At 38.5% G+C, this 57,415-nt stretch overlaps 1 protein-coding gene across 1 annotated transcript; it reads left to right on the plus strand.

Moving 5' to 3' along the window:
- Nucleotides 1–15,945: 15,945 nt before the first annotated feature.
- Nucleotides 15,946–46,347, plus strand: SCAF11 (SR-related CTD-associated factor 11). The gene is made up of 14 exons (XM_010296965.1): nucleotides 15,946–16,006; nucleotides 16,818–16,972; nucleotides 26,176–26,253; nucleotides 27,938–28,035; nucleotides 29,090–29,157; nucleotides 29,790–29,845; nucleotides 31,883–31,989; nucleotides 32,920–33,009; nucleotides 34,347–34,453; nucleotides 37,701–40,211; nucleotides 42,199–42,542; nucleotides 45,053–45,223; nucleotides 45,724–45,843; nucleotides 46,219–46,347. The coding sequence occupies exons 1-14, from the start codon at nucleotides 15,946–15,948 to the stop codon at nucleotides 46,345–46,347; spliced, it is 4,095 nt and encodes a 1,364-aa protein (XP_010295267.1).
- Nucleotides 46,348–57,415: the final 11,068 nt, after the last annotated feature.

The following is a 57,415-nucleotide window of genomic DNA, read 5'->3' on the forward strand; positions in this document are numbered from 1 at the left end:
AGAGGGGAAACAAAGGGGGGTGGCCAGGGCGACCCGCCGTTCCCAGGAGACCGCTGGCCCCCTCCGCGTCGAAAGCTTTTGTAGAGGCGCAACGGGAGGAGCAGCAGCCGTGCCCGGTGATCCGTGAGGGGGGTTGGCGCCGGGACCTCCCCGCCGTGGCGCTGGCCTGAACAAAGATCCCGGTCCGGGGAGGCACCGCCGTCCCTCTTCTTCCCGGGAGGCGGGCGGTGAAGCGGCCGCCCGCAGTTGTAATACCGGCAGGGGTTGCTGGGAGAGCGGCTTCGAGGAGCAGGAGTTACTGGCAGACTTTTGCGGTCGTGGACAAGTTGCACGGGGAGGCTCGACTTAAAGCCCAGCTCTGCTTTTGTGCTGTTGTGGAATCGCGGCTGACTTAAACATTGGTAAAGTTGCACAAAGTAATGCGGCAGCCTGGAAGTGGTACAGTTATGAAGCCAGTGAGGGACTCTCCAGTTCTTCTTGTGTTTTAGAGAACATTGTGTCCTAATTTTGTGAGGGTTTTTTCCCTTTGGTGAGTATTAAAATAATATTATTAGCCTGAGCCCCAAATGCAACTCATCTTTGTTTGACAACCTATCTCCACGTTTATAACGCCGAAACCGTTTGGGTAGGACTAAAATTGGTCCCACTTCCTCTCACAATGTTTTTATTTCAGAGTACTAATTAATTTTAAATTTTCAGGGACAATGAGATAACGCAGAGAAAGGCCAGGTAGTTACTGTTTGTTTAGTATCGGTAACTAGATACTGTTGGGAAAGAATAATTTCTTTAAAATGTCAAGAGATGGGTAAGGCTGTTTCCATCTAAGTAATGATTACATAATTGATTGGAACTCCCCTGATAGTTAAACAGCTGCTTTAAGATTGTAATTTTATAGCTTTTTAGGGCTTCAGTAACCTTAAAGAGAGGTCTAGCTAACTTAGTGTCTGATGTGATGTTTGTATATCGCTAATGTATTGGGGGCTTTTAATTCTCTTTCAGTGGATCATAGTTTTAAGTGAAGCATAATCTAACGAAGTTTTACTATGTGGGTATTGGACTCTTACACATGGGAGAAGAAGAATGGGGGAAGTGTTTAGTCATTTTGTCATAGTTTCTTTCGATAGCAGAAATACATAGTAGGCTTCTTAAATGACAGGGTGACAAAAATTCACTTTATTTGGTTGATTATACATGGTAATTCATGTTTCTTTTTTAACTGGAAAGCTGTATTTAGAGATTCACAAGGTTAAAAAAAATGGATCTCATCCTCTTTAGTGACATGGAAAAGACTTGGACATGATTCCAAGTACTCTTTCAAATGTTTCCTTTAGAATTTCTGGGAATATAATGCTTGTTTTCCTTAGAGGAGATGAGAAATAGTTGGGCAGGAGGCTATTTAGACTTCTATTCAGTGTTAAATCGCTGCAGCTTTCCTTTCAGTAGTCTGCATTTGCTGATGTGTCAACTTCCAGGGTGATAAAAATGGCCCAAATAAGGAAGATATAAATTTTCTTTCATATTCCACTTGCATTAAAGTCTGCCTGTGAGTAAGCAGAATGGATAACTGATTTGTGGCCTTGGGTGAGGGGGAATCTCTCTCTTCCAAATGGTCTTGAAAGAGAATGTTTTTCAGACATACTCCTTTAATAGCAGTAAAAGTGGGTTCACTCGTTTCTCTTGTATGCAGATTATCTTTAAGATTGGGAATGCTTCTCTGGGAATTCGGTCAGTTTTTTGAACATGAATTTATAGTGCTCAAACACAGTATGCGAAGGTTGTTGAATTTGAGTCAACGGGGAGATATGGGTTGTCTTATTCTCCAGTTATTCAGCTGTTGCTTTTGAAACTTCGACATTGTAAAGAGTTTCTTTGTACTCTCAAGTGACTGTGGTTTGATATAGTTGATGCATGACTTCTAGCCTCTGGGTTTGTAAAGCTTGTAGATGCTTCTGCTCATGATTGTGATGGCTCTGCTCTGTTTACAAACATCTGGGGTTTTTTTCCTGTTACAGGGATTCTTTGCAGGACCTTCTCAGTTTTCCACTGTCCTGAGTACTAAAAAGCACTTTGTAAAAACTGAAGTTATTTGAAGTTGGTTCTGCTTAGTAATTATTTCAATTAATGGTATATTTAAACATATGTGATATTAATGGTGGGGAAAAAAAACACTGCTGGAAGAAGTTTGGTGGCCTGACTTGCCATAGCTACACCAAAATTCTTGAAGCCTGGCCTTCTGTCAGTCCACTGTTCAGTGTTGGGGTTTTCTTTGCCACCAATCTAAGGTAAGGGAGAAAAAAAAAGTCCTTGCAGTTAACAGTAACAAAAACTTGCAGTCCAGTTCCTGATATTCAGTGCTGTCAACCATCAGTTTGTCTGAATGAATTCTGAAATGGTTTTACAGTTAATCTGCTAAACCATTTAAGATTAAAGCAGATTTTAAAAATCTCAACGTTACTCAAGTCTCTTCCTTTTTTTTTTCCAAGTTGGAGATACAGTGTTAAACAGATCTACACCCTAACCCTTCTTCTGTAGTCATAGATACCAGAGGTCTCTAATGTGCAGACTCTGTATGGTGCTTCAAAACAAGAGCTGGTTCATGGCTTTTCAGCAGTGTAGGCACATTTTCTTTCATCTGTACTAGTCCACCTTGCCCTGAAGGGCAGTGACCTTGATCTGAGAGGATACCAGCCCAGTGACATTGTATCTTCTCTTCCCTACTTGTTTGATCTCTTTTTACCCAACAGTTGAGGATATGGGCACAAGTTTGCAAGTAGAAAGCTGTGAACATCTCTGTTTTGGGTTTGCAACTTGCTTGGGTTTGGTACCTTGAACCATTTGAGTAGGATGATTCTCTTGTGCAGGAAGTTAGCTGCCGTTGTGAAGTAACAAAAGGAGGACTGTAGCTGCTGGAAGATGGAAGGTGAATGCTTGTCTGCCTTTCTGTTCCCTAAAGCTGCAGCTCTGCAGTTGTCCATCACCTCTGCATCTGAGTCTAGTGGAGCACCAAAGGCATGGTGACTGTGTTAGAAGGACTCTGAAAGATTGAATGTGCATAATCTGTACTTCAGTGGCCCACACCAGATTCAACAAGTAGTTTTTCCTCTGTCAGGAGTTTGGAAGAAAAAAAAAAAGTGCTATGGAAGTTGCCCCTTACTTTTAGAAACATTCAGCTTTCCTACATCTTATTTTTATGGCATATCATGTAGCTTTCCTTAAGACTTTTAGTTGGAGAAACAAATTAAATTTAACCAAATGCGGAAGTTGTCACTTCTAGGCTGGGGAAATTAACTGATTTGACAAAGGATGATCCAAATACTGCATTTAATTATGTATGAGTAGGCAAGATTAAAATAAACTTTGAAAAAAAAAAAAAAGAGCATTTTCTCAGGTAATAAATATATACACACACACCCCTGTAAGCATATGTGCATCTATGCCTTACATCTGTGTGTGTTGTGACAAGATGAATATTTTCACTCATTCATTTTTTATTATCAGATAATGCTGCATCACAAATTATCTTGACGAAACTGTAGTATTACTATTCCTTTTTTTCTCCATGAGAAATAAAATTTTGAGTTTTAATTCAAAAAGACTGTCACAGCAAACATGAAAAAGTAATATTTTAATTTGATGATTCTGTGGCCAGTGGCACATCTTTCTGAGATTATTTCAGATGATTTCATGTATGTGCATATATAAATATTTTTTTGAATGAATGAATATGTTGAGAAAATTGGGAAGAAGTAGTATGTCTCCCAGGAGCTGTTTTCTAAAGCCTAATACTGTGGTAAATAGCAGTATCTGATCACTTTTTCTAATAGGTGCTAATAATGTCTGTCTTAATAAAAATTTTTATTTAAGCATTGGTGAGCTCCCATTAAAATGCAATCTTTGTTCCTCTCTTATTAGGTGTGTAAGTACTGCTTTAACTGTGATCTGCCTTCAAAGGTAGATCTGTGAGTAAACCTGACTGATGCATTTAATGATGTTTGGAACTTTTCCAGGCTACTATGAAATTGCTTGGAAACGTCAAGTGAGTTAACACTTGTCTCTGTACTTATTACCTGGCTTTTGTTAGACTGCCAGCCAGGAATAAGGAATGTGAAATGCCATGGAATCAGTGTCTAGATAGCAGTCCTCATGTATGTCCATACCTTTATATAGCAACACAGGCCAAAACTTCTACCTTTGTGAAGGTAGAAGTGAAGACTTCTACATTTCTTGGTGTGCCACAGGAGAGAGGGAGAACCTTACATGAAACTGAGCTGTACTAAGATTAAAAACTTGAGTTTTAAAGTAAAATCTGAAGGTAGATGAGTGGTGTTAGCTGGTCCGCTCATGATACAGGCAAATAACTTCAGCAATTCTGGACACTGGAGGGACAATGAAATTCTTCTCTGCTTTCTATACAGCCACTAAATAAGCACTTCTTGTATGGAGTTTTGCTTCCTTTTTTAAAACATTCTTAGTTTGTTACTTGTGATGCAAAACGTAGTGACCCCTGTGGATAGACAGGTGTAATGAAAAGTAATTGCAAGTCCTGTGAAACAGAGAAAAGCAGTCTGTTAGGGCTACCTGGAGCTCATTGGAGTTGTTTGAGAGATGTTACCAAATAAAGATACCTATAACAATGAAAGTATATTCTTCTCTCTAAACCTATGCAATTGTAATTTTTAAGATGTAGTTTCATCAGCCCGAGCAAGAAAGCACCTTATAAAACTCTTGGATAAGTCAGTTGGTACCAGTGGCTATTTTGTGGTGGTTATTCTGTCAAGAAACTTTGGATGCCAATAGGGTTCATCACTGTAAGGAGCTTTTAGTGTTGCTGATGTGGGAAGCTTAAGTTCTGTTTGAAGGTTTGCAATGAGATAACATAATCAATTACAACAAAACTAGGTTGATTACTTAATAATTCACAGTAAATTACTGTTTTGTTATAGGTAGTTTCTTGATGCCATTTATATGGTGAAAGTAACCCAAAATGGTGATTAGCACGTTTTTCTATTGGTTTTCACAAGTTGAAAGGAAAGATCATAGAGTTCAGGTTGTATTTTCAAGCTCAGATCTGACTTTTCCCTCTTGCGTGGTTAATAGTTTCTGTTACCTTTTGTGTGTTGCTATTGGTGTTAAGGAAGCCTTCTCTTCCATACCTGTCTTCCATTCCTGGCTATATTTTTCTACCTTTATTTTAGCTACCTTGAAAGTTGTCTCTGAGTAAGGGCTGTGAAAGCAAGATCAACAGTAACTGAAACTGCTTACTCCCCACCTGTCTACTACTTCTGAGATGACATATAATGCATTGTTATTCTACAAGTATTATAGAAGCTTTCGCGCAAAATGCGATTACACTTAAAATTATTTCAGTTGTCATAAATCCTTTGCAAACTCTTTGTTTTCTCTCCATTCTCCAAAAATACAGCATTTCTTTTTTGTCTGAGATTTGTAAAAGGTTAGTGTAGGTCTTTGACCCGAGCTTATAAAATACTGTTATACAAAGTCAAAAGGAGCTCGAGGACCGTGTTTCTGACACCATAGCTTTCACCTAGTGCTTTTTTAAAAAGAGTATGCCTCAAAGAGGCAAAATGTATTTTTGAATGGCTATGTGTTTTTCTTCCTTTTGTTTGTTTTGAATCAATGTCTGTATACTTTTACATGTAAGCTGAAATTACTTCTTATGGAAACACATTTTTTTAATACTGAAAGATCATGTCATATCACTAGACTCTTGATTTGATGCTTATAATGGAAGAACAGCATGCTTTTAATAGAGGACTCAAATTCACTATATTTTTATTGGGGGGGGTGTGTATGGTTCTATGCAATCTTATGTAGCGCTTTTTTCCATTTAAGTAAATCCATAAAATTATAGGGGAGCCTATACATTACATAAATTTTGTTAGAGGGATGCCCTTCAGTTTGTGGAGGTTCAACATTCAGAAGCTGAGAAATAAGCTGCCATGATGTAGGTGAAAGAAAAATGATAGTCTATAATTGGACAATTGCATGCCATTCTTCCTTTGCTGGATTCTGCCCATTCTTCTTTGGCTCGATATACTTTCCTAATCACCTACCACTCTGGCATTGTTGCCCCATTAATTTTTTGCATCTTGAACATGCTTCTTGCCATTGCTACTGCCCCTGAGCTTTTCATTTGAGTTCAGTCTTACTCCAGTAATTTTGCCCCTCAGTTTTCCTTCCACTGTTAAAAGGTCTTTGCTTTTCTACTTCTGACTTTGCAAGGTCTTTTTGTTCAGCTTCTGCATCCCTAGTGTTTAAGTCCAGCTATTTGGGCGTGTTCAGAGTGGTATTAAGAAAAATAAAGATGGTCTTCCTAGTTTCTTTAGCATCAGAGAAACGTTTGCAACAAGTCCTGCTGTGTTGCCATAGCACTGGCTGAAGTATGCTCATTCATCTTGTGGGAATGTTGCATGTGCAGTGTAGCAATAGGATAGGAACTTCAAATTACTAGTGTATGCTAAGGATGGATCCAGTTTATGGGAAAAAATTAAATGCAATGACAAGCAAAGATTTCTTGAGTAAATGCAAACTTTTTTTCCCTAGATCTGTGACATGGCTAGATTTGGAAGTGTTGCTTGGTGTGGAAAGCATGTTCTTTATCTCGGTGACCCAGTGCCAAATATCTGCTCTTTGGTGGAAAGCATGAAAATACTAGTGCTTCCAAGTGGCTAGAAAAAAGTACTATTTTTTTTTTAAACTGTTCTTGGAAATGGCGGAGCCATTTTTGCTGACTTTGGTATGTAATGCTATCCCTTCCAGCTGCAAAAGTATGCATGTGACTAAGGACCCTCAGCAGTGGAAGGTCATGAGTTTATGCTGATTTGATTTAGTTGCTTGAACCAACCATGTGCACCATGACAATAGTATCTAATCCCCAATTAGTTTCTGTTATTTGTAAATCTCAATTTCACCCAGTTTAGTCACAGACTAGTTGGAAGAAACACCTAAGTGTTGAATTGTATATTTTGTGAGATGGTTATGTACACTGTTTTCTCTTTCATGTTTCTTTGTATTATGTTAATCACTATGATTACTTAAGTGTTTTATCAGCAGTATATGAAACAACATGGTTTAGCCCCTGGCATACATGCATGTTCTCCCTACGGGGGTGGTTGTGGTATAGTGCTTCGTCTGTTGGGAGTCTTATCACACACACGCACATGTGAAACAGCAGCACAGTGTATTGCCTTCTATTGAAAATACTGTTTCAGAAGGAAGAATAGGGTGGTCTTTTAACTTCTGTGAATATACATTTCATCATCTTGTATCAGTCTTTAGAAGGTTCTATTCATCCTGTCTTCTGTATAAATGAAGCTGGTTTTCCTGGGGGAGATAACCATGGCTCGGTTGAACGTTCCTTCTTATGACTGCCATGGACCCAGTCATGGACTTCTGTAAAGGTTAGGTCTGGGGTTGTCTTGCATAATTCACACTCTGGAAAGCAGTGTTGTGAGTGGCACCCTTACTGAGTTGCTACGCTGCAAAATTGCCTTAGTTCAGTGCGTGGGGAAACTACACTGCTTTGTCCCCACTGCTTTTGCATTGTCAAGAGCCGACAGAAGCTTGAGTAACCTAGTTTGTCTTCTGGCAGAGTAGAAAGGGGTTTTCTCACAAACTTGAGAAACGTCACTAAAGAGCCAGTAGGGACACAAGCATAGTTTTAAATTACAGGTTAGATTGATCAGCTGTGAATATATACTTTGAATCAAATGAGACTGCACTGTGACAACAACTCCCCAAAGTGCTTTGTTTGTTGTTGTGGGTTTTTTCCTCTCTGTGCAGAGTAGCAAGTTTGCTTCATCTAGTTCTTGGACTGCAAACTGAATTTGCCTAAGCACTGGACCATCTTGGTTGTCAGTGGTCACCATGAATGTATTGATAGTATAGAGCTGTCATTCCCTATACTTTGGTATGTAATTTCATGTGGTCTGATGAGTTAATCTCACAGCTGCTGGAGGGATAATTGATTTAGACTGACTTCTGGAGGAAATCTGCTGAAGTACAGTTTCTCATTGCTGCTTACGGCATATGAGCCCTTAATATGAGTTTAGGAGACATCCTAAACTTCCACCACCTATTGTAGTGGAACAAAGTATTTTGCGGTTGACAGTGCAGAAAGATGAGAAATGAAATTTGCCTTCTGTAGATAATTACCCATCAGTGCCAGTAAAGGTAACTGAAGTTCAGTACCAAAGTCAAAGTTGTCATGTCTAAAAGCTGCTAACTGCTGTGCAAGCTTGTAATCAGCTTTCCTTCACCTCTTCATGAGCTTCCTCACAAGGCTCAGCCTTGTGTGATAGCATGGTGAGAACTGAGGTATACAGGAAGACTTTCTTCAGTGTGTTTTTGACAAAGAGAATTAATATCCCTTTGATGCTTTAACTATTTTGGTCAAACATCATACCTTTTCTGGCTTGTGGACATATCAGTCTTCATGTAGATTGTCCCAGTAGTTATGTGGATGCTCATGATTCTGATAGGCAAATCAGCCCTTCCATGTGTGTCATCTTTAGGGGGAGGAGGGGTGATAAAACAGTGTTTCACAAACCCTGGTGCCTTGTGTTGTCTTAAGTTATCTACTACTGAGGACTGATAAAATGGCTCACTCTTTTGTATGTTTCCTAGGGATGGTATTTGGAATTCTGCTGAAGACTGCAATAGCTTTATTATCAGTTGAATTTTAGCACATGGCTTTTGATTTTATCATTTTGTTACTGCTTGTTTTACAGTGCTAATGGTTCTGCTGTAACCTACATCCCTATTTTTCTTTATTACTAGGTACAAACCAATGAAAACTGGTTACTTTAGGAAGGAAAGGAACATGGCGGCTGGTAGATCAGGGGGCCAGCTGCATGACTGGGGTTCTGAGGTGAAGGGGTGCTTGTCCCATGCACAAGTTTCCCTGTACAGAGAGAGTGGGGAAGTTCCTTAATAGATACCTGTTAGTGATACTAACTTCGATACTATCTTCAGTCTTTCATATGTGTAAATCTGTTGGGTTTGAGTTTTCTTTTGGCTTTGATAACAACTCTTACTTAAGAGCATTAAATTGGCACCATGCTGTTGTTAGAGGAATTAACAGCAAAGTACAAGTTTTGTGATACAAGTTTGTTGCCCCTTTTTTCAAGTTGGTAGTCTGGTTTAGTTCTGTGTTGTACTGAAGCTTTTTGGATAGTGACTTTTGTAGGTAGAGGTGGAACACTGTTATTCACCTTTACACATATGAATAACATGATTAATAACGTATTCTTCAGTTACTGTTAGTAATTGTAGAAAACTAAAGAAACTTGTGCATCAGCATGAATTGTCAAGGCATGGATACATGAAACGGTACTGCTGACATTGTTTGGCCACCTTCTTATACTGTCCAGTAAACTGGCATGTTTTAAATGCTAGACACTAGAGTTCATTCTGATTTGTAGCAGTACTTCAACACATAACATTCTGTAAAAGACATGGTGTGTCCCCCACAGTTTATAGAATATTCTCAGATATGTGAGGTCTTACAAAATGACATCTTTCTTATTACCACGATGTTTTGCCTGTCTTGCAGGTGCTCTTTTGTTAAACTTCGGTGAGGAACACTGCCTACTTCCTTGACTTAACATGAAAAGGTCTGTATGGCAGGTTTTAAGCCAGTTTACGATTATAATCTTCATACAGGAAGGAGATGACCTTGTGTGTGTGTGTGTGTCCAATGTAAGGTTCTAAATCTTCTTTGAAACTCTTGGCTCTTTGGATGGTCAGACAGGTTACTAAATGATAATCGCTGCATCTGAGCCACTGCAGCAGTTCCTCAAGCTGTATTTGCACATTTCCATTGAGTTGTGCATGCCTTCCTTGCTTAGGAGGCAGTTAATTATGTTGTCCTGTCTACTTCTGTGAGTGCTGACTGGACATGAGCATTGAGTGTCTGCAGCTGCTATTCAGTTTGTTATTGTTGAGGTGGCCACAAAAATGGAATTCATTGAATCTAGCAGGGAGGAGCTGTAGCCACAGCATCAGCAATATAAGTGTCCTTATCAGTGTCTTGCTGCTAGACTATGGAAAAAGAAATCCTGAAGAGGATATCCACTGTGTTTTGGGGTTTTTCTTCTGTGTGAGGAAAGGGAAAGTCGGTGGAAGGCAGTGTACTGTTTAGGATGGTATAATTCTAGCCATTTGGCTTTGGCAGTTTTCTCTTGTGACTTTACTTTGCTTTTTCATGGACTTGGCAGGTAATCTAGGTACTGCTATGTCCTTGAAGGGGGGCAGTTTGACAAGAAAGTCTTAGCTATTCTAGCACCTTGCCACTGCCAAAAGGGGCAATGCCATTTTATGTCTTCCTTCACCCATTCTGTCACTTGCAATTTCTTTGGCACACGTGTGGCTCTTAACTGAGTCTTAGCTGAGTCTGCTCACCATCGCTTGTGGTGAGAAACAGAGCTGCTTCTTTTGGTGGCAGCAAGCTGTTAGATTAGATTAGCCCTCTTGGGTAATTGCGTCCTTAGAGGGTCTGGAAAGAGTCTTTAAATCATCGGTGTCTCCTTGCCTGAATAGTAACGATTCTTTCCAGGACACTGGATCTACATGAATAGGCTTAAACCTCCTATAGAAAAAGGTTTCTTTTTCTGTTCCCCAAAGCATAGCACTGGTCTCTTTATTTCTCTTCATCTTCGGTTCTATGGCATTCCATTGGGAATGCAGACAAGGTGCAATTTGAGCATACAAAGAGTAAAGATCCTCTTTAACAGGCCTCTTTTGAATGTGCCTGTTGGTTCTATTCTCACTGATGTTCTGGGCCATGAGGTTTTACTACACAAAGGAGCAAATCCAGGGTAAGTGCTTCCAGATCCTCAGTTTAGCCCTCATTTATTGGAGGGCAAACAACATTTGTGAATTGTCACTTGAAACTAGTCTACCTTCCAGGCTCTTCAGACAAATTAAAAGTTTTTCCAAATAAAAAGAACTGTGAAGGTTCTTGATGTACTTTTATATACTTGATAGTGGTTTTTCTTTTCTTGGAGCATGTGTGAGCATTGTGATACAGGTATGTAAAAAACTTTTCAGATGTTCAGCTGCCATTGGACATACTGTTTCCTCAGCCCATCTCCAAGATGGCACAAGGCTTCTGGCAAAAGTTTTTAAAATTTTCATCAGTAGGTGGACATTTGCCCAATAATGGTGCAGAGGTTATGGTGAGCCCATGTGGGGAACTCCAGGGGACACTCTGTGTTCTGCCATTAATTACTAAAACAAAAACCCAAAAAATCTCAGTTTTTGTAAATGTGGCTAATTATTGAGATATGTTTTCCTTAAAAACATGCTTGCCGAGGGAGAGTCTTAAACCTCCTTCCGAAGTTTCTTAAAGACCATCAAAATGCATAGGGCAAAATAGAGTTCTGCTTATTGCTGCCCAAAATTTTGATGTGATTAAGGGGTGTTATTGTTGTTTTATTAAGTAAATAAACTTTGTACACTGAATGCATGGCTGACTATTGTTTCATATTTGAAACTGATTGTTTCTTGAGTTAGTAAAGAAATCCCAACACAACTAAGTGCCACAAATCCTTTTTAAAAGATGAGAGAATGTTTTTAATAGAAACAGCAGTCAAAATAAGTCACTACTGTACGTATTGATGCGTCATGTATCTAAGAAGTTGACAGGTTAATTACAAATGTTTCCTGAGTTAAGACTGTTAAGGGAACAAAAATAAGCCAGTCTTGGACATCATTTTGCACTTGCCTTTAGGAGATCTTGGGGTGTGTGTTCTTGATTTCCATCCCCCTTTCCAACTGAACAAGTGTACTTCTGTGTAGATAGGTCTCTGGACTGTTACTGTATTGGAGGAAGAGTGTATTTATCTGTTGCATTTTATTTACAGGGCATAAAGAATGCTTGTGAAGACTTTCTCTTGTAGTTAGTCAAAAAGGAGGCATGTGCTGATTTCATGTGTCACTTACAATTAGGCTACTATATGTTTTCATCCAATTATTTTTCTATGCCTATTTAATTTTAAGATTTTAATGTAATAGTTTTTAGTTCAGTAAGAAATTCAGTTGCATGACTTTGAACAGACCCAAGTGTTTTCTTTCTGTGTGCACAGTGAATTAGTGTTGAAATAGATCTGTATTTTTAGGTTATGAATGATATTAAGTAGTTTGTGTTAACATAAAAGGTAAATCACACTTAAATTTTTGTGATACAGAAAATTTGTTTAGTGTGTAAATGACACTTGTATCGGTCTGCTTTATGGAGTTGTTTAAGTACATCATGAACCTGTGTTCCTCAGACAGTGACGAATCTATTCCCTTGTTCTACAGTTAACTGTGTTTAAGCACTTTTGTTCGCAGTTATCTTTGGTATCTGCCTTCCATGAAGACAAGAACAGGAATTTCCTTTGAAGAATAACCTAGAAACTTAAATGTTTAACTCCTTTAATAATAATAATGGGGGGATGGGGTAGTGGTGTGTACTTGTAGTGATGTCCTTGTTCACTGTTTTCAGTTTAATGTGCTAGAGTATTCTTGCCTTTATCTCAAATATGAAATAAAATAAGGTATTTCTCTTACAAAGTAATTCCATTGAAAACTTAAAAGCACCTGAAAAGTACCATCTTGGCTGTTATGCTATGATGTCTTTAGGCATTCTTAGAAAGTATTTTATCTACAGAGTTGGGGAGGATTGATTTTGTTTTTGTCAGTGCTAATATAGTATAGTGCTTGCTGCTGTCTTGTCAAATGCCTTGCATGTGTGTGTGTCTTGGGGTATTTTCTAATATTTCACATCAACAATTGAATGATCGTAACTAAAATGTGTTGGTCATGAGTCAGGGGAATCTGGTAGAAGTACTCTTTGGATATTAGCATTCTTCAAATACATATTAGCCTGATCATGATTAGCCATGGATATGGACACAATATGATCTTCATGTGAGCTCATACAATTTGGAACTGGGAGAATAACAAAAAAAATTACCTAGCTGCTTTCACTGTCTCCCCCCACCCCCAGCCAAGATTACAGATTTCTTGTATGGCATGCAGCTGCAATGACAAAGTCTGAGAAATACTTCCAAATATCCTTGACGTTTAAAAGAATCTAAAGGAATGTGTCACACTTTGGGACAAGTAAGTGTTCTGTTTTCTGTGCTAACTGCTCCTCCCAAATCACTATGTTCTCTTTTCCGAACTCTGTTTTTAATTTTATAAATTTAATGGCAGTCTTTAGCATTAACTCTTCTGCTATTTCAGTGCCTGTGATGGCCCTTTTAAACTAGTGGAGAAAATAGTCTTTCCAAAGTTAATTTGTTAAACAATATGTAAATTTTGATGGTGACTTTTACTTTATTATAAATACTTATATTTCAGTAGTATTAAATTCCACCACTGTGTTGTGTGAAATGCAGTGCCAAAAGCATTAGCAGCGCCCAGTATCTGTTTAAATAATAGATTTGTGAGAAGAACGATGTAACACTGCACAAATGTTTTCAGTTGTTGCACATCTTGGGTTTACTGATATTCTGTCAAAATTTTAGGATCTCTGTTTTTCTAATTATTCTAACTGTGCGAGAATTTCTGGGATGTCTTTGTGTCTAGAAAGAGTACAATGGAGAAAAGGTTATTTTTTATTGGGGGGGGGGAAACAATCTAAAGAGCTTGTATGGGTTCTCTTTCTGCAATCTGCCTTAGTGATCTCAAGACCTTTGTTTTAATAAGTATGAACTCTACAGCTGCTGCTTAAGTTCCAATTTAGTATCTAGATTGTGTGTGTTTAAAACCTTTTCTGTGGATGGATGCAGAGTGCAGAATTCTTGATCTTGTCTTTAAATTGTCACAGCTGTGATGTGTCCAGGGACTTTCAGGGTTGAGAGAAGTTTGAGCACAGCTCCTAGATTTTTCTGCTTCTGTAAAGCATTGCTGAGGTTTTAAGATGTATAATGGAAGGAATATTCCTATGTTTTATGTATAAAAGAATCTATACCACACACCGTCACATGATTTAAACTTTTTGGGACCAAAGCCACTTAAAAGTTCTCTTGCAAATCAGACTGAAAACAACAGACCGCGATCTCATGTATTAAGTTCAAATATGTTTTAGTGGTCTTACCTGTCATAATTTCATGCGGTTTTTATGTCATTAAATTTGAAGTAGCAATTTGGCTTTCATTGGGTTTCATCTTGCCTAATCTGTAAGATAGTAAGTGATGGTCTGGTCAGTGGTTTTTCTGCTAACAGAATTTTCATACAACTCATGGCATTCACTGCAACACAGTTACAGTGTTAGTAACTGCTCTGCGGTTGATGGCGTTTATCCTAATCATACCTTTTTAAGTCATCTTTTGTATCAAGGTAGGATAGCAGTATAGGGAGAAAATTCCCTTATAGCTAGGTTTTTGTGTCCTCCTCTTCTCTCTTTCCCCTACCTGCAGTTGACTTGATTTACATGTTCCTTTCCAGGGATTAAAAAATAGTTTCTAATGGGAACATTGAAGCTGTTTAGAATTCTAATTACAGATTTCCAATTAGTTTCACAGTTTTGACCATTTCTTTAATGAACTGCCTGTGTTCAAGGCTCACAGATCAGAGTTCTACTTTCTTGGATTGCCTAAGAAAGCAAGAAGTGTATTATGTGATGGGTATCTGCCAATGACATTTCTTTTCCCAGTAAAAATAAATGATCATTAAAACACTTCCTGCTGCCAAGGTCAAGCAATAAAGACTTGATCAGAAGATAAGATTTGGGAGGCAAATTCCATCTCCCCCTTGCTCCTGGATGCCCAGGTAGAAAAGGGAAATTAGTGCAGTTTGTCAGTGAAATAGGAGGAAGTTTAGTTGAGGAGTGTGATTGTGGCATTCTCACTCTGTCCTGCTGCTTTTTCTAACAAAGGCATTGAAGAGTAAGGGTTTTGAAACCTTGGTCAGTTTGCTTCAGGTTTCAGTGCTTAAGTAGCAAATCTTGGTAATTTCTGATTTCCTCAATCTCTTGTGAAGTTTTAATTTGTCCTTTTAAATAATAATTTTTAAAGCTTTATATAGTTCTGAAGAAAACTGTTGGTCCTCTAGGACTGTTCAGTTAGAGCTTTAGGTGCTTATACCATCTCTGCTACGGCTATAGGAGTTTGAAATGCAGGAGATTCAGTCCTTGGTGTAGGTAGTTTTTTTAAGTGTGTTTCATTTTGTGTAGAGTAGGGAAGCCTCCAAAGAACATAGACTTGCTGTTTCTTATGTGAGGTCAAATTCGTTCAACCTATATTATGTGGATCACAAGGATATTCTCTATCCTTGTTATTCTTACTTCATACTGTGTCTTTGCAGAACAGTTAAAAGATGCGTTTCTTCATTTGTGATAGTCCACTGCACCTGTGCTTGTGACCAGTCTCATTTGATGATACAACTTCCCTTCCTTTTTTTTTTTCCTGAGTGCTAATCGTTCTAATTGTATGACAAAAGCAATGTAAGTTGCTTTCATTTTTCTCACTTGCCACTACTATGGTGATGCTAGGTGCGCAAAGCAACTAACTCCTCTGGTGCTTATGTGTTTAATTTTGTTGCTTCAGCCATTTGTGAAGGGCAATTCGCAGGTGGTAGTTACTGTAGTGTTAACCTGGGGTGCCTGGCGTAGAAACTTAGCAATGCATTTCACTTTTAAAAATGAAAGAACCATTGGTGGTCTAAAACACTACAAAAGCTTTACATTTGTTGAACAAAAACAATTTTCAAGTGGAAGTATCAGTTGCTAGACAGCATTAATGGTGCTCATAAATTGCAAACAGATTGTGAATGATCTGTACGTAACTCTTAATGTCATGTGTTTCTACTCTACAAAGGTATAATGAAATGGAGAACACTCATGAAATCCATAGTGGTCATTTTTATTTTCAAGTTGCAATCTAAATTAACCGTGTAAACTGTTTCTATGTTTTCCAGACTACATTTTGTGAGAAGATGAAGAACAGAAAGCAATGTATTCAAGATACTGAGGGTCAGAAGCATGAAGACATGGAAGGTATATTGTTCAGGTTCAAGTTGTGAAAGTCAGATTTTACATTTACTCTCTCAATTAGCATGCTGCTTGTTTTGAAAGAAATTGTGTAAACATAACCACTGTCTCAGCATAATATTTTTCTTTGGCCTGTGGGGTCCCCAAATCCTTTCCTGTCTCTTCTGTTTTTTACTTGTTTGACTTCTAGTAGCAGAACAAAAATGGAGATAGCCATTGTTACTCAGAAAAATAATTAATTTAGAGTAAAATTCCAATTTCTTGAAGAATAGTTCTTGAACTTTTATATTCTGAAAACAATTTCTAACTTTAACAAAATGGGGAGCATTTCTTATTTAATGTACATGATTAGGTAAATATTTGAGGATGTTCAGGTTATTTTAGTTTTCCAGTCTTAGAACTATTTTAAAGGTAGACCATGTGTTTATAAGATAATCAAAACAGAATAGGCTTGTCTAATTTATTTCAGAGCGAGAGAGCAAACATCCGAGGAGAAAGAACCCCAGAGAACAATGTCTAAATGACTGCATGGTTGATAGGAAACACTGTGTGGTGCTTTTTTTATTTAAATAGCACTGGAGCTAACTTTCCTTTGTTTTTAATGGCAAATATTGGTACAGTAGTCTATGAAGTATGTTGTGTAGTACTGTTCACCTGAAATACATTATTTTAACTACTCCTCTGGCCAGTGTCTTGACTGCATTAGACCTTAAAACTTGATTAATTTGCTTTTAACTACAGAATTACTATTCAAATCCAGAAGGACTTTGTTTCAAAAACTGTCAAAAATTCTAAGTGTCAATGTTAATAATACCAGGTGAAGAAAATGAAGAAAGCTGTTCCTGTTCTACTTTATTATACGACGGTGACACATGTCCCATCTGTCTGAACTGCCTTCTAGAACAAGAGATTGGTTTTCCTGAGAACTGCAGTCATACCTTCTGCATGACTTGTATTCTTAAATGGGCTGAGGTAAGACTGAGAACCAAGGTGTGTGTTTATTTTTTAGTGAAATCTATTACATCTACCTACTGATTTTTTCTTTTAAGAAAATAAGTTATGCATTCTGACTTTGCACAGAACTGTTTCAATGACCAGTTTATAAATAGATCGTAGGAAAACTTCTCCTTTGTGTAATAAAGTACTTTGTGTTTTCTTTCACTACACAACATGACTTACTAAAGGTTACTAGAGATTAGGGATCAGTTAAAAAAAAATGGTGTTGGCTGTTTGGAAGATCAGACAGTATTATGTACATGTCGTAATACTGCAGCATCATTAGCTTAATCTTCTTTTGTTATCCCTTATGCTCTTTGTCATATTGTCAACTCTTAGGACTGGGACCAATAGGTTTTCATGTTAGTCTGCAAAATAAATTACTCTGATAAAAGCTTAGTTTTCTAACTCTAAAGAGAATTCAGCTAAAAGGCTTAGTGCTATTCTGAATTAAAAATTACCATTTTATTTATGGCTATTATTTGATCTATGTCAGTACCTTTGCAGATAGTTCTGGAACTTTAAAGAAGAATGACCTGTTGAACAAATTCTTTATGCTTTTGTTCTATTTAGTCCTTTTTTCCTCATACGTGTCCTGTGATCATTGCATTAAGTCTTTAGTACCTTTCCTGTAACTTTCTCAATTGTCAATATAAAACACCAAACTACAATTGCTTTATACTGTATTGCGGGGGTGCTCAAATGAGACGTTGCTTTTTGTCCTGCTTCTGTGCACTTGAATTCGTTGCCCATTGTAGTAGAGATCACTGCTTGGTTTCTTTGTGGTAATTTTCTTTTGAAGTAAATGATGATTTTGGTTTCTGTATATTCTTTAACAGGTTGATATCACTTGTATGTGTGCATATATACAATATCCTTATTTATGTATCATTTTTTACTTGTCATATTTTTAACCTTATTTTTTGTGTTACTTATTACTGAAGGCAGACAGTAACATAAATCACTTCTTTCTGAAGGTTTTGTATGAACTTCAGAGTATTAAAAAAGCTTATAGATGAAACTTGGTTTAGATTCCCAAACCAGATAGTAAACTAAGTCTCCTGTTGCCAGATCTTCTGTTCTGCAAATGATTAATTGCAGCGCTTCTATTTATAAGGGAACAGGAAATTCTTGTCCACAATTTTATCCTGACTTCCTTAGCTGCCTTATAATGGCAGCTGGAAGGCAACTGGAAGGCAATAGTGACATGCTCAGGGAAGCAGTACAGTAAATGGAGGGTTTGCTGCTGGATTTGAGTTTGTTCACATTGTCGAACAGATGCTTTTAAGCCCAATGAGGAAGGGAAATTTTCTTGTTTTAAAGAGGCAAACGAATGATACAACATTTTTCTTGTCAATTTTTTTTTTTTTGGCACGAAGTACTATCCAAATAGAGTAAAACCAACTTCTGTGCGTAAGAGTTTACAGGTGAAGTTGATGTGATGTCATAAAAGAGGCGGGAGGTGGTTTTTAAAGCTACATAAGGCTTCTACTGCTTCTTTCCGTTATTGACATCTGATGGGTAAATCGAGCCAGCCTTCCTTTTCTGAGGATACTTGGCAGTTGGACCTGTTGAGTTCATGAAACTCCATTGCCTAATCTAGTAGTTTTAATTGAAAGTAAAGGGGGGGAGGGGGGAAAGTGGTGAAAACTGGCTGACAGATGTTTCAGAGGTTTCAGCTGTGAGAAGCAGAGGTTTTATAGCTTGGAATGATAGAAACATATTATAAGCACTTGGCATGCTGATGCCATGTGGTTTTTGTGTCCACTATTAATATTAAGTAAATGTTTTTGCTCTTTTTTGAGAAATGTTGCATAAGGTTTAGCTTTCTCTGCTAGTTTTTGGTTGATCATAACTAATGAAAACTACATAATTGACAAGAAGTGATTTTAACCCACTGAATAATGAAGATATAAATTATCCAATCTTTAAATATATGCGACTAGATTCTGTTTAAATATGAAGTATTTTTATTTGGTACAAATAAATTGGTTTTAAGAACACTGTTTTCCTCTTTAAGCACTGGCGAATAACAAAATGGAGAATAAGATTATTGAGCAAAATCTTAAAAAAAAAAAGCATAATGTTCACTAACGTTCACATTACTTGAAATGCTCTTTTGTGTATCTACAGTTACACTCCATATACTTAAAGACTTTGCCAGCAGTCTGTGTTCAAGTTGGATATTTGGTGTATCTTTCTGTGTTGCATCTGGAGTTCAAAATACAGCAGGAGCGACTACTACTTTAAACTGTTGTTTTCAAATTGTACATAATCATTGTTCTTCTGAGTTTATGGCTTTTATATATAACTATGTAGATTCTAATTAAAACCAGGGTAGTTTAGGCAGACCGTAGGAGTTTGTTTACCATTTTGCTCCTTCTTTTAGCTATGGGAGATTTTCAACATTGCAACTGCAGTTAAGTGTCTTGTACCAGCAGGTTTTCTGTCTGCAAGCAGCAGCCATAACATTTTGAAGACCTCGCTTTTTGAGATGAGAGACAGATAATATAGATACATGTGCACTTAAAAGCAATACATAAAAATTGCTTTTAGGCTGCTATCTTCTGGTTCATTCCATGAAGGTCTAAAAAGGAGTAGGAAATTTGCCACAGAACATGTAATATACTAGATCATGATGGCTAAATATGAGCATTTAGTTTCAGAATTATGTAGCATTACAGTTAAGTCAGTGCTGTATCTTCTTCCCCTTTGAAGAAAGATGTCCAACTCCTCATCTCCCCCTCATTTTTTCTTTTAGAATTCCCACTTACGAAACTGTTCTTCGAAGTAACTTTTGTTTTTTAAAGTCCCTTAAATTGTTCTGTTCTCTTTGACTATGTTTACTGTAGTTAATTGCAGCATCCGAGAGCATTGCTGTGCACTAAATTCAGTTGCCTACACTGTTCAACTCTCCTATACTATTAAACTGTCATCTTGTGTGCCTTTGGCCGTGCTAACCAGTGCTCTCCCAAGAACTGCTGGGCAGCACTGGGCAGGCAGACTGTTGGGACTGTTTTCAGTTGGCATGCAAAGATTAACGTAAATGTCATTCATCCCGTGCTAGCTGTCAACTGTTTTTGTAAGCTGACATTGTGTAATTTACTAATGGAGACTTTCAAGCGTGAGACTTTGTATTTCAGTGAAATAAAAGATGATCATAAAAAGTAAAAGGCACTTAAATCTGGAGCTGAGGTTATTGGACACACCCTTCAGTGGGAGTGCTGAAGGATAGTAAGTGAAGGGTTGCTTTCAGTATAAAGAACATGTGCATGATAACATTATTCTGGATGCATAACAAAGAGGGAGCTTTGTCTATTGCTCTCTGTGTAGGAAAAAAACCCCACAAAGAAATCGTATCTAGAATCTTCAAATACTGTTGGTACCGTTGTGTTACACTGAGGGAAGTAATTATATTATGTGTTTATCTTGTCTGTAATACCACTAGTAGATTAAAACTAGTTGGGTCAAAACTATGATTTTTTTTTTTGTTGTTTAACTTTTTTTTTTCTGGTACGCTTGTATTTTTTATTTCAGTTGGTAAGCACACATGTTCTGGTTGATAATAGTTCTGAAAGCATTTAAGTAAAGGTAATGTGAGGAGGTTAACTAGGTGTCGATGGCAAGCAGATATGCGAAGTAGCCAAAACCACCTCAGCTAAGACAACTGCTTTAGCAGCAATAGCATCTTGCATTAGAGGAAAACTTTCTACTTTTATTCTATTCAAAGAAAACAATCTTAAAATAGAGGAGAGAAATACTTACTCTGCTTTATGGTAGGCTTTCTAACTTCCCTTCTGTTGTTCAGTGCTAATATACTGGAGATTTCTATCCTTGCTCTTCTATTAATTCCTTTTATGAACCATTATTAGAAGAGTGCTAAAGAAAAGGTTCACTGTGGTGTCTGCACTATCACAATGATTGTGCAAGAGACATTGATTTCAGTCACCCTCCCCTACTAATCTTATATCTCTCAGTCTCTGCACCTGCTTTCTCATTAATTTTTCTCATCTGAAGTATTTGAAAGTGGAGTACGTTCAGCTGTAAATTCTCCAAAGTATTGGGGCATATTCGGGTAGGCTCTGTGGAGTATCAGTGGTTGACTTAATAAAACTAAGCAGCTGGCACAAAGAGCTGTCTTGCATTACATTTCCAGCAGATGTTCTGTTCTTAGAATAGTCATTTCCTTTGTGCTGGTATAAGGTTTGAATCACTGATTATGTAGAGTAGACTGCACATTCTTCTGAGGGTAAAGAGTTTTACCTGTATGGTAACTGGAATTCTTTATGTGTGTGGTTTTTCTGATTTGGATTTCTTTTGTCCTGAAGGATATAGGAGGGAATCAGATTATGTGGCAACAAATTCCACAGTGATCTGCAGTATGGAGCGCTATGGGCTGGGTTAAGATTACATTCATGAGCCAAATATGCAGTGTGTTCGAAGAAACACTAAACCTAAAAACCAAAACAATAATAAAAAACCTTCGTGTTCAAATGTGTCCAAGGTAATGCATACATGGACAACACATCTGAACTGTTGCATGAAAAAACTGTATTAGTCAAATTCTTTCAGAAAACCTAGACTTTAGGTAACTTTTTTCAAATTACATGTTTGTCTTCGTGGTGTACAGTTGTTCTTGGCATATTTCCCTGCTTAAGCAGGGTGGTTGGACAAGATGATCTCCAGAGGTCCGTTCCAACCTTAACCGTTTCGTGATTCTGTGGTTTATCAAGTACATTCATGCAGCAGTTATGAATGTTAATGTTGTTAAAGTGCTGTGCAAAAGTCTGTGTGTTTTTGAGTTTTACTTCAATTCTTCCAATAATACAGTGTCAAAGGAAGTACAGTGACACATATGGTATCTTTCTTATGGAATTCACAGATCCTTACAAATAATGAATCATTTCATTATTTCCTAAAGACAGCCACAATTCCAGTAGAACTTGTCAACACTTTATGGCAATTTTGGATTGGAAGTTAAGGACTAGCCAACTGCATGATGTAGGTAGAGAGAATTTAGAATTTTAAATGTTTAAAATGTTTAGAATTGTAACTAGGTAGTCTGTTGATTAGCTGTTGAGACTAGAATATCTGTTCTTACGCACTCTGTGTTTTTACTATCCATGAATGATAATTCCAAAAAAACTTAACATCTCTTATCACAAATAGTGCTTTCCTAAAGCATAACAACAAAAACTTTAAATATACTTGCTTTTTTTAAGTAGACTGAAAAAAAGTTATACTGAATTTTTATGTACTTCTGGAAAATAGTGCATTTTCTCATGTCTTCCTCCTTTTCTTTCATCAAAATGTGGAGAGGTGTTTCTCACTACGTGTGGTGTTAGTCTCCCTTTTCACTGAAGCTGGAGGTGGAATTGTGGGCTTTTTAGTGTATTGGAGTGAAATATACAGACACTACTTTTACAATCTAAACCTCACCTTTAAGCCTGTATTTAGTTATGAGAATCTGATATTATTTGTGTTGCTTAATAGGTTCTCTAATAAAGAAACAGTAAAGAGTGCAGGATCATGTATCTTTTTGGATTAGCTTTTCAATACAGAAGTTGGGAAAAAAAAGACTTTATTATGGGCCACTTGAAGGGAAAAAAAATACAGGGGAAGGGATTTACTGCAGCAATTCCATACTCTCACATCTTGTTACTACTTGTTATAAAACCTCATAACATGGAACTTGATGAGATGGGGATATCTGCTAAAGTTATTTTATCAGCCAAATATGTTTTGGGGTTAGCTTGCACCTATTTGTATAGCTTCCTGAAAATTCGCAGCTGGAATATAGTAACTGCTTCAGCCTTTTGTCTACCTCACTTTGCTGAAATGCTGTTTGAAGCAATGCAGTTAAAATAAGGGACACTTCTTGAGTGTAGAGAGAGCAGTTTTGTGGTGCTTGTAGCAGTTACAGGAATATTCAACATTAAGCTATGCTTGTGGAGCTAAAGCAAGATTTTTCTAGAGGGTCATCAAAAATGAATAAAATACTATGAAGGCATTTTTTTTAAAAAAACTTAAACACACACATGCTTATGGGTAGCTTCTCAGGGATTGCAGATTTCATGAATGCTTACATACTTTATGAAGAGAATTCTCTAGATATCACAAGATAGGTGAAAGAATAAATCACTGCAAAGTTACCAGTTTTAACATGAAAACTATGACTAGTTTCATGTGGAGAGTAAAACAAAAAACTGTTGAAGACATTCTGAAGTGTGCTGAGCTGCTACTATTCTGTGTTTTTTCAAGCACTGTTGGGAAGAAAAGCAAAGCAAGTCACAAATACCAACTGTGAGGTTCTAATGATTTTGATGATGATGTTAAATACTATATGTTCTGATTTTTAAACATCTATGTTCAAGGAAGATACTAAATGAAGCTGTGGTTCTTCCAAGGTTGTGATGCATCCTACACCCCTCCTCCCTTGTGCATAATAAAAATGATAGCTGCTGCTTGGACTCATTCCATGTCAGTGGCTTTTTTCTTGTTTTAAATATGTTTCCCCAAAAAAGACAGTGTACATTTACTATTACTTATGATGCTACTGGAACAGAAGCCTCAGAAGAGAAGAATAGCTAACTTGCCTTGTATGAAAGAAGATTCAACACCTGCTTTGGTTAGTGAACCATATTCTCGAAAAAGATGAGAGAAATAGTGAAAGGCCACCGCTCCTCATGACTGCTTCTTGTAAAAAAAATTTAGTCAACTTACTTTATCCTTACTCCTTTCTGTACCAGCACAAGTTCAGTCTTGCGGTTGGAGAAAAGGTACAGGGGAAATTTTTTTTCTTCCATTTCCACTTAAAATTTGTCTTACATGTTAGCAGACAGTTGAGTGCTGGTGCATATTTAGACAAAAGTGTTGTATAGGTGAAGTAACCCCTAACTTTCCTCAGGGCTACCCAACAGTTGTACTGCCCTGGGGGGTGTGGGCGTGCACATGGGACTGTCCTGTCTTTACTAGAATTTCTCTTTTGAGATTTGTTGCAAGCAATCAGATAATGCTAGGGCTATGAAAAGCAACTGAGTAGCAGTGGAAAGAGCATATGCCATTTCTGAACATATCTGAACCTAATGGTAGCTTTTGATCCTTTCAGAATGTTTTCCTATTTTTCAGCTACTATGTGTAACTGTATGTAACTGTTAAATACTTGTCCAGAAGAACAGAATATATAACAGTGAACATTTTTCTAGTGGAGCAAAAATGCTTGTCACTTGGAATGCTGCTAGTAACACTTAGTATTCTATGATACTTCATTGCAATGAATAAACATAACTTACTGTAATTTAAACATCGGAACATAACTTAATATTCATGTGTAAATTTAATGTAGAAACAGATTGTATTCTTGGAAAAACTTACTGTTCAATTAAGGTAAATCCTGAAATGAGGCTGAAAATTACTTAAGAAAATTAACTTCCTCCTACCTATCTTTGACAGTCTGCTATAGCTAAGAATCAAAGTATTTACTTTGAACTTTGCAGCTGATTCAGCAGTTACCGTGTATTGCATACTATCAAATATTCTAATTAAATAATACACTACTATCTTACTGCAGGTTAGCTTTACGTTGACTACAGGACAAAAACTGTCTTTATGATCTGAGTCCTTGGGGAACTGGCTTAATTACCCAATGTGCTTTTCTTAACCAAGGCCATGACACTGCAGGGAGCAGCGGTATCCCCCAACAGGGGGAAGTTTTTAGTTAGGATAAAATACCAGAGCATGAAAAGGAGAGGTAATGGCTTTAACTTACTTTCTTGTTCAACAGCTTGTTCATGAAACTACCCTTGGGGTTTTTTGGGTTTGTTGGTGGTTTTTTTTTTTAATCAGTCCAACTTTGTTCTGTCTACTTGAATTGAAATCAGAAGCTGCCTGAATGCTCAAGGTCTGGGGGCTGTGTAGGTGAAAAAGAAGTTGAGCACTCTTTGAAATTGAGAAAAGAACGGAATGAACTGGAAAATTAAAAGCCCCAATGAAGAGACAAGAATGAAGTTCACCACTGAATTTCAGGGCAGAGTTCATATGCAAGTTTCTCATAGCTGCTTGTGCAATTCTAATACTGTGTCTTGCTTGCATAAATAAAAAGTGTAACACTAATACCCTGGTAGTTCTCTTAAGGTTAGAAATTGCATGCCTCTTAAGGGCATACAATTCATACACGGATTCTAGTTCACTGGGTGAATTAGGTCTGGAGGCTGGGGTTTTTTTGTGTGTTTTTTTTTTTTTTTTAGAAGAGTTCTGAACTGAACCTGTGAATGCCAGTGGAATGAAGGGTGGGGACGGGGACACATAGACACTAATGACAATGACAAAAAGCCAAACCAGCTAAGAAAACCTGCCAACCCCTCTACACACATATATATTGAATTAAAATGAATAATACAGATTTCTCAGAAAGTTGATTTCCTACATGATCCAGTTGGGTGGAGCTTCAGTTGAAGCTATTCCATGGTTAATAACATTTTATTGTTCTCTCTGTGTGTGTGCATGTTATCTGATGTGGTGCAGCCTCAATAAGAGGGCATTTAGGTGACTGGGGAGAAAACACTAAATCTGTATTTCCATCAAAATTAGGGTAAAATAACCTTCAGTTCTATTCTCTTGCAAAGTGATTTGTAAAACTATAGTTGCCTTACAGATGGGAATCTGTTCTGTCTGCTGACTGTAAAGAGAGATGTGGCATAGTCAAACAGATATGCAAGATGAGCAAAGGTGTTACCCTGTTTGCTGTTGGTCTTCCCAATTTTATGTTTTGTGAGGGGACATGACCCAACACACTTTCTGTTGAAAACAGCTTTAAGAAATAAAATGTTAGACTATAACAAATGAAAAGGATGTTTGTGTATTGGTATAAAATCAATTAACTAACATGGATTAAAAATTTTTTTTAAAATGTAGCTAGCAATGTAAAATACTTTTCCTTTTTTGAACACAACTTCTGAGTTACATTCTTGTTTCCTTTAGATTTTCCCCTGAGGAGAAATCTACTTATGCGAAACAAAATACTGAGTGTATGGATAATGTGTGCAAATACATTCTTAATGTGAACGAGTTGTAATTTTGTGTGTTTCTGTAAGCTACTATAATAACGAATAAAAATGTAGAAAACTGAGACTTCTCCGAACTTACCATAAATTTCGTAATAAACAAAATAATTTTTCCAGACTCAGGCTTCATGTCCTATTGATCGCAGACCATTTCAAGCAGTATGCAGGCTTGATGCAATAGAAGAGCAGATAAAGGTAAGTTCCAGGCTTGTTTTCTTAAGTAACTTCAGTTGCAGGAACACCCAAGTTATGCTGCAGCCTTGTGTTCATATGTCTGTGTTAATTATTTCATTAGGAAAGCTTACTTATTGCTTTAATGTTTCTATTACATATTTGAAGCTAGGAATTATTCCTAATTATCTTTTTAAGGCAAGTATTTACAGTAATAATAATCACAAAGCTTTACAGTATCTTTGAGTGTTCCTGATATATGCAAGAATAGAAGTATAGTAATTGGTCTCAAAGTGTTTAACTACGTTTTGTAAACAAGTGCTATATCAATTAGCATGCAAGCTTGCCTTTTTTTTAGCTGAAGTGAGTCTTGTATGTTCACAGCCTCCAATTCACAGACAAAAAAACACATGAAGGCAAGAGGAATCAATTAATGCAAAACCTTGTTCAACCTAAATTTCTGAATTTTTTTTAGCTCTCAGTTCTTCTGAATAATACTGCTGAGGAGAGTAGTTCATGAAGTAGAAAAATAAAACTTGATTCTGATGGATGAGCTTGGAAATGTATATAGAAAGATGCTGATTATTCTGTGTACAGTTTTGAAATTCTGTGGTGAAATTATGGTTGTAAGTAATTCCTCAGCTGTTGGTTTTGCATTTTGCTATGTTTAGAAAACAGGCTCCCACTGCTGATTTCTTGTGCATTTGGAGGCCCAGGTAGTCAACTGCAAAGGAACCATGCTGACAGCCTCAGATACTTCTCACAGAAAACCATGCTAGCATATTTTATCTTCCTTATTTCTAAAGAATCGAGGAAGCAGCTGAAACAAGATAAACTGAAGTTTTCATTTGGAAGATTGTAAAGGCTGTATCAAAATACAGTTTGAAATGTTCTTTGTTCATAGAACTGCAGGGTAAACAGGTGGGCAGAGAACAAGGGTCCTTTTCTGAGAGAGAGCCACTGGAGCAGTAGGGATGGATGGTATGTGTACTGAGAAGTGCTGACGTAGTGGTCAATATTAGCAGGGGTGCTCTCAGGATATTGGCAGCTTTCACTTTTTGATATTCATAATTAGAATCCTAATAGCTTAAGGAGTTGCATATAAAGCCACGATTCTAGGAAATACAAAAAGCAAACAATTGCAATGTAGCCATTGAAGTAAATTCATAGTACGTAAGAAAAATTGTACTGCTTTCTTAGAATTTTTAAGATGTGGAGAAAAACCCAATGTTCTATAAAATCCATAAGTTATTTTGCTCTAGAGGAAAATCAGGTGTGTTTTCATTATGAGGAAGCATTTGAAAATGGTAGTTCAGAATTTTCCCAAGCTGAACCTTGTGTATTCAGAACAACAAACATAGTTTAAAAAACTTAGCTTCAAAATTCTCAACGGAAGATAGTGCATAGCTTTGAGGTACTTGCCATGGCAGTCTGAATGTTCCGGGATTTTTGGTCTTGTGGAATTAGTGTGCATCTCTGGCATAGCCAATATATATCTCAAGGTGGGGTGTTTATCCATTTCATGAAAAACAAATTAAAAAAAAATGCAAATCTGCAAACTGAGAGATTAAAAAAGTTATGTTTTAAAATGGTTTTGAGTCCTTCTGTTTGAGCTTATTTTCTCTGTAGACCTTAAGAGTTTTTGAATGAAGTTAAAGCCCATGTGTATTGAGATTCTCGATTGGATTGACTTTATTTTTCAATACAGGTTCAGGTTAAAAAACAACTAAGGAGGAAGGAAGAAGAGGAAAACTGTGCCTGCAATAAGGGAAAATATAGCCATGTGAAGATGAGAAGTTTTATGAGGTTGGTCATCCACGTAATTTCAGGCATTCTAATCGGAATATTCAAAATGTATTTAAAATGTTTTAAAATACACGCACTGGCAAATTTTTAAAAATTAAGTTTATTTTTAAATTATTTTCTGTCAGTGGTAGTTTAGCTTTTATCACTGATGTAATTCCCGCTTGAATACTTACAATAGCAAGCAATAAGTAAGGAGCAACATATTTCTTGCATTGAGCTCTGTGAAAGTTTAATTTTTCAAGCAATTCTGACAAATTTCTTAATTTAAATTGGGATTTTATGGCTAGATCGTATTTTAACAATATAAATCCTTTTCTTTGGTTATCTAAACAGATATCCCTTTTCATCAGAAACGATGGTGATGTTCCCCTTTTACTATAAAACATAGTTGTAGTCAAGAAGTGATTTTGTTCTAGTGAGTTTGAGGGGGAACTGTGGAAAAACCAAGCCTGTATTGAAAAGCTTTATCTTGTCACATTTGCTGCATTGTATAAGGGGAAGCTCAACATTACACAGACAAATTTCACTAAATATTGATGATCTGAAGTCAGTGTTTAATGTAATATATATACAGAGTTCTTGAGATTCAGTTTGAAACAGACTTCACTACATAAAAGATAACGAAGTAAATTACCTTTTTTGACTCTTATTACAAAATAAATAATATTGATCTTTGAACCACACTGTTCTGAATCACCATTGATTTTGATATTCTTTAAAGTATTTATGTAAGCAGGTTATAACATCTTTCACATGTTGCCATGAAATCAAGCAAAATTAAGCATTCAGATTTAATGCAGGATATTAACTTTTGTTGTGTAAATGGATTATTTTTTTTTTCCCTCTGTAAGCTTTTTTGAAGCACTGTGGCTTTTAATATATGGAAGATTATATACATGATACAAGTTCAGGTCTTAATAGCAGTCAGAACTTGGTTTATATGCATGAAATAAAAATTCCTTAAAATAGAGCCTGATTTTTGTTTGGGTGTATATACTGTTAGCTTAAATATGCTCAGAAATTACTTTCATAATATCTTTTGTTAATCTTACAGAACAGTTGTATGTCCAGACAGAGGGCCATTAACAGCAAAATTAAGCAAGTTTGTGAAGAAAAAATACAGTAAGTTTGTCCTCCATTTGCTAGACTTGCTGTTTTTTTATTAAGGAACTCTAGAATTTCTTTTCTTGATGAGCCAATTATTTTTTTTTAATTGGTTACATTTGTGTATGAAAACCAAATACCAAGGAGCAGAAGCTTGGAACTTAAAAGAACAAAATTGCAGTATGTGGAACTACTGTTCTTATTTTACTGGAAGGACTGCCTCTTCATTTTCAGTCACAAGTGAAATGGATTTGGTTTCAGCCTAAAGTAATTTTCTGCATCAGACATTTGATGCACAGCTAATGACTGGCTTTTATTCACAGGAAGTTTTCTGGTGAGAGTTCAGGCACAAGCAGTACTTTAGCTGTATTTTGGGCATGCCATTTTGAGAGGCTTGTTTAATAGGTATTCTTCAACAAGTGTGTTCGTAACTTATGAAACTAAGCAAATAGCTGAAGAGTTATAAACTGCTTGACGTATAAAAAGCTATTTTGAAGGTGCATGCATTTTAATTTTACTGAGTTTATATGTAAATACACTGTAAATACACTTGAGACATTATCTTAACATCTCATTGCATTAATGAGTTTGACAATTAAAAACTAATATGCTAAAGTTGAAATCAAAGGTTTGTTTTTTATTACACACAGGTAACATTTTGTATGACAAACAAAACAAGAAAGATTTGTCTGTGAAGATAAACAAGGTTAGTTCTGATAATGAAACATTTGTAAACTTTTTTTGTGAAAGCATTTTTAAAACTACTTTCTGCTTACTTTTTTAAGATTAACTTCTTTTTGTTAATTTTAGTATGATCCAAACTTTGTCAGTTTGTCTCTTTGTCTTGAAGGAAGTAATTAGAACATTGTGTTAGGTTGTACGAGCTTCTCTTTCAGATTAAACTTAGTTTTGTGGTGGTAAATATTTTCGTTTGGATAAGATTGTAAGATACTGTTATCATCTTTCTTCAACAAAAAAAGGTGGTATCAGCTACAAGCCATTAGCCAAGTACCTTTATATGAATGATAGGAAGGTTTTCATTATTTTCATGAAAACAGTTGTAATCAACCAAGTGATTTGTAACATGAATGTTATAGTTTGCATCAAGCCGTTTTTTTAATGTGAGATTACTCTAGGAAGGTTTGTGTTTCCAGGTTTCTTGTTTAGTCCAGAAATTTTAGCCTATAATACAGATTTATAATATGCAGAATTTATAAGGAGCTATAAAGGCTCTGTTGTTTGATTTCTCCTGTCTCTCCTTTAAAAAATATTTCCTGTCTCTGGGACACAAGTTTCATCAGTGCTTTCTTATTCATAGTTATACCTGTAAAGGCATTTGCATGAAATAGTTTTAGGCCTAAATTTCACTCTGAAGTGTAAATGTCAGCATTCTCCATCATTCTGTCTTACCTGAAGTTTAAAAACTTGGAGGAAAAACTGTCCTGAAGTCCCTGTTTTGCCTGCTGCCTTGCTTCATGTAGTATATGGGCAGATACTGCATCATGTGTCTTCTCAGTACCTGGTGGCCTGACTTGTCACTTTCATTCAGTGCTTATACACCATAGTTCTCAGGCATACCTTTAACTCCAGCCTTCTCCTTCTAAGTCAGGTATTCAGAAATTTTGGTTCTGCTACCATGTAAAGTTGATAATATTTTAAAATAAAACATAATAACAGCAGCTTTTTAGGAGAAACGTCCCATTTGCACGCTGATGAAATAGGGCATATTCCCATCAAAACCAGCACTCTGTGCCGAAGTTTGAAGGAGCATGTGGATAATGACTGTATACTTGAGACATCCATTTATATACATCCCATTATCAAAGTTTATTTTTCATCAGAGTAAATATATTGAGTAAATATATTCTGAAAGAAAATGATGGGAAGACCCTGTAAGTTCTCATTTTAAAATACCAGTCATGGGGAATTAACAGCAATGTTACAGTTGGGTTTGATGTGTCATTAACCCTATAGGTGAAAAGACATACATGGCAAAAATGGGTCAGTGCAGGTAAGCATGTCAGGCTGGTTGTCTGTGTGGAGTGTTTGGAGGATTATTTTTCAGCTTTTATTCCCCTGCAGCCAGCCCAGTACACAGCAACAGAGTTGAGTTTGCACACAATGCAAAAGGCAATACACTAGCATACAGCGGGTGGTTAGGCATTGTTAACAATTGGTGTAAAAGGTGGTATTTGTTGAAATATGGAGTGGATTCTGAGTACTGTGCCTTTGTGTGAGGGCCCAGTAAACAGACGCACCAGTCAATCTTCAATTTTGTAATCCTACCTGAAGGCAAAGGATAATCCCAGCTACTTACATTAGGTTTTCTTGTTACTTTGAAACCAAACATTCAGTGACCTGCTGTGAAGGGGTTTGTCTGAAGGTGCTAACGCTGTTACTTACTGTGGTTCATTAGGTAGCAGAAATGGGAACTGTGAAATCATAAAGCTCAGACTCATTTATTCATAATTTCTATATGGACCATTAAAGTTTTGGGGGTGGAAAGCCTATATAAAACACAAAGTTTATCTGCAGAGAGCAGGTGTTGCAAATTTAGAGGCTGAATAGAGAAAATTTGTTTGCTGTAACTGCAAATCTCGGCATATAGCTATGGAGCTCTTATGGTGCCTGCTTTTTGTGAGCTAAAGGCTTACTGACATGATTTAATTTCAGTGCATCTTCATGTATTAGATGTTAGTTATTTTATTTTTGGGTGGCTTTAATTCATAAATTTTGTTTATAGCCCAGAAGACAGACCTGCTGGAATGAGTGCTTCAGAAGTAATTTCTTCAGCAAGCTTCCGGCCGGTGGTAGCAATGAAGAATCCTTTTTTAGCTGTAGAAATGACTGGTTAGTATATACTAGTGCTTAATAGAAATTGATGGGTTATTGTATTATAGATGCTATAGATTCTTCTGCTTCTATCTGTATATACTGCCTTGAAATATTTTGAAGATTGTCTGTTTTTTTATTCATTGATGAAGAGCAGTTAAAAGATAAACACAAACATTTTACAATTAGTATTGCTTGAGGGCACACCCCAATTTCTGTCATGTGTTCAGCGTTAAAATACTTCAGTGTGTGCTTTTAATCACACTGATGTAATAGGAGTTAAGTTATTTTTAGCTCATGTTTAAAATCCTTGCTGAATTGAAGCCTTGGATAGGAAAGGGTTCGTCCTGTTATTACAACAGCAGTTAGTGAAACGGTTAACAGTAAATATCCTGTTTTGTATCAGAAATGATCTTTATTCCTTGACTCTAAGAGGAATACTTCTAAATATACATGGAGCAGTTTTGCTTAATGAGCCTAATATTTAGGAACAGGTGTAAAAAATATTTTTTGGTTGAGAAGACAGAAGAAAAAGAACACTCTAGAAGAACATTATTTGGATAATATGGCCTAATTAAAAAATTGTGTCTGTATGTTTTCAGCAGTCTGTAAATGAAAAAAAAAAAAACAAAAACGTTTTGTCATGCATGCAACAGTGTTAATTTGTCAAGGATGCAAAGTTTCTCCATCTTTCCACTCCCCAGAAGACACATTTAATTTTCTGTTTTCCATTCTGTCTTCCTCATCTATTTAGGACTTCTGTTATGTTTATTATGACTGCTTTTTCCTGCTAAACAGTAATCATGGATAGTTTCATCGTGACTGTTGAAAGTTCTAATACAGTTAAATTTTTAAAAAAGTCATTGATAGAGGCAATTTTTGAAAGACAAAATTATCATAGTACAAAGCTACTTTTTGTTAACTTTTTGTATGAAATTTGTATTTCAGTACAGAATTCGCAGAAGTCAATGCAGCGATCAGGCAGAAGAGACAAGAACTGGAATTGTCCTGTTCATCTGTGCTTGCTAGAGTTGAAAGGTATGTGTTTTCTATTCATGTTTTTTCTATACAAAGGATCTTAATATAATACTTCAAGTTTGAAATTTGATTAATTCAGATTGCTCTTTAGATTGACTATCGTTTGATCATAAAACTAAATAGTGTTTGCACGTAACTTGTTAAATTTTTGTGTATTTGCCGCATGCTATTTTTATGTCAATAGATTCTTCTCTATATCTTATTATTTTGATACTTGTGACAAGCATAGTAACTCCACTGACTTGTGCATCTTAATATATTGTTTTTTCACAGAAATGCAAGCTTAAATATACTTTTTTATTTGGAAGTTAGTGTTTCATGTGCTTTTAAATTATTTCCGTCATTAGAAATCAGACTACATTTGCTTTAATATCAATCTGATTCTGATTTCGCCCCTCCTTTCATGGGTTGGTTGTAACAGTTCTTTCTTTGTTTATAAACAAATGTATCTAGAAAGAGTTAAGAGGGGTTCTATCAAATGAAAGAGAGAACATAATTTTTTTTTGTCAGAGAGCAGATGTGTGTTAAAACATACCCTAAGGATGCTTTCACAAATGAAAAGCAGAAGCATAAAAATAACTGATTTTAAAGTACCACAGTAAGAAATTGGTTCTGTCTATGATCTTAATTTCACTACATATCTCTTTAGTCCCTTTGGCGTAAAACAAAGGCTAAAGAGAAAAGAGAAAGTAATTTTTAGTTGTAACTAGAAGTTGCATCTAGGATTTAAATAATTTTTTTACATGTACTTTTCTTTATTGAAAGTTTCGTTCCAACTCTGTGATAACTTAGGAAGTTGTAGATCTGATCTATAACTATAGTCTGTTTTTACCCAAGGTTTGCTGAGGGAGTCTAAATAAGTACATATTTATTTTGTATGGTAAAAAGAAACAAACAAAAAAACCAACAAGAAGCCTTTACTAAATTGTTGTATAGGCTATTTCTCATTTTTCTGCAGAAAAGGCTGTTCTTCCGCTGACATACTGAATCAGTGTTCAGTATTTTATTTCCAGTAGTAAGGCCTACTAATTTGGAGTAGACTGACTGTTACAGTTCTATGTTTGGCTTTGAAGAAAGCCAAACGTATATTGCTTTAACATAACATAGCTTGTTCAAACTGTTTTACTAGATTAGGCCTTAATATAAGCCTGCAAATAAATAAGGAAAGTAAAGGTGTGGTTTTTCTTTGTCAGCTTTGCCTTTCCTCTCTCTGGTGGAGGAAGGAAGTGGTGAGGTTGGAAGTGTCATGGTTGCCTAATGTTTTGAGTTTGTGCATTGTTTCCAAAACATGCTACAAACAGGTAAAACAACTAATGTTAATGCTTTTACTTTTCCAGAGTTCCTTTAATGTCTTGTGGAGCTGAAGCTGAGACCTTTCTTCTCACCTCTACTACAGTGGCAGGGACAATTCTTCCAACAAATATCAGGCCTTTGGAAAACTTTGGTAAACTTTTTTTTTGTAAGTTTTATTTATAGCTCATGTGGAGTATTGTTAAAATATGATTCTCAGAAATCAAAGTGGATTATATCTTTACAGTTAACAGAAGAAAAAAATTGTTTTGATGCAGTTTGGCACTATTTCAAAACCAGCTGGTTTATTTCTGAAATTAGAACATAGAAGACGAACCAGACACCCCAGAACTGGCATAACTGTTCTGCATTTGAAGATTAATTCCATTTCTAAATCCAACATTTTATTTCATGTTACAACTTGTTTTCCTATTGTTCAAGGATAAATCTCATTTTGGTACATTATAAATTGCTTGACATATTTCAGTGGTATATGGTGCAGTGTGAGGAACAAACTATTTCCTGACAGAGAAGAGTGGTCAGGAAACAGTGCAGTGTATGGATCTCTTTCAGTATTCCTACAAGGCAAAAGCTTGCAAAAGTGCTCAGGCACAGGGTCTGTCAGGAATTTAGCAGAAGACTAAGACGTGGAAGCAATTACCTTCCTCCAGTTGCTTTAACAGCCTCTCTCTCCATACTCAGCAAGAACATAGTTTCTCTTCCAATAGGCTACTTGTACAAGTTCAAAGAAGTGGAAACAAAGGAGTGCTGTTTTTTAAGGCTAGAGATAATGCTTTCTTTGAATTGGGAATTATACTACTTTCACTTGACTAGTAGGCAAAGAGATGGGAGAGGTTTGGGTCTCTCAGCTTACGAAAATTGTGAGGAAGTAAGCAAACTGCTGAAAAGACTTCAGTAGTAGGAAGATCATGAAAAAGATGCTTTATTCATTCATATTCTGCATTCTTATTAAAGGTACTTATTTCAACTATGCATTCCCCAGTGAAAAACAGATACGTTGCTTCCTCGAGCCTCTGATACTTGGCAGTCCAATTTAACTGATGCTTAACCATTTCTGCTTCTAGTAGTAATGAGTATACATGCTAGTTCACATGTCTCCACTTCCCCTCACCTTTCTACTTAGACAGTGAGGCTTCCTTGTTAATATGCACCAGAAGCATTTTTTAAATTTGCGTTTAAAAAAACATTTTTTTCTCTCATCAGAAAGACAAAGAATATTTACATAAACTCAAAATTTATTTTTTAATATTAGATGATTTAGAACATGCAAGTAATTGCCATTGATATCAGCAACTGATCTACAAATACTGATAACATTGTCAACTCCTAAGGCAGAAAATGAAACTAAACATCTTGTGCTATCTTTTGGGAGGAGCAAGAGATTTTGAGTTTTAGTCTTGACAGCAAAGTAGTAAGGAATGCTGAAAAGGGGTTTATTTCACAAGTAGACTTTGAAAGTGCCACAAAAATAACTTGCCTTTTAATTCTGTCAGCATTCCCACATCCCACTTGTATTCTAATTTTTTTTTTTTTTTTTTTTTTTGTTATTATTATTATTGCAAGGTGGTTTCTTCCTCCTTGAAGAAAATTATCACGGATATTGAAAATTTGTAATGGCATGTAACATCTGACTTGTTTTCCTGGCTATTGTAGTAAGTTACGAGATTAACCTATTGTAATAGGCTAGTTAGTCCATGACAGCCACATGTGGCTGAGTAACAGCTGGTTAACCACTGTGAAGTCACTTTCTGACAAAATTACTGGGGAGACTGTTACAGTGGATACCTCAAATAGTGCCAGTCCCCTAAAACTCCTTTGGAAGTTCTTTACCACGCATGTTGTTTTCTTTTACGTATTCGTACTTAAATATGTTACCTTCTATACAATTTACACTATTGTTTTTCATTTTCTTAAGTAGTGATTTGATCAGTGGACATGCAAAAACCCAAAACTACATTTTTTTCATGTTCAGCCAAATTATTGTGTGTTCACAAGGGAGGTCAGAGGAGGTGATTATAGTCCTGTGCTCTGTTCTAGCCTTTTAAAGGCTAGCGAGGTGCTTGGGGAGTTACTTCTCTAAGGTTATCACATTACATTTACATTTAATATACAGTGATATATTTTTTTGATTCTGCTAACAAAGCAGTAAGTGGTAGAAAGAGACTTTTGTGCTGTTACTTGCTTGTCTTAGCCTATCTTATTTTTATGTAATCTGTTTTACAATACATTTAAAAAATATTTTAGTGCAGTAAAGGCATGGGAAATGTTATATGGAGAGTTAGAATCAAGTGTTTAAGTGCGATCTGATAACTTCATTGCAAGATTCATAGACATTAATCTTTCTTTGCAAGTTTCTACTATCTGTATGAAACTGAAGTGGTAAAAAGAATTCCTTTAAACACCTAATTCTAGATGCTTTCTGAAATCTACATGCAGTATGAAACAAATTCATGGACATCTCAATAAATTAATTTAGTTCTGATTCCATTCAACTATATTTACTTAATTATCATTAATCTTTCCCTCATAAGCTTTCATAGGTATCAAGAGTACATTCTGTTCCCTTTGCAGTGAATATAACCCTTGGCTTCCCCACAAAAATATTTATCAAATTGTGGGATAGCATGGAATAAATTAATGCAGATTCAACACAAGAACTCCTGTGCTGCTATGTGCGACTTAATGGTCATTCTTCTCATAGTTTTAGTTTTTTGATGTGCCCTAGGCTTCCCCAAAACTTGCACTCCTTACTCAGTTCATTAGGTGCAGCAGCCTCCCTGGGGGCCTTGCAGCGGAGTTTAAGTCCACTTTGCCAGGGAGCATGCAGGGTCTGTCTTATAACTAGTGAAGGAGTTTGCACTGTCTGAAATTCAGTTCTGTAGAGAGGTATGCTGTCATTGCTGCTTCCCATGTGATCATCCACTGGTGGCCATTTAAAAATGTCACTTTCTGTAGTATTGAGCTTCACTTCTGTGGCATTGAGGGTTCACTGCCAACAGGCCTGCATTATGGAATGACAGAAACTGCTATATGCTAACAAAGTTGTGTGGTTAATTTGTTACTTTTCTAACAGCTTAAGTGCTGACTCTCTCTCAGAAATAGCAATAGTGGTTTCTTTGTGAATGCCATTACTGTCTATGTAGCCATGCTGGCACTGCTTCTAAAATGTGTCTTTAGATGTCTAAAGTGTCACTTTGTTAGCTTAATTCTGGTTTTTTTCAGTGCAGACTTTTTTTTTAAATGCTGTGGCAGCATTTTGTACTAAACCTTAAATTGTATTATTTGAGGATATCTATTAAACTGGAGAAGGTTATTTTGTGTTCTTACTGTGTTTGACTAAGTGGTTATTATCCGACTTTAATGTATTCTGCTTTTATTAGAATCTTTAGGCAAAGGATATGCTGTTGCGTGTACCCAAGAAGGAGAAGAGAAAAAGCAAGCTTCGGGTTCATCTGGCACTAGAGGAACTAGAAGGAAATCAGTTAATACTACTCCTAGAAGAAGATCTGCACGAAACAGCAAAAATGAGACTCTGGGTCAATCTCGGAGCTCCCCTCGGTCAAGCAGTTCTGCGTGCAGTGCCCCTGATGCCAATAACCCGTCTCTGAATAAATCTCCTTCAGAAGCAGAGAAGGCTCCTCCAAAACGAAAGTCTAAAAGAATGGTTAAACAACAAACACCTGTGGTTAAAAAGAAACTGAGAAGTTCTGCACGTTCTGAAAAATCGCACTGTGATTCAGTGGAAGATGACGACATTGCTGAGTCTGAAGCAGTTCTAACATTAGATAAAGACCGTCAGTCAGATAATGAAAGCAATAACACAAGCCTTCCACAGAAGAATAGTGCAGAAACAGAATCTGCTAATGGATTAGAAAGCTGTAGTGAACATGCAGAAATTGAGGAAAATACAGGAGAATGTGACCAAAATGAAGATATTTCAGGCAATGCGGATGTAAGTTTTTCTGTCGAAGAACCTCCGATGCTACCTTTAGAAGGTGAAAGTCAGGAATTTGAAGTAAAAGATGTTACTGAAAAAAATGTAGATCTTGAGAATCGGGACATCTGTGAAAATACTCTTGAACAAATGGAAAAAGTAGCTAGTCCCAAAGATGAAGTATATGACCATACAACTTTTGAAAAAGTAGATCAGACAATGTGTAGTCCTCAAAATGAATTAATGGAGAATGTAGAAACTTTGACAAAAACAGATCAACCCGTAGCTAGTCCAGAAAAAGAATTGTTGGAATATCCAGAAACTTTGGGAAAAGATGAGCCATTAGAGAGCCCCAGAAGTGAATTGCCTGAGCATCCAAAAGCCATAGAAATAGATGATTCCGAGGTGGAAGAAAAACCAGTAGTAGACTGTGCAAGTACAAATATTCAAAACTTAAAAACTGTTAAAGACAAAGAACCAGATACATTAATGCACAGTATTTCTATGGACAGTACCTCAGAACAATCCTTAAAAGAGAACACCATGCCAGAAAGTGAAGAGGGTAGAACTTCAGAGTCACCCCAGGTAAATGCTGAACATAAACATTTTGGTGAAGATAACAATGAAATGATACCGATGGATTGTGACTCATTTTGCAGTGACCAGAATGAACCTCAGATTGAGCAGTTACCACCAGCTGAAAGTACAGGGCAAGGAGAAGTGAACCCCTTACAGTGTGATGTGGGAAACTGTACATCAGTTTCAGGAGTTTCAGATGAAAAAGATGAAACTATTCCTCAAGAGACAGAGTGCCAGTCAGAACTCAAAAAAGATAAAAAGACTCGAACTAGAAGATCTAGGTTTCATTCTCCATCAACAACTTGGTCTCCTTCTAGGAGAGAGGGCAGGAAATCTCAATCACCATCCCCTAAAAGGGAGTTGATCAGAGACAGGAGCTCACGATCACCCAGGAGGGAAACTGTGAAGGAGGGAAGGAGATCCTTATCTCGCTCTCCAAAGAGAGACACACTCAAAGATGAGAAAAAAACACCATCTCGATCTCCCAAAAAGGAAACTGTTAGAGAAAGCAGGAGATCATCATCTCGGTCAAGAACTAAGGATTCATCTCCAAGACAAAAATCTAGATCTCGAAGCAGTGATAGAGATAGTCAAAGAAGAGATCGTGACAGAGAAAGACGAAGTAGGAGGTGGTCTAGGTCACGATCCAGGTCCAGATCACGATCTAGGACAAGAAATAAGGGTTCTTCATTCTCTAGAAATGAGAGGGAAAGTCATTCACCTCGATGGAAAGAAAGATGGGCAAATGACAGCTGGAGGAGTCCTAGAGGAAATGATCGATACAGACGAAGTGATCAAGAGAAACAGAATGAAAGTCTTAAAGAGAAGGACAATACAGAAAAAAACAATGATGATCAGTGTTCTTCAGACAAGCGGAGGAATGATTGTCCAGACTGGGTAATGGAAAGGATAAACTCCGTTCCTGAAGTCAGGAACAGAGAGAGAGATAAACCACATTGGGAAGATGGCAGGCATGATAATTCAGGACACTCTTGGAATAAAAACTTTGGTTCAGGTTGGATTCCAAATCGAGGGAGAGGTCAGCGTGGCCGAGGTGGGCGTGGAAGGGGTGGTTTCATGTATGGAGACCAAAGTGAAAATCACTGGCAAAACAGAAAACCTCTCTCGGGGAACTCAAATGGTTCTGGGAATGAAACTTCAAGGTTCCCAGAACATCAGCCGTACAAGCGTAAGAATGAACAAGACCATTCTTTTGATACACCTGCTGACAGATCTGGGTGGACATCTGCATCCAGCTGGGCTGTAAGAAAGACTTTACCTGCTGATGTGCAGAATTATTATTCAAGAAGAGGACGCAATTCATCAAGCCCACAGTCCGGATGGGGAATGAGACAAGAAGAGGAGACACCTGAACAAGGTATTTATAGTTTTGAAACGTAAAAGCTTAGTCACAGCTGCAGAAGCTGAGTAAAATCCTAGTCACATTGGCCTATCTCAAGTTGCTTAGTTCTTCAAAATAATTTGGGGTCATTCTATAGTCTTTTTGCAATATGGAGGTTTGTAGGTGTGGAGTTTGGGGATTTCTTGTGTTTTTATGGTGTTTTGATGGCTTTTTGGTTTTGCTTAAAGTTAGTTAGATGTAGTTTAAGGACTGCGCATCTGAAGAGTGCTACTTAAGTAAATTGATTTGCTTGAAGAGAAGGCATATCTTCTTTGTGGTTACTTTTAGCATCTGCACACCTTTTAAAAAGGGCAGTTTTTTTCAAGGGGATTTGCATTTCTAGATTCTAGAGATGACATTATTATGCTGACATTTATCTTGCTTCTAAATAAGCATTTTCCTCTTCATATGCTTTAAAAATCTAGGGAGATTTATAAATGCAAAAATGGTACTTTTACTGTACTTCAGTATTAAAATTCCTCTAAATCCTCAATAGAAGTCTAATATTTTTTTGAGTATTCTGTATCTAAAAGGTAACCGCCCTGATGGAAATAAACTTCTTGGTATAGAGTGAGTTAACTGTGGACGAGATTGATTCTGAATAGCTAAGAAGTCATCCACAGATTATTAATGCTCTGAAGTAAAAGACAGATGTGAATTCTATTTAAAAACTGTAAAATCCAGCTCTGAAGGCAACCACACTTGCACTTTCCCATTGTCTCCTTGTTTTGTCTTTCATTTTTATCCTATGTGCTAGCAGTTTTCTCCTTTTCAGAGGCAACTGAATCAGTAGCTTCTTAGTTTTGAGGCAACTTTGTCAGCCTTCAATCTGCTGCAGGAAAAATTTATCAAAGCTTTAAGTGGAAGCATTGTGTGGCTTGCAGACTTTATTTCACATCGTTCAGGAACAATCACACTGTTATATTCACTTTTGGAACATGAATTCGGCTGAGAATAGTACAGTGATCTCTCAAAACTGGATAAAACAGGTTAGGTTGGATGACATGGTCCTGGGCGAAATGGTCATGGGCAACCTGCTTTTGTTGACCCTGCTTGAGCACAGGGAGTTGGACTAGATGGTCTCCATAGGTCCTTTCCAACCTCAGTGATTCTATTATCCTGTCATCTTTAAAAAAGGTGGTTTCGGGTGAGGCATAAGAGTTCAAATCCCGATCCCTGTGAACTAGGTGACAGGGTTCCTCACAAAAGGGATTCTAAGGGAAGGACATCTGAATTATAACCCATCAACAGTTTCTCAGAACTAATTTCTTGACTTTTGGAAGGTTTGCAGCTTCTATCTAGACTTAATGTTTTAGCTTCTGTTAAAGACAAAGTGAGATAGTAATTTTTTTAAGAAGTGCTACCACAAGAGGTTATATTTACTTTCTAGGCTTTACCCATTTTACCATTACAGGTGTTTGAAACAATCCTTTCCGAATATGAACATCTTTGAAATTGATTGAGGATGATTTACTATTCAGTGAAAAAAAAAAAAAGACAGCAGAGTATTTCTATAGTTAGGAGAAATGGCTAACAGTGAGTGTGTGTGTCAGGCAAAGGGGAGCAGAGCATTGCATATGTGATAATGTATGACTAAGCTGCGATTGCAGAAGCTGGATAAGTCATGTTATCTTCCTGCTCTTTGGGTGAGAATTACTGTCTCATTGTGATGAAATAATTTATTAGCTGCACCGTGGGAACAAGTGGAGAAAACAGAAATTTGAGATGCAGGCTTCCATAGTAACCTGAACTTTTGAAACTCAGAAACTAGCATTTGACTCCATGACGTGTCTGGTGATGAGTGCTGTGTAATAATGTAATGCAGTATCTTTAAAATATTCAAATTATAGAAAGCTTTTTGATAACTCCATGCTTCATTAAGAGTTCAGACACCTGGCTCCACTTTTGCTTTATGAAGTACAGATTTTCTACTCCATATACTGTCTGTTTTTTCTTTTGGTAGATCCAAACCTCAAAGACCAAGGCAACCAGCAAAGTGATGGTTCTCAGTTACCAATAAATATGATGCAGCAACAAATGAATGTAATGCCACAAGTCAATGCACAGCACCAACCTATGAATATCTTTCCGTATCCAGTGGGTGTCCATCCTCCCATGATGAACATGCAACGAAATCCTTTCAACATCCACCCTCCAATGCCCATGCATCTCCCTACCGGAGTGCCTCTCATACAGGTAGCTGCTCCCACAAATTTGTCTCAGGGATTACCTCCGCCTCCACCTCCACCCCCACCATCTCAACAAGTCAACTACATTGCTTCACAGCAAGATGGAAAACAATTGCAGGTATGCTTTATCAGAAGCCATGGCAAGAGCAGCACTGAAGTAAGATCGGTTAAGGGTTTCCTATATTGAATACCATAGTCTTGATAAATTTATACTTGCAGTTTCTTTCTTTCTTGCTTGTCTGCTTCCACCCCACACCAAATTTCAAGTGGAAGTATCCATGAGGATATGTGGTGTTTTGGGGCTATAGTTTTTAAATAATAATACACAACACCGTAACTGGGGTTTTGTGGAAGCAAGGTATTCCACTGGGTAATGGAACACTGAAAAATTTCATTGATGTTGTCCATTACCTTTTTCTTCTTAGACGTGCCCCGTTTCCAAAACTAAGTTTTCCCCTTCAAAACCGAATTTTCAAGCTTTAGGAAATGCTTGGATCCCGTTTCAGCAGTGTGTAGAAAGTGACCTCCACTGCTTAGTTGCAGTTCTCATCCCGTGGGGTGTATCAGCAGAGGAAAGTTACTGAGTATTGCATGGCGCCTGTTTGTTCCACACTTCCATTCTCCAGCTGTCACTATCTCAGCAGCTTCCCCACACATGCGTTTTTTATTCTGTTTAATCTTTTGAGCCTTTTTATTAATAATTTCCAAGATTTCTTTGGTATGTTTTACTTCCCTCTTCTTGCCTGATTCTTCTGGTTTTGCATGCCCTGTTTGAGACCTAACTTCCACTTCATTTCTCCAGTTTCAAAAAGACTCTATTGTGCTTAGGCCAGGTCAGACCATCTTTTTGTGCCTTTCAAGATATCTTAAACAACCTTTGTGTATGTGAGCTCCTCCTGTAGCCAGCTGTTTATATTAAGAGCTTTTATATCAGGGAAAGGAATATGAACAACTTCCAGGAGAATGCATGGCCCTGCGAGGAGATGTAACGCTGCATCTGCGATGTATAAAGGGCTCTTCAGGGGTTGACTGAGGTTTGTGCTTTTCATTTGTTGCAGGCTGCCTGCTCTAACCTAAAATGCTTCCCCTGTATTCCAGGTTGAAAAAGTGATGTTCTAGAGCAATGATTTCTAACTCTCTGTTTTCATGCATCATCTCTAAAGATTTGAAGTGAACTGATAAATGGCCTACATTCTTTTCATTTTCAACTGCTGTTATGCATTTGTATTCATTAACTTAGAATGAAGGGAGTTAAGTACTGTGGGAAATAGTGAGTGGGGTTACAGGCCATATGAAATAAATGCTTTAATACTCTGCATGGTAAAACAGTAAGGTAGTATTGGAACTAAAATGCTGGTAGTTTGCGTGTTGATTTGATTAATGCCTGCTGTCTGTAATTAAAACATTTTCACAATTGAAAATTCAGTAAGTTTAACCTCTAAAAATATAAGAAGTCAGAACGTAGGCTATTGGACCTCTGTGAAGTATGATATCTAGAGCTGCATTAAAGGTTGTGTATTGTTCCAAAGCACAGTTATTTGTTAGTAAAGCTCCTGTTATATTTGTTGCTCTTACCTGCTTTTGTGGGGTGGTGTCCATGAACCTGAATGCTCTTGGGAGCTGCTGCTGCTTTTTCTTTGAGCTTTCATTGAATAAGTTCTTGGTGGTAGCACGATACAAATTACTGAACACTGCGGGACTCCACCTGTCCTTCCTGTTAAAAGGAAGACAAAGAGAGCGCGCTGGTGAGCGTTAGCATACTGATTGTAGCAGCTCGGTATCTGTGTCTTTCCCAAGGAGCTTAAATTCGTGTTCCATTATTTTCCATCTGGATAAATGCAGATGTGAAAAAAGTAATGGTGATTATGTGCAAAATAGTAGCATTTAGGGTAGCCTGCCAGAAACATGTTGGGAGGATGCGTTCTTGGCTTTTGCTAAAAATGACCTCTGTCTGAGGTCTGAGAGCTACCTCATTTCTCAGTTCCAAAGTATCGACAGTGCCCGTAGTCTTTTGGCAATGTTTGGAAATGCACAGAACATGGCTTTTCCTGAAGAACAGAACGTGGTGCTTCCACCAGCACTGGCTCTAGACTGGAGAAGACTTGTGGCTGTGTTGATATTTGAAACTCATTCGCAAGCTCAAGCTGATAACAAACACAAAAAGAAATGTTTTCAAAGCAGCATCATTATGATGAAGGAATGCAATTGTGGGTTAAGGTTAACTCTTTGTATGTATGTTTAGGTACTGATTTTTTAAAAGATAAATGTTAATCTGATTTACAAAAGCAGGCTTCCTATGCACTCCTGTGACAAATAGAGAAGTTCTGCAGCCATAAGCTTCCTTCCCCTTGTGCTAACACTCTCTGTGCCTGTTTGCTGTATCACTGGGATCAGAGCCAGAATCTGGCAACCACAGTGGTGACATGGAGGATGCCTTCTTTTTCAAGCTTTATTTTTTTTTTCTTCTTTTGAGTAGACCTGATATAATGTGTGTACTTTCCATAATAATGGATAGTGTGGAAATTAGCTAATGAACCAAAGCACATAGTATTGATGCCCTTTCTTCTAGAGAGGCACGTTGTCATACCGAAGGATAATGTATTAACTGCTGGTAACTTTTTAAAACAGGGTATTCCCAATACTGCTCATGTAAGTAATAACATGAGTGCTCCAGCCTTGCCTGCTCCAACAGCAGTCCTGGGAAACGTGGGAACAGTTCAGGGACCAAATTTGGGTAATGCAACATCGTCAAGTCACATCAAGAGCTCTAATGCAGCTGTAAAATTGGGAGAAAACAAAGCAAGTGTAACAGTGGAAGCCAGTGCAGATAGCTCGAAGAAGGACCAGGCAAGTTCAAAGTTCATTGTATATTTATATATACTGTTTTATATATCAATATATAAAGTACATACAAAATTTTATACTTTTATATATATACATTTTTATATACTAAAAAATAGCAAACTATGACAATACCCCTTCTGTGTATATACTTGATACCATCGTGTGTGTGATACTTTCGTGGCAGCTGTAGGACATAAAACTAGCAAGCTGACTCTTTTTAGTGTAGTCTTCTTTAAAGCAGCACTATTATGACTATTATTTTAATTGCTGTGGGACAACATTATGTTCTTAGTGCAACACAGGCAGCTCTCATGAGAGCTGAAATGTGGGTGAGGGGAGCATGGTTTCCTAGTCTTCTGTAGTAACTTTTTTCTGTAAAGTTTTAATTTGTGATTGATAAAAAGATACATATGCAGGCAGTGCAAAATAACACTCCAAGTTTGGTTTTTCATCAGAAATTGTTAATTCAAGAAAAAGCAGCACAAGAGGTCAAACTAGCTATTAAACCTTTCTACCAAAATAAAGACATCACTAAGGAAGAATATAAAGAAATTGTGCGGAAAGCTGTGGATAAAGTAAGTTGATCTAGGAATCTGAAACGCATACATTTCAGTTGAGGTAGGGTTTGGGGTGGATTTCTTAATCTTGTGGGAACAGCTGGTGGTTGCTGGGAGAGGGAATGGGAAAAGCAAAAAGACCTTCCATCTTTCTCCATCCACGAGAGCTTTCTCAGCTCCTCGGAACTTAAATCATTTATTATGTGAAAGAGTTGAGTGGGAATTCAGAAGTATTTGGGAAGCAATTGGAAAGTATTAGGAGTTTCCAAAGTTCTTCTGCTTGAGATGGAGAAACCTGGGGTGTTGGGAAAATAAAAAAATAATGGGGAACAGTGGCAAATCAACAGAAATACTTCAAACTTTTGTTGTTGTTGTTCTTTAAACCTGTTGTAGGTTTGTCATAGCAAGAGCGGAGAAGTTAATTCTGCAAAAGTGGCAAATCTGGTGAAAGCTTATGTAGACAAATACAAACATTCACGGAAGAAAAATCCTGAAGAGGCAGTCTCTTGTGAAAGGAAATAGAACATGTCTTCAGTTTTTAATTTTATTCTATCTGCAAAGTGCAATTTCAACATGAACCGTTAACTGAAAATTGTACATGACAGTGATTTGAATCTGGTTTTGATAAAATTATTTTTCAATGTGTAGTATATAATGTTTTGTTCTAAAGAAATATAGATCTGCAGGGCAACTTCTTTATTCCTTTTTAAAAACAGATGTCTAAAAAATAAAGGTGTAAAGAAGAATCATTAGGAATGTACAATTGTGTGGATACTTAGATGTACAGCATTTTGACTTGAATAACAGAGTGCATTAAACTAGAAACTTCTGAGTACATTGGTTTTGGAACAGGTATGTACAGTACATGTAATCGGTCAGATTAAAGTAAAATTTTTCTTTTGATTTCTCCCTAATTATAGCAAAGATAAAATAATGTATTGCCTTGACAAATATTTCTAGTGTTAACTGGACAGGCTGAATGCAGGGGTCACAATGTGTATATATAAAAAAAAAACAAAACACGTGGAGTTGTCTGAACAGAAGAACTGTTTAGATTTTAAAAAGAAAAATCATAAACAGTAAAATGCAGTGCCCAAAACCGTGGGCGCTGCACTCTGTTGTAACACCAAATAAAAATTATGCTGCTTGGTTTCATTTGTGATGTTTTTCAGTTTGTTTCAAGATAGTGGGATGAACTTGAATAGTTTTTTATGTGCTGAAAGCCCTCAATCACCACATGCTGACAACCCCAGTTCATGACCAACCCTGCCCTTAGCTAGTAGGGAATTAGCATGCTAGGGCTGGATGTTCAGAAACATAAACCAGTTTCTTCTTCAAGTAAAACCAAGAAAGGTGGAACTTGTTAGTAGGCTCCCGTTCGATCAGAGACTGCCAGTTGTGCCAATTGTAGCTGTGTAATACTTCTCTCTGTTAATTAGGGTCTGTGGCAGGGATCACCAGACTGGTGTCATTGAATCCACGCAATCTGAAGTCACGTGCAACAGCTTTGCTACTTCTCTGAGCACTTTTACGTAGAGAGGTACCACAAGCATTTTAAAAGCAGATGTGGGCTCACTGCATGTGAACGGGGAATGCCTACACCAAAGGCAAAACCAGTTTTACTGAGGTAGCAGCAGGGAGAGTTGCTGAAACACTAACATCATTATGTGCTCCTTATGGAAGGAACAGCTTGGGATCCTTCTGGGTTTGAGTGGAGAAGGAGCCTGACTCTCATACAGAAATATTTATTCCCTCACTCTCAGGCAGTGCTATTAAAATTTCAGCACTTCCCTTCCAGTCCTGCTGTGCTGTACCCATCTTTGGCGTTGGCTCAGCTTGGCTTCTGCTCTAGCCCAAGGTCTCCTGGCCCAACAAAAGCATGAATATAAACCATTCTGACAGAAAGTATCAATTGAGTTTTCTGAGAAATTGTCTCTTACAAGCCAGTATTTCCCAAATTAACTGTTTTTAGCAGAAAACACAGTCTTACCCTGTAAGTACTTTTTGCAGAAGCCCAAGGATGAAATAAGGGATATACACTCCTGTATACACACATAGAGAGATAGATATATGTGTAAAAAATGTGATGTTTGTCACAACTGTTGATCACTTGGTTTTAACTATAACTTTCTGCAGATTTAATGAAGCATTTGACTGTCTATATTTATTTTTGTGTGCCTAAATAAAAATACTATGTAAATTAGAAGCAGATATAATACATTTTCTACAGTCAAGCCAGGTCTTAGATTTTTCAAAATACTCAGTTTTACACTGTGGTAGCAATTTGTATGATCTCTTGAACTATTTTAAGCTAAAATTGGTTAGCACTTTTTGAAAAATGTTGTAGCAAATTGCTATGTCTATGCTGGTTTCACGCCATGCGTACTTATTTTTATTACAGTTTCTTCTCTGAATTTTTGGATTTTAATTACTTTTTATATCTTTTTACTTTATACAGTTGAGCCTTGCTATAAAGCTCCTTTCAGGAACCAGATAAATGTTTCGTGGGTTGGTGTTTTGTTTTTTTTTTCCTTTTAGAGGAGAGGTGGAAATTGGGTGGGAAGGAACAGTAGAGGATTTAAACTGGGAGAGTGGAGGGGTCAGTCATTTCTTACTTTGCAGCTCCTGCCTGGAAGATAAGCTGTCACTTGCTGCCACGTTGTTTGGGCAGTGACTGTAGCGATGCTCCACTGTATTCCAAAACGTAACGAAGAATATTGGATAGAGTAGTGTGTGATCAGTAACTTTATTTTTTACAATTAAATACTCCAGAACTTACCAGAAAATATGCAGTTCGTTACAAATTCTATGTTGAATTAAAAAAATAATGCATTGCCTTAATACGTAGACTCTCCTCCTATTTTTCCCAACAATCAGTAAGGTTGCTGTTGGTGTGACTGCCCAAGAAGGTGCGTACTTTAACCTCGTAGTTATGTTTTTGTTAAAATAGTATGAAAGCTGTTATTTCTATTTATTGAAGCTCCTTGTACTGAAAGTCTCGGCATGCACTAGCACTGAAGGCAAAGCGGTGGGGGAGGCCGAGCCCTGTTGAGGCCTCGAAGGTATCGGCAATTCATTCGATCCAAATTGCCTTGAGCAAAAACAATTGCGAAACCGTGTACCTTCTGTGATTTTCCTTGCACTCCTCCCACTGTCTCACTGTGCATGCTGCTTGAATGTCTCATCCTAAAGATGTATCCGCGCAGCACAGTGGCTCTCTCAAGTCCACAATATGGTGTTTGTAGCATAAGGCTGGAGTGCTGTCTACTGAAAAAAAATTCTCTAGTTTTGTGTAGTGCTTAACGGTTTCTAATAAATTCTTTTCACCAAGCTGCCAGTAGTCTGTGTTTGGCCTTAAATGATTCTGGCTCAAGTGGTTTAATTCAGAAAGCAGTATAAGTACCAGTACTTCTGTATGTACACGTATCTAACCTGCCTTGATGTTGTCTGGGCTCCCCCTCCTTTACACCTTGTTTGTTTTCGGTTACTCTGCCTTGTCTGGCTGCAGATGCTGCAAGCTGAAGAAAAACAAAACGCATGGGGCAAAACGGCCGTTTGCTGCTCGTGCTGCTGGGGGAGACTCTAGGTTCTAGGTCTTGCAAAACAGCGTGGGGCTCGGTGTCTTTTATAATCTGTGGTGGGGACCGAATGAGGGCAGGACTCAAACCAACTGGGCTGTGTCCTCCTATGCACTAGAAGTAACGGAGCCAGTGGGCTTCACTGAAGCAGCCCCTGGGGAGTTTAGCACAGGATGGCCCACCTGCCTTGGGAGCTCTGTTCCAAGCATCGCCATATTTTCCAGGAGTAACCCCACCGTGCTTTCATGAGGTACCTTTTCATGAGGTAACGCAGGCACCAGCTGTGTGAGAGCCGGCTGGCTGCTCTGTGAAATCCAGAGCAGCTTTGTTGCTAGATTTGGGTTGGTTTGGCTGGGTGAGAACATCCAGGGTGGGGAAGAATAGTCCTGCCTTGCTACTGCTGACCTGGTGTCTTGGTTTACTGAGGTGCCCTAATGGACCGGCACGTGGTCTTGGGAAAGAGCACAGCGCCCTGAGGAGCGAGGGTAGAAATGCAAGGCTCAAGGGGGTGGTGAGGGTGCCCACTGGGGAGAGGGAGGCTCGGCAGGGCCTGTTGCTTGAGGCCAAGCCTTCGGGAGGAAGAAGAGCCCTCGGAGGCATGTCCTGCAGCTGTAAGGGGCTAGTGAGGCTGGGCTAGCGGGATGTGTGTGGCAGGAGAAGCAGCTGCCTGGTCTCCTCGAAGGGCGATTACTGCGTCAGGCGGACTGGCAGGAGGAAGGGTAGTGCCTTGGGGATGGGCGCAGCGTCGGCACCGCTGGACAGAACCATTTCTGAGCCTGAGCAGGCTCAGGACATGTGGAGGAGAGGCACGTGGTGACGAACGGCAGGGGCAGAGGTAGCTCGTTAGTCAAGACTTGCAATTTTTGCTGAGCCAGCACCATTGCAGTCTGGTTGCTGCAGCTAAAGGCGTTCTGGATCCGGCCTCTGCGAGCAGTGCCTCGGAATCTTTACTCGGTTTGCTGTAGGCATCACTGTGCTGGAGCCTGCTGCCAAAGCCAGGGCTTGTGTTTTTCCCCAAAAGCCACATCTCGAGCACTGTAACACACCAGTGTGTAGAACAGGTATCTTGATTCCAAAAGTGGACTTCCACCTTTCAGTTACAGTTACAAAACTATGCTGGCAAAATTTTTCATTATTATGAAGTATTACAATATTTACATTAATCAATGCCGCCTTATAAAAAAGTAGAGACAAGAGTAAGGACCATAAAGTAGTTACCAATTTTTAGTAATTAAAGAGCATGCACTTCTTAGATGCAGCAGCTTTCAAAACAGTGGAGCATCTATGAAGATTAAAAAAAAAAAATTGCTAACTAACTTAGAGTTAAAAAAAAAAAACTAAAAGCACAAGTTACTACTTGTGTAAAAGGAGGAGCAGCTGTGAGAAGGCATGGGCTGGGATGTGGAACTTGCCTCTTTTCCAATATTATTCAGTCACAATTCCCGGAGACTCGCACACCAACGGTAAGCTTTCAGCCTGATCTTCATTTCATAGACTGTGCAATAAACACAGGGGATTACAGCGATGCAGTAGATCCTCATTATCCACAGTAAACAATCAAACCCAGCGTGGAATCCACCACAGAGAAAAACTACTGCAGGAGCCAAACCCAAGGAATTTTGGCAGCAGGTTGTCATATAATTAGTCCTAAAGTGTTGCACAAATTAAACCTACAACCACTGAATTTTTTTATGACAAGCATCGATCAAAAATAGCCCGGGATTCCTCGATGTTTTGGTGCAATGGCAGGTGAGATAGATTAAAGAAGATAACAACTCTTGGAAGTCAGAATTGTAAATTCCTGAGCCTTTTACAAGAGTTCAGGGCTCTCAAGGACCGGGAAGGTAGCTTACACATGGCAGGTAGCGTCTCCTCTAACACGGGACAGGAATGTTGCTGCCCGTATTTCTCTCTCCAAGCTGCCGCGGGGCAGCCGATGTGCAGGTGTGTGTTTGTCGGGAGGTCTACGGCCAAAGCGCGGCCACTGGCTCGCTCTGCTGGAAGCCCAGAGGCCAGCGGAGCGTCTCCTCCCGCGGGTGGCAGGACCGGGGACCCCGGCGCTGCCTGCGGGCGCGAAGCCCCAGGGCACACGTGCACCCGGAAGGAAACCCGTCATTAAGGAGCGACCGGGGCAGAAGGCTCGTCACACGCTCAGCTTGCTCAGCGTTATTTACCACTGCGTGGCACCTGGTAGTTAAGTGACCCTGCCGGACTGATAAACTCTAGGACATTCCCCCCAAAATACGACGGTGTCTCTTGGAGGCACAAGATCTGTCTCCGATTTGACAGTCTGATGCCAGTTACACTACGGAGCTGCTGCTCCCTCTGCAAAGCACCTTTTGCTACGTAACCGCAACGTCCCCGAAACACGAGGGATTAAATAAACAACTCGGGGTGTGACAGACCCTCCTCACCCGGGGATTCAGCCCCCACCTCCCTCTCGCTGACACAGTGCAGCTCTGCAGCCACTTCATCAAGCCAAAGAGGGCACAAGGAGATGGACTTCCACCACCTGGCATCGAGCCCTAAGCTCCAGCCTGGCATCTCAGGGCAGCTCCGAGAGGGGACTCACAGCTATCTAACCCTGAGGAGTTCTAACAACCGTCCTGCGATACTTAGTATTGGGGGGAATAATACAAAACACACGCAAAGCCACGCAGCGTAGGCACCTCACGTTACACAGGTTGTGGCACATGGAGAAAATTTTTGATGTATTGTGTGTTTTGCTGTAGGGTTAGCCGTAGGCCAGTTGGCCAAGACTCCAGAGGCTTATGGCAGAAGAGAGGTTTGAAGCTGTGACCCTTCCAAACCCCACCACCCCTCGGTGACGCAGGTAGGAGCACCCCACCGGCACACTGCGAGGCCCAGAGCGGCTGTCCCGGACCGGCGATGGAGCTCTCGGCTTGTGAAGGTTACGTCCCATCTGAGTAGCACAGGGAGACCCACCCAGAACAGCACCCACCCCATTTCTTCATTACTCTGATGACATCACATGTAATGATGCCACCATCTTCATTTTTCTAATGGTGCAGGCTCCCTATGATCTTATTCCAAAGGGAAAAGCAAGAAGTACCGGCCCTTCTTCCTCCCTTACCACTTCCTGCACCAGAGACCGGCAAAGCGACTGAGCTCCAGCTAACCTTCCCGGGGCCACGGGCTGGCCAGCGAGAAGCCCACCGGGGCCAGCAGCAGAACTGGGATGAAGGCACAACCTCTCATCCTGGAGGACCTGTTTCATAATTTACGATGGATCACCATGTAAAATACAAACACAGGGACCCTGCCCAAAGATGAAGAACAAGCAGACATTCGGGTATCAGAAAAGTTTACTCTTAGCCAGGACAGCGAGTTACCTGTGGCCATGCAGATTTAAAAACCCCAAACAACAAAGCCAGCAGACCCCCTCAGAATGCAGTTTGCAGCTAATCCACCTAAAAGGTATTCAAAGGCTGCCTTAAAATAGCTGTCCAAAAGCCACCCAACATAAGAGCAGAAGACAGACCTTACCATGATCCGTCTTTATAAGATATTTTGTTACTCTAATATTGCATTTCTTTTCACTTAGGGTTAAAAGGAATCAGCTTTTTATCAATCAATCAGCTCAGATTTCTCTCTGGTTATCTTATCACAGGGAGGGTGAAAATGGCACAGATGGCAACCATGTTGTGAGAAACAGCAAGTTATGGTACAACCATGTGAAAACCATCAGGCTATTAAAACCAACCAAAGACGGTTTTGAAGTCACAGTAATTTAAGAACATGCTGCCATCTCGCCACAAACTGGGAATAACTTTACTCCTAACGCTCAGCTCTGAATTCTCGGCCACTTGAAAACGATTCACGAACTCCGAAGACACCATGTGAAACCCCCGTTGCCCAACAAGCTCCGGCTAGGCAAGGCAGAGTTGACCCACCCCGGCAGAGCTGCAGCCCCGAGCGCTGCCGTCGCACCCTCTGCCACCCAGCGGGACACAGAGCAACTTTCTGACTCCGCAACCTTCAAGCCGGCGCCAGGCTCTGCCGCCTGCGCACACGTCGCCTCACCCCGCAAGTGAAAGGACATCAGCCACCAAGCCCTCTGCAGCCACCCCGCAAGGAGCGACCGGCAGCCTAGTAGCTACCTGGTAGAAAAGGCAGAGGAGGGAGAAAGAGCGCGGCAGGATGATGACAGGTATCCCTAGCTGTTGGACGTCATCGTATCACAATAAACCCCTGATTTATTCTCCCACAAGGCAGGGCAGGACTGTGATCTCCGTGTTACAGCAGATGAGACCAGTTCCGCGTGCCGTGACTTGCTGTAAGCCACAAAGGAGATCTTCGGCAGCGACGTGAATTGAACTCAAGCCTCGCTACATGCTCCAGTACTTCTCCCTCCAGGCTAACCCCCCTTCCAAGCTGGAGAGTGAAATTAAAAAACTGAAAACAAAATATTTTTAGTAGTAATAAAACTATTTGAATCTAGGATGTGCTTTGTCCAAAACTGTAGGTAGGCATCAGCAGTTAACGCTGACGGCTGAGCACTCCAGCCCTGCCATCACACCCTACAGAAGAAACACCAGGCACACCGTCACCAAGCAAAGCCACGTGTAAATTAACTGGGAAAAGGGATGATTTAAAGACGAACAACTGTAAATGCTTTTCCTCCTCCCAGGCAAGGCTGTTGCAACAGTTTTCAGGGGAGGTTCGCCCGCACGCCAACAAAGTGCTCTGTTGCTCTGCTAGTAACTTCACAACCTCTAGAAAACCCAGACTGATGATTGAGGAATAACATTTACTTTGGCAAGAGGTGCTTTTAGCATCCTTACTATACTGAGAAACACTTCAAAAGAAGAACTGTAGATACAAGAGTTTTCCTCATTTTAGAAATATACCTGACTTGGAATTAGCATAATATAGTTTTGTTATGTTTTTTTGCCCCAAGAAGTTTGTACTCTTCAAGAAGATGCTGTGGAGCCAAGCCAAAGCAGAGATTCTTTATGACTGTGCTCGCTGGGGACCACAGGACATCTGCCATTGGTTGCAATGAGCAGTGGTGTCACTGAAGTGACTTACAATGAAGAAAATACACGTAATAGACATTATGCATTTAACCTGCTCCAAAAATACCTCTAAAGGGTAGTATGCTGTGTACCACGTGTAATACGAAACACGCATTGCTGGTTGCTCTCCCCCTCAATGAACTTCCAAAAATTGGATTTGTCACAAACAACTGGAGCTGTGAGGAGTCAAGTGACAGCAAGTCTGCATCAAACTCCCACACATAACTATCACCCTAACAAACACGAAGATACAGATGACACGGAGCTGGCAATCACACCGCAACACGTACGGTTACATTCCTGCAATACCCATGTGAATCCTGCATCCTTTTGCTTTTTGGCAACTTTATTCTGGAGCGGGCCATTCTCCCGGAGCAATCGGCAAGGAAGTACTTCACAGTAGAACAAATGTCTGCGCACAGGTCAGTTACAGACATCACCGCTCTACATCACAGACTGTGACTATGCGGTCGACACTTGGCCCTCCATTTGTTACTCAAAGTGCACGGCGGAAGATTGCCTTTGGGCTGCCTTGAAACTGGGGTATGTTTGAAGCAGGCGGTTGAAATAGAAGTTCTGAACACTGTGAAAGGGCCGTAATAGCAGTTGTGTGAGAGGGAAAGGTCCACCTACTGCCCCGCGTCCGAAATCCTTGCGATGTCAGCCTGCTCACACAGGTAGCTTTGCTCATAAGAGGGCAATCCCAAGCAATGGGATTTCTACAGGTTCCTTCCGAAGAGCGCTCTGTACCTCATTTCACAGAATCACAGAATCGGTAAGGTTGGAAAAGACCTTTAAGATCATCAAGTCCAACCGTCAACCCAACACCACCATGCCCACTAAACCTTCCCTTGAAGTGCCATGTCCATACGTTTTCTGAACACCTCCAGTGACGGTGACTCCACCACTTCCCTGGGCAGCCTGTCCCAGTGCTTGACCACTCTCTCAGTAAAGAATTTTTTCCTTATATCCCATCAATACCTCCCCTGGTGCAACCTGAGGCCATTTCCTCTCATTCTATTGCTAGTTACTTGGGAGAAGAGACCAACACCCTTTCACACATTGTGTGAACCCCTTTCAGGTAGTTGTAGGGAGCGATAAGGTTTCCCCTCAGCCTCCTCTTCTCCAGACTGAACAACCCCAGTTCCCTCAGCTGCTCCTTGTAAGACTTGGGCATTTCTACCTTCCTTATTTTAATTCCATGATTCCATGCTGTATTTCCTAGAACTATTAGAATCAATTTCTTTCAGTATGCGTAGGTTCACTTTTTGCAATCTAGTAAACAGTTCTTCCTCTCAGTCATCATGAAAAATTATTACTCAGTCCTCAAAGCCATGAGGTAATAGCAAATGCAACAGAGCTATAAATGACTCTGTGTTTTCCACAGAAACATTCATTATTTCCATTATTTAGTGCAGACTCATTAGGGCCAGGCTGGGTTCTCACACAGGTTAGTAGTCAGGCTGTGACTTTACAGCAGCATTAAACCAGCCGTTTATCTGGAGATGACGTGGAGAGACATTTCTACTACAGACAGCAGCACTGACGGCTGCGATACAAACGTGACATTATCTGTTTGCCTGTCACCTACTTAAAAAAATTTTACCCTGCAAAGGTCAGTCATACTGATCTTGATCTTGCCTGAGCCACAGTGACAGCCCTAAATTCTGCCCTCACCACATTCACATGGTGCAGTGAAGGTTGTTGCCTGTGTTTTTATAAACCAGCTTAGGTGCATATTATTTTAAAAGTGCCACACAAACATTATTTTAAACTAAGCTTTACAGGGAAATCTCAAAGGGCAGAAAGTAGTTGCCAAAATTAGGATGCAAAAAAACCCCAAACCCTCTGTTTTTCAGTCCATCCTCCCTCCCTACCAAATTATCTTTTGCTGAAAGATGTCTAGTATCAGCATTTTGAAGCAAAATAAAACAAAGCAGGAATTGTACTATACTTTAACTAAGCTGCCTTTCAGTTGTTTTCTCTTCCTGAACCAACATGCTTTACGTTACTGCTAGGTTCCTACAGAAAATGCTTTTAAGACTTGGTGTTCATTAATTCTAAGCAGGTTCATCAAAGCCTTTACAAGTGAAATCACACCTCTTGTGAAACTGAGGGCAAGACTCCCACAGACCTCAACAGGGCTGAAGTTCCAATGCAAATGTCCCTGTCCCTGTTTGCAGCATCAGGCCCTTTGACTGAAGGTTCCTAGAGAATCTGGAGTTTAATAGAAGTATCACTTTTAAGAAAAATCAGGTTTTATAGAGCACGTTCAATATACTAAGTGTTTAAGATGACACTGATAATACTCTACATTTTTGTCTTGTCTACTTACTAAGTGAAACGTTTTAGTACGTATCAGATTAATTTAACTTACTTCATATTGATGTCAAAAAACATGGTTACTCAGTACACACTCTTACATAAACATTTGAAGTTTACTCTGACAAACAAAACAAATTAAATCTTTGACCAAATTTTATTGCTGCTATTTGACAAAGCTTCGTAGAACGTGCTACCAACCTCACAGCAGCTCCCCTTTGGGAAAGGCAGTTCTTCTAAGTGTGTGTGGCGGGGAACCCTGTTTGTTCCTCTCGTCTTACTGAAAATCATTCGTGGTGCTTTTCAGAAAACAACCCACCTGGAATGACCATTCTACCGTACAACCAACATTTGATTTTCTATTCCATTGGTTTTCATCAGTATGGCACTGAAAGAAGGACACCAGTAAATGTTCAGTCTTTTATTTAAAAACTATAAACAGTCACCAAAGTAAATAAAGCCATTCTATAACATAAACTGTTAGGTCTATATTTTTACTGCACATCCTACGGACACAGCAGAAATGGTGGTCGGGAGGTCTTCCACATTTTTGGATGCTAATAGAACAGGCAATAGGCAGTTATAAATGGATACACTTCACGCTGGGAAAAAAAGACAATTTAAGGAAGTGAGCAATTTCTGAGCAGGAAT

The sequence above is a fragment of the Phaethon lepturus genome, unplaced genomic scaffold (genome assembly GCF_000687285.1).
Source record: "Phaethon lepturus isolate BGI_N335 unplaced genomic scaffold, ASM68728v1 scaffold39171, whole genome shotgun sequence".
NCBI lineage: Eukaryota > Metazoa > Chordata > Aves > Phaethontiformes > Phaethontidae > Phaethon > Phaethon lepturus.

Excerpts from the sequence above, each read along its gene's own strand:
- SCAF11 (XM_010296965.1), top strand. The coding sequence starts at position 15,946 with ATGAAGAACAGAAAGCAATGTATTCAAGATACTGAGGGTCAGAAGCAT. Across the intron at positions 28,036-29,089 it reads AAGATGAGAAGTTTTATGAG|AACAGTTGTATGTCCAGACA; the intron begins GTTGGTCATCCA and ends TTAATCTTACAG. Across the intron at positions 29,158-29,789 it reads GTTTGTGAAGAAAAAATACA|GTAACATTTTGTATGACAAA; the intron begins GTAAGTTTGTCC and ends TATTACACACAG.